Genomic DNA, 72,089 nt, shown 5'->3' with positions numbered 1-72,089 from the left:
GGAGTTGTTCGTATTTTCGTCTTTCAACTTTAACCCTTTCACGGTGTATTTTCACATCACAAAAGTTAATCGTAACATTTTGGCTGTCGAAAAATCGACCCTCCACCCTCTCGTGTCACTTCTGGTTTCGAAAAAAACAAGATGCCGACAGCCAAAATGTCGAACTCGAGGCTTCAAAGTCGTAGTCCACAAACCAATGGGGGACATCGCGGTGACTACATTCAATTTCTAGATACAGTCTATGAATTGGACCCATTACTCGTCGAGCCATTGGTAGAAGTGTTTGAGCAAAACCTCTTCCCGTCTTTGCTGCTCTGTTTTGCTGAATGTCTCTGGTGGGAGTAGATCTTTGAGCATTAATTCATAGTACACCACCGAGCACACTCTGGTCGACAAACACAATATTATGCTTGGGCCGCCTCTCTCGCGTGGAAGCTACAAGGCGCCTCTTTGTAGCACAGCTTCCCCGGAAAGGCCGAGTGAATGCCGGTCTGTGATCTTTTTGGGGATGTTTGGAGTGAAAACATGGCCGCCCCTGTGAGGGGCTAATCGTCCGTGAGGCTCTGCAGAGCTTTGTCGTGACGTCAACATATCAAACACTTTTAGCATTGGGTGGAAATTTACTTTTCATCAAAGCCAAAAAATGAAACAGAAGAAAAACATTGTAAAGGTCATGACTGCATTTTTGTTGTTGTTGTCGTTTCTCCAGGAGAGCCTGAACCTCTGGACCAACAGAAACAGCAGGTGACCGTGGACGAGGGGACGGAGCTCTTCACCTACAAGGGGAACGACGTGGAGGCATACGTGGCCACCAGCACGCCCTCTGGCCTCTACCAGCTGGAGATGCTGTCCACAGAGAAAGACAGCAACTTCAAGGTGTACGCCACCACGACTCCAGAGTCGGACCAGCCCTACCCGGAGCTGCCCTACGACCCCCGAGTGGATGTGACGGCACTGGGCCGGACCACGGTCACCCTGGTCTGGAAGCCGACGCCAACGGGCTTTCTGATGGGCCAGCCCGTCCAGTATTGTGTGGTGATCAACAAGGAGCACAACTTCAAGAGCATGTGTGCTGCCGAGGCTAAGATGAGCGTGGACGACGCCTTCATGTTGGCTCCAAAGCCCGGCAGAGACTTCAGCCCGTTTGACTTTGCCCACTTTGGCTTTGTGCCCTCTGACAACGGTTTCGGCAAAGACCGCGGCCTCATGAGTAACAAGATCTCCCGGGCGTACACAGCCAAGCCCAGAGCATTGGACATTCAGAAGGTGTGTATCGGCAATAAAAACATCTTCACCGTGTCAGACCTGAAACCGGACACGCAGTACTACTTTGACGTGTTTGCCGTGAATTCTGCGACCAACACCAGCACGGCGTACGTGGGAACCTTCGCCCGCACTAAAGAGGAAGCCCGTCAGAAGACGGTGGAGCTGAAGGACGGCAAAGTGTCGGACGTCTTCATCAAGAGGAAGGGCAGCAAGTTCCTGCGCTTCGCTCCGGTGTCCTCCCACCAGAGGGTCACCCTGTTCGTCCACACGTGTCTTGACGCCGTGCAGGTGCAGGTGCGGCGCGACGGCAAGTTGCTGCTCTCCCAGAACGTGGAGGGGGTTCGGCAGTTCCAGCTGCGGGGGAAGCCTAAAGCCAAGTACCTGATCCGTCTGCGAGGAAGCAGGAAAGGGGCCTCCACTCTGAAGGTGCTCGCCACCACACGACCCAGCAGCAAGCAGCCCTTCCCGTCGCTCCCGGAGGATACACGCATCAAGGCCTTCGACAAGCTGCGCACCTGCTCCTCCTCCACTGTGGCCTGGCTGGGCACGCAGGACCGCAACAAATACTGCATCTACCGCAAGGAGGTGGCCGAGAATTACGGCGAGGAGCAGCGACGCCGGGAGCAGAACCAGTGCGCCGGGCCGGAGACCCGCAGGAAGTCGGAGAAGGTCCTGTGCAAGTACTTCCACAGCCCGAACCTGCAGAAAGCGGTGACCACGGAGACCATCACGGGTCTGGAGGCGGGGAAGACCTACCTGCTGGACGTTTACGTGGTGGGACACAGTGGACACTCGGTGAAATACCAGAGCAAACTGGTGAAAACAAGGAAATACTGCTAAATGACTCTGCAAAGAATAAATCTATTATAAATATATATATTAAATAAGTTTATTTAACTCTAAGTGATATTCTACTAAGGAGTGTATACAGACTGACTACTCACACAAGCGCACGGGGCCTGTGGCAGTGACTGAACTGTTTGTAGAGAGAGATATCAACCTGTATATTTATGTTTACATTTCATGCCGGTGGCCCGTTGGCGGGAGCTGCTTCGTCACCGGGCCGGTCGTCTCTGGGGAGGCAGAACTTAAAGAGAAGATCATCACTCTTTGCCCGCTGCATGACGTTTGCTCTCGACTGTCATATTTGTGCGTTTTCAAATCACGACGAGGCGGAGGAGATGCAGCAGCCGCCCGCATTGTATAGATCTCTCACTGCATTATTCACTACATGTTTTAGGAGGAATTTAAATTATTTTATACTTTTCGTCTCTCTCTTTTTGTTTTGTTTTTATCGATGACAATAATAACTTACCAGGAAATTCCAGTTTTACGAGGAAGTTGTCGTAGTTTGGACATTCCCTTCTGTATCTCAGCCAGTGTTTGCTCTAGAGCTCATCTTGTAAAACGTGTTCTGTGCTGGAGATCTGTTATTATCACTGTATCGCTGTGCGTGTGTGTGTGCGTGCGTACGTGTATGTGTGTGTGTGTGTCACATGTACAGAGTTGTCCTGCCAATATCCATGTACATAAACACTAAATATAGAACCAGTAATCCCTCTGTCACCCTGGGTGTCATGTTCTTTTGCCAAGCAGTTAACATCACAGCTCCGACATGAAGGAGCGCGCTGCGTATTGTGTTATAGACGCAGACGTCTGAATTACGGGGGGTTGCGTGAGCACAACTTGAGACTTTGAAAATGAGAACTTGATCCCCCCCCCCAAAAAAATGATTTGTCACGAGAAAGGACAGACGGGATGAATTATTAAGCTTTGAGGACACTCGTGGTGGCCGAGCTCCGCTAACGCAGAATCAGTGTCCCGGTGACGTTCATGCTCCTAGATGTGCGATAATAAATCAGTGCGTCTGCTCATGAGTGAGTTTCTTTGTTGCTGGAGAACTATTCATGCTTTATGTTGAGGAATTTAAAAAAAAAAAAAGAAGAGAAGTAGAACTGCTCTCGCTAAAGAGAGTGAGAGCAGAGATGTTGAAAGTTGGTTTAAGTCCAGACAGAACGGAACATCTGTTTCACATGTAGTCGATATATTAGATTTGAATTCCATGTATTTCAAACATGGAATTTTGCATCAAATATAACAAACCGATCTGTTGTGTTTATCTTCGTTTCTATGTTAATTAAAGTGACACTTTGTAACTTTCGAGGTAATAAATATAATTCTACGGATTCAAAGTTGAGCAATAAAACGCACCATTGTTCAGTTTAATACACATTACATCACGAGATATGTCCAGCAGCTAATGTTAGCAAGCTTTGTGTTAGCAAACCTTTAACAGGTATTAAAAAGCCTTTATTAAGAAGCTAAAGCCATTAAAAGAGCCAACATGTTTCTAACGCTGCAGGTCTTTGTCGGGGCTTTTAACAAACAAAAACAAAAAGACGGGTGTGGCCCCACACGACCTATGGGAGGCCATCACATGACCCAGACAATGACATGACAGCTGAAACAAATACAAAATAATGAAAACACTAAATAACAAGAGATGAAATAGCATAAAACAGAAGTTAGGTAGCCGTAGGTTTTTAACAAAGACTGTAAGAAAAACAGAAGTCTGTTCAAAGAAAAGAAACAATTATCACAGAAAACGTGACGTCTAAATCCTCATTAACACTTAAATCCACCCAGAAGTATTAAATTCACTTTGTTTATAAGATCTGTGTTTTATTCATTATTGTATGTAAGTTACCATTACTGAGTCAGTTGTTGCTGACTTTGTAATATTTCTTTACTTATGCTATGCTAGCATTCATAGCGATTCAACTTTTTATTTGTAAGAGGATGAATAAATTATAATTATTTCCAAGCAAAAGGATTTATACATTAATCAAAATAGAACATTTTTGCACTTGGTCTTTGGATGACTTTTTAAAAATGACACCATTCCACCAGCGATACTAAACAGGCCTCCACATATACAGCAACCTTTCTCTTCACCTGCCCTTGTTTAAGTGCTGCACTTAAATAAGAACACACAACATCTGGGAGCATCGGGTGACTTGCGATACTATTTACCCATTAGATAGAGTTAACCACAAACAAGCAGAGAGAAAAGCCAGACACACACCAGTGCACATACATCCACACGTTCCAATCAAAGAGCAGTCTCAGGTGAGTGGAAATGCTCTCTCTCTGTTGTGGGCCAAGAAAAAGCAGCTGTTGCTCTGGAATCGTCGTGTTTTCCGTCCCGCCCCTTGATTCTGGGTAGTGATTCACTCACGATTCACTGTCAATCACGCGCCGCTGGATCGGAGGAAACGCAGGGAGGCTCCACCTGGCTTCCATTAACCTGCCGCTGCCCTGGAATACTGTGGAGGAGCTTCCAGAGCGCCGTGGGAGTGTCATGGATACCACCCCCCCCCCCCCCCCGCAAACCGCCACTAATAAAGCTGCCTCTGCTCGAATGTTCTCCCTGCATGTGTGAATAAGATCTGCTGTGTGAAGTTTTGTTGACGTCTTTAGAATCTCCTCCTCTCTGGTCAATTCAAGAGGTCTAGGGTGGAAAACAAATAATAATAATTCTATTTTGCGTCATGCAAACATACACATACAGAGAAGCCTCTATCCCAGAGCGAAGCATCTGCAGGGCCGTCCGCGTGCTAATGAGCGCCGGGCTTTGATGCATGGGTTTTGTATATTTGTGTGTACATGAAGCAGAGTAAAGAGTGGAGACAGACATGTTAGTCAGCGGTGGAGTAATCACAGCGGCGCACGGAAGACGCCGCTCTGATTACTGACGTGAGCCGCCAAGCTATCGAAACAACTCCAAACAATCTCCATTAAACTGAGGTTGTAAATGATGTGGTTGACTAACTTATAGTGTCAGAAAAAACTTAAGTTTTATCCATTTTTCATAAATATCTGTGCGTTGAAAAGGCAGACTTTCCTAGTCTCAGAGAGTCAGAGTTTAAAGTAACGGTTTGCTACCGTTCTCATAGCAGTACAGTAAATACCTGATAAACCACATGTTAGGACATCGACCCATCAAACACTTCAGAGACCTGCGCAGATTCACTGGTGATGAGGATGCTGCATGGGGTCGTTTTACGTTAATGTTGACATTTTGTCACATCATTACAAGAGTTGTGAGTCATGAGACTCGCGTGAGTCATTTGTTATGTTGTTAAGTGTCAACCAACCACCTCTCTCCCTGAACCTAACTAAGAGGGTTCTGTTGCCTAAGCCTCGCTTCCTGTGAATTTTATTTTGAAAAGACACTCGTAGCCATAGGTATAAACAACCAATGGGAGCCAATCATATGATATGAGTCGTCCCTGACATGACCAAAACTGATCATAGAGGGGAACGAAGTTTGAAGTGTTGTGTCGGTATTTGACTAGTTGGGAGTAGGGTTGGGTACCGAAAACCGGTGCCGGTATGGTACCGGTTCCTATACGACCGGTATCTACCGGACCGAAACGCAACGCAGATTTCGGTGCTTCCTTTCGGTGCCTGAGCCGATTGAAATACTTTTTTTACACTACTCTGATGACTCCGTCCTAGGTTAGCTCGTCCTAGGACCGATGCTAACGATACCATCGGTCCTCCGCTCCTCACTCATAGTATTATTGCAACCGGACGAGCCATGCGCGCTTAGAAACAAACCCCTCCATCATTCTGACGAAGCTTCGGCCATGATTTATTAAAAAAAAATAAAAACGAGAACGAGATCTGTCATACGGCTGGCAGGCTACTGACTTCCTCCATCGACGACATCCGGGTACTTAGCGCTAACATCCACAGGCACGCGAAACCTTCTTCTTCTTCTTTGAGGTGTAGTGGCGGTTGGCAAACGAAGAATTGGCGCATTAGCGCCACCAACTGGTTAAATAAAATAAAATAAGTCAGGAGAGGTATTTTGCAAGAGAAGGCAAATATGCTCATATTTCTGCAAAATAATTGCTGAAGTTTGAAGCTGTAGTGTGTGTACAGAGTGTGTGTGAGTTTTGTATTTATTTAAGTATACTGTAAACTGTTAACAGTTAATATATTGTTCATAGTTTGAAGTTAAAAAGTTTGAAGCTGTAGTTTGAAGCCAAGTGTTTTGTATTTATTTATATTTATAGTATACTTTAAACAGTTAATATATTGTTCAATTTGAAGAAGAAAGTATCGGTTCAGGCACCGTTTAGGCACCGGTATCGTTTTAAAAGTATCGTTTTAGCACCGGTATCGGGAAAAACCCAAACGATACCCAACCCTAGTTGGGAGTGAGAATGTGTCGGGGTGACAGCTAGCCTGTCTCTGTCCAAAGGTAACCAAGACTGGAACATCATATGAGATATAATGTTAGAATTAGTGAGCTTTTCTTTCAACCTTTGGACAGGACCAGGGCAAGTTGTTTCCCTTTGTGATAAGCTAAGCTAACCGGCTGCTAGCGGTAGCATATTTATCGCTCAGACAATGTGGAGAGTCGTATCAATCTTCTCAGTTACTTTGCAGGAAAGAAAATTAGGGTGTTTCACAAAATGACAAAGTGAGAGTTAATACCCATCACACCGCCAGTTTCACTGAAGTAGTTTCTCCGAGGCGCAGATGCTTTATAGACTTGCAACAGTTGGCATTTTTGTGCGTGTTTCGTGTATTACGTGAATGCACTTGCTGCTCAACTTCGAGCTGAGTGACACTTTTGGACAGAGATCGTGGGAAGGGAGGAGCAGAATCCAAACAGACGGACGCGCTGGGAGGGCTGTGAGTGTATAACAGAGAAGGGCTCCCTGCCATCCACGGGGTCGGCGCTATGCTGGAGAGTTCAATTCAATGATTTCTGACTCACACTGGTGCCTCTGTCTTAGAAATCTCCAAAGTAAACTGTGTGTAATAAAATTATGACGCTTAGAAATCTCACGCAGAGATGGAGCCCCGTAGAGAGGACGAGGCCGTGATGAAAATGATTCCACTTCAGCGGCTCCGGGGATAGATCACTGTCGAGGCTCCGGTCCAAAGCAGCCCGACATAGCTCCGAGTTAGTAGAGAAAGGCTTTCCTTCCAAACTCATCCAGACCACGAGCCCATTCCCAGAAAGGGTGGAGAGGGACCAGTGGCCCTCGGGCATTACCCGTCCCAGCCCAACTCCATGAGGATAATTCAAGACGTGAAAGAAATAACGACATGATTTACATTCAATCCTGCTGCATATTCAACTCCTGTTATCATACGCACACATGAACTCCTTGAATCCCTGGATGATGGTGTAGTTATGGTGCACTTGAATGTGATTCTGTGTTTGTGGTTGTCTATGTGTGTGTCCAGCCCAGTATCGTGGCAGTTTGTGAAATAGTCATGAAACGCAATCGACTGGTTTGGTGTCGCTCAGCACGAAAATAATGCCAATAAGTCAATGAGGATTCTTATTAAATGCTTCCACGTGACTAAGCAACAGTCAGAGCAAGCGACGTACTTTTTGCTGACCAGACCTAACTGTTCAGGGTTTTGTTGTCTAAACCTAACTGTTGGTTTTGTCTAAACCTGACTGTTGGGTTTGTCTAAACCTAACTGTTGGTTTTGTCTAAACCTAACTGTTGGTTTTGTCTAAACCTGACTGTTGGTGTTGTTGTCTAAACCTAACTGTTGGTTTTGTTGTCTAAACCTAACTGTTGGTTTTGTCTAAACCTAACTGTTGGTTTTGTTGTCTAAACCTAACTGTTGGTTTTGTTGTCTAAACCTAACTGTTGGTTTTGTCTAAACCTAACTGTTGGGTTTGTCTAAACCTAACAGTTGGGTTTGTCTAAACCTAACTGTTGGGTTTGTCTAAACCTAACTGTTGGGTTTGTCTAAACCTAACTGTTGGTTTTGTCTAAACCTAACTGTTGGGTTTGTCTAAACCTAACAGTTGGGTTTGTCTAAACCTAACTGTTGGGTTTGTCTAAACCTAACTGTTGGGTTTGTCTAAACCTAACAGTTGGGTTTGTCTAAACCTAACTGTTGGTTTTGTCTAAACCTAACTGTTGGGTTTGTCTAAACCTAACTGTTGGGTTTGTCTAAACCTAACAGTTGGGTTTGTCTAAACCTAACTGTTGGGTTTGTCTAAACCTAACTGTTGGTTTTGTCTAAACCTAACTGTTGGTTTTGTCTAAACCTAACTGTTGGGTTTGTCTAAACCTAACAGTTGGGTTTGTCAAAACCTAATTGTTGGGTTTGTCTAAACCTAACTGTTGGGTTTGTCTAAACCTAATTGTTGGGTTTGTCTAAACCTAATTGTTGGGTTTGTCTAAACCTAACTGTTGGTTTTGTCTAAACCTAACTGTTGGTTTTGTCTAAACCTAACTGTTGGGTTTGTCTAAACCTAACAGTTGGGTTTGTCTAAACCTAACAGTTGGGTTTGTCAAAACCTAATTGTTGGGTTTGTCTAAACCTAACTGTTGGGTTTGTCTAAACCTAATTGTTGGGTTTGTCTAAACCTAATTGTTGGGTTTGTCTAAACCTAACTGTTGGTTTTGTTGCCTAAACCTAACTTAATAGTTATTTTGAGCCCATCCTAGATATTTTTTACCAACCTAACTAAGTAGTTTCGTTGCCTACATTTTCTTTTTTAACGTATTTTCGTCTCGAAAAAAAAGTTGTGCCGAGGGACACGTAGAAAACGGACAATTCATGTCCCTGTGCAGGAAACTAATAGATTGCATTTGGTGACTGTTTCACAAACTACCATGAGACCGTGTTGGTGTGTATTTGTGTATTTACTGCCGTCGCTCCCTCTGAATAGAGCTGCATAGGGGTGGTCCGGTCCCACTGCTCCCTTGCGCTCGTGAAATCACTTCAAAGTGCCTGTAATTTCTCACGCTTCATCTCAACTGTAATTTCAAAAAAGGCTTCCTCTGAAGACCCTCCTTCAGTGGCGACCTGGGGTTGTCAAATGAAAACATCATTTATCCAGTGACCTCGGAGCTTCAGGAAATGGTTTGCTGGCTGTTCAGCGATCAGCCTTGAAACAGGGAGCTGTGGTGAGAGACTGCGGGGGTTTGTGAAACATGAAACAAAAGGTGGTCTGGCCCCTCAATCTACAGTATCAGGTTTGAGAGATTTCAGAAAAATGCACACATCCATTTGGAAAAATCTTGTATGGAACCATTTGTATGTTTGCCAAACTGAGGTTTTCCTCCAGTGAAAATATTTACTTAAAAAAAAATGAAAAAGACTGAAAGTATTTATTTCAAGGCAATCCTTTCCTGCACCATGTCCTCAATGTGGTTTCTGTAGTTTCTGGCCCTCGGAGACTCAACTGGCAGTCCGAGGCTGGGTACTTTCACGTTCAACGTCTCCGTCCTGCAGGATTTATGATCCAAATTTCTTTGTTTAGTTAAAAGAGAGATTTTAAGTCCTCAATGCATCATTGTCTCCCAGTGCTGTTGTGTCCTTGAGTAGTCTTTGTCATCACTTTACAGGGCCGTTCATGGAAAGCTTCTTTCACTCCTACATGCCGGCGTTAGTCAGACATGGTGACAGACGTTTGGGAACAAAGCCCTCATGATATGTGCTCCCAATGCATTCAATAGCCATTACAAATAAAAGAGCTGGTGATGATTTTGGTGATTTTAAGACCTTTTCTTTTAAATGTGCTCGGATTCCAAAGGAGATTCTGTCCATATGTGTTTGACGTAGGGAACAGACCATAAATTAGCTTGTGGTGTGTCTTTGTGAATGGCAATGTGAGTCTGTCGGCCTTTAGTCCAGACTGAAACATCTCAACAACTGTTGGATGGATTGCCATGACATTTTGTACAGACGTTCATGTCACAGAGGATTAAATCCATGTGACTTTGGTGATCCCCGACTTTCCATCTAGCGATATTTTTTACTGAACTATCTAGACAACTATTTGATGGATTGCCATGGAATTCGGTGCAGACATGCATGTTCCCCAGAGGATGAATTGTAATAACTTTGATATTTTAACTTTTCATCTAGCGCCATCATCAGATCAAAATTTCAATTTGGTTTTCAGACCAAATACCATAAACTGAATATAAGAAGTGGATGTAGTCGCCGTGACGTCAGCCATTGATATTTTAAAGCATTGAGTTTGGCCATCGCCATCTCGGGTTGTTGCAACCAGAAGTGACACAAGAGGGTGGCGCTAAGTACAACCCAATGCTGGATAAGACCTTTTTTAGTTATGTTACAATTAACTTGTGACACTGTGAAAGGGTTAAAGTTGTAAGATTAAAACACAGACGTGCCGTGGAAGCGACCTGTCAATCACTGTGTAGCCCCGCCCTAAAGCATCCCCGCCTACCATATTCCTCAGCTGGACTTTGTGTTTAGAGCTAATTAGAAATAATTAGAACTCTATCACCCAAAACTAATAAGGTAAATACTTTCAACATTGTATCAGCATTGTTAGTTTAAATGCTGATGTTAGCATTTAGCTCAAAGCACCACGTGGTTAAGTACAACGTCAAAGACAGAGCTCAATGTGTCACAATGTGAAAACCACGCACACCTGAGGGGAAGACAATCTGCGCCACAATATGCAAGCAATGACTGGAAACGCTGAGCAAGCTAAAAATGATTTCAGCATGCCAAAGTATCATTGTAGCACCCCGATGATGGGATAAGTTAGTTAGCTGTTAGCAAGCTAATGTTAGCTAACAGCTAAGGTTATTGCAGTGGTGTATAAAGTACCCAAAAGCCATACTTGAGTAAAAGTAAAGATACCTTACTGGAAAACTACTCCAGTAAAAGTAAAAGTCACCTATTAGAATACTACTTGAGTAAAAGTCTTAAAGTATCTGATATTTATTGTACTTAAGTATCAAAAGTAATTTTCTGATATGAAATGTACTTAAGTATTGAAAGTAAAAGTACAAGTAAATGCTGTTAATAAAAAAGCAAAGGGTCAGAATTTTGAGAATTATGAAGTTTATTCTTTTAAGTGCTGTGGCACCATGACCAAGGACATGGAGCTGTGTTGACAATAATTGGGTTGGCTGTGATCCATCCAGGAGCAACAATGTTCAACATAATATATTGTACATAATTATACTTTTGCATCTACTATGAACTTATCATAATTCTCCTAAAAGCAATATGACACTATGAAGGAGTTGTAACAGTGCGTTTATAAGTATGCTCATTCCGACTAGAGGATGTAGAGGGCAAATGCATAATGTTGTGTTCAGCAGAAAATATCCACTTGATGCATCAGGTCAGTGTTGTGAGAAAGGACACCTGCCTTGTGAACTCCTATGGGCCTGATTTGAACACAATAGACAAAGGTTTTGCTCAAGCTGAATCTGCAATTGGGCGACTGCTACCATCATAACTCCATCTGATCATCCACAACATGACTCAAATATCAAAACATGATCAATACTAAAGCAGCACCGAAAGTAACAACCCAGTCATTACTTGAAACTGAAAAATGTCCTGTTCATCTTCTAAAGAAGTTGGTTTTCATAATTGCGAGAATTCAGCCTCGCTCTTCTTGGGCTGAAGACTAGTCCTGCGATGCTAAATAGCCTTTCACAGGCCGCTGAGGCAGGTAGAGGTGTGTTCAGCTTCACACACAGCTTGCGCTCAGCTAGGAAGGATTTCCCTGATGCTAACACTAATGCTAACACTAATGCTAACCCTAATGCTAACACTAATGCTAACCCTAATGCTAACACTAATGCTAACCCTAATGCTAACACTAATGCTAACACTAATGCTGCGCTCTCGCAGCTCCTGTCAATCCTATGGTGTGGTGGCTAGCTAACGTTAAGTTAGCTAACGTTAGCCAACTAGTGCTGCAATGATTATAGCTAAGATGACTCAAATCAACACAATCTCACGACTGTCAACACTTCCTCAGCTCACTAACTCGCTAGCGATCCTCGGGTGTTGGTCTTCGTCACCACCGTAGATTGTTGCGGGAGTAGCAGGTGCTTCCATTTCTGCTTCCGTCATGAAATCAGTCATCGCAGAGTGGAATTCTGCTCATGTAGGATCGCTAGCTATAGCATATAGCATCCTGGGCATCACTGGGAATCTAAACACCGCGGCTTTGAGAGCACTTGTTTGCAATTGCGCATTAACGTGATTAACCAATGATTTAACTTGTAAGCTAGGACCACTGATTCACCAAACCTGCTTGCTTGCAGTCTGTGTTCCACCACAGTCCCCGACGCCGGTCTCATGATTCATTTTTTTTCTAAAGATAGATTTGATTTTGTAGCGAGTAACGAAGGTTTCAGGGCAAATGTATCGGAGTAAAAGTAAAAGTCAACAGAAATATAAATAGTAAAGTAAAGTACAGATATCCAAAAAAACGACTTAAGTACAGTGACGAAGTATTTCTACTTCGTTACTATACACCACTGGTTATTGCAAACATGCATAACTTTCTGATTTATCCACATTTCACGATAACACAAGTGTCATCCTGTCAAAATGCGTCAGTTTAACTCACAGAAATGTAATTAGCCTTAAACTATTTGGACAAAACACGTAACGTTGGACATACTGAGTGTCAGGATCCATTGTTTTCCCATTCTTCCTGCCGATGCCTCACGTCTTACTGAGGGTATCCTCAGTTTTCTTTGGTTCTGCAGGGTTCTCAGCCTGTGTTTGCGTCCCACCACACAGTCAATGCAGAGCGATGAATTCTCTTCCCCTCAACGACGTGACTTACAGTAAGTGCGCTCTGTCTCTATGGCTGCATGGCTGTCTTGTTTGAATCCTATCGGACTACAAAATACTTTGTATCACACGGTTAACAACGGACTTTCTCAGCTGACAGTCACAGTAAAGAGTTCACAGCTCAAACTACAGGTTTTTGTTCAGATTGTCTTACGATTTAAAATGTGGGGCCTCAATCCAAATGATCTGTGCAGACCAGCACAGATTTCAAAATGTTAGGATTGTCATCTTATAAGGGCCTCGCTGCATTAGTTCACAGTGTGTCTGTGTGTCTTGTTGTGCAGGTGTTGGGGATCAGAGCTGGTGGGGATAACCCTGGGATCTGAGTGAAAGCTGAGTGAAAGTTAATGGGATGGAGGGTCCTCAGAGGGCACGGAGGGAGAAAGGGGTCGTGACATTTAATCGTCCTGCCCCGACAGGCCAAGGCACTGACAGCGAGGTCGGGGGGGGGGGGGGGGGGGGGGGGGGGTTAGAAATGGACCAAGGAGGACATGGGTGGGGCCGACGCACACAAAGAGCCTCTCAGTGCAGTGATCAGACTTGTCACCCAATAAGTCTCCCTGTAGCTCTCTCTCCTACGGCTTAACTCTCTGAAATACACCTGGAACATGACCCCGGGGCCACTGATGACACCAGCTCACATACAATAGAGATCTAGGGGGGAAAATCCCTCTTGAAGGACACGTTTACCCCAATTTTTGAAGCTTAGACCCTTTAAAAAACAGTGAAGTCTGACAGAGACACTCGAACGCAGCAGCTCATTGACTCTGAAGTAAACATGTACATCATGATTCAGTCTAACCAACGCCGGTCGCCCGGACCAATCATGAAGCAGTTTGGCGTGGAGCCGCGGCACAACAGGAAGCCATCGCCATAAACACGAGCTATAAACACAGTAAACAAACAAGGAAAAAAACGAATGACAACGCTGCCACGCTGCTGATTAAAGGGCGAAGACGTTCGCCGAAGAGGTGTTCAGAAACACAACGTACACAAACAGTCAGTGATGCTAATCTCTGTGCGCAGGGAGAAAGGCAACAAATCAGGCTGAGCAGAGATGCTTTTAAAAGAACGTAATGTAGATAATGTGAGGTCTGCATGATAGTTTCATTTTGACACAAGCATTCATCCATAAGTTGTGTGTTTTTCAGCAAACCACATCCACTGCTGAGCATTTAGAGTAAGTGGTTTGTTGGCGAAGAAAACAAAAAAAAACTCATCTGGCTTTACTTTGTGAACTTTTATTGTGAAATCTCCAGTTTTCCCTCTTAAGGGGAGACACTACAGGAAGAGGTTTCATGGTGATATCTATGAGTTCATGTGTTCACCTGTAGAGTCTCTAAATGTCTGTAATGTAACTAAACGTCTCTTTAAAGGACGTTTCCTCTAAATGAGTTTGTTCTCATGCCCTGTCCACACTACTCCGTTTCTCCTTGGATGCAGATTTGTCAAATAGAAACGATCTCCGTCCACACGGGAGTTTCAGCATCATTCTCGAGTTGATCTGCGTCCACACGGCAGCCGTCGAAGGCCGACAGCACGTGACCATTAACTACACTGGGCATGCGCGTGACGGTGTAAACAGGAAGTGAATTGCTTGCTTAGTTAAAAAAAAAAAAAAATACTCGCTCTGTCTCTCTCTCTCCAAATTTACTTTAACATCAACACTTACACATAAACGTTTACTAGATTATGGGTCCATCAATGTGGTCTCTCACTCGTTTCCTCCGTGTTGTTGATGTCTGTTCTCACTAGTAGCTCTGAACGTCATGTCCGCCTAGCTAGCTTCTAAGCTAATTTTAACATTACCGCCAATGGAGAAATGCTAACCGCGATTAGCATTACAGCGGTGCGGGTCTATCTCTCTCTCTCACATCAAATTTACTTTAAAATCAACACTTACACGTAAACGTTTACTAGAATATGGGTCCATACATGTGGTCAACACACGTCTCTCACTCTATTCTGCTCTTCCTTCGTGCAGGAAAGCTTAGCAGATCGCTAACAGTAGATCCGTGAAATAAAGACCATGGAATCCATAGAAGAGTTTCAAGACTTCAGTGTGAATCTTTATTTGTAAAACTGTGGAAGCACAATATGAAATATGGCTTTACGAACTGTCCCTATACACATTACACGAATACAAAACAACAATCCATGATATAGCCAGCATGTAACATGTCCGCCTAGCTAGCTTCTAAGCTAATTTTAACATTACCGCCAATGGAGAAATGCTAACCGCGATTAGCATTTAATACAACACAAATGTTATACTAAACACGCGAATAGAATATATCTACGTACATATTTTCATGCTCCATAAATACATACTTACAGACTAAGGTCTCTCAAGGCTACCAAACGGAAGAAGTAAAACGTTAGAGCAGCATGTCTTCTCATTAGAATCTAAAAACAACCAGCTGCTCCATAGGGCTGATGCCGGTCACGCCGCTCGCTAATCACTCCAATAACAGCTGCTTCCTCCACAGAAATGCAGACTTTTACTGCATAGCTGCTGCTAGCTGTTGTGCTAGCAGCAACATCATGTAGCTGTTGTGCTAGCAGCAACGCTTGCAATTAGTTATCCATGTTGAAATGAATCGCTGGTAGCCCAGTTTGTTTTCTTCCGGGTACGGGTCATGTGATAGTGAGTGTGACGAATCAGGGACGGAGACGTCATGGTTGCCAAGAACCAATCCAGTAGCGAACACGGGTGTGGGCGTAATTTTTTCTAAGCACATCCGTATCCGACCGTCCACACGCAAACGCAACCCCGGAGTTCTCAAACACCTCCAACCTCGCCGGAGTTTTCAGATCCCTCCGTTTAGGGTGCTCCAAAACTCCGGCGTAGTGTGGCCGCTCAGTGTAAACGTAGCAAATACGGAGTAAAAACGGAGTAGTGTGGACATGGCCTCAGACTCTGATGATAAATATCCACTTCAGCAGCTCTTACATTCACCAAACTTCACTCGTTCATTCCTCTCTGTGTGCTGAAGGTTCACACAGAGGGGTTTGTTCACACATCACTCACACACTCAGTTATACATTTAATAATAAAACATGGAGGAAATGGATGTTTTTTAAATGTCTGTTGACAGTATTTTCTGGTTTATGGAGTGATATAAAGAGATATCATTAATGTAAAAACCTTTGACTCTAATATGTCAACAACATGAAACAAGAATTATGAACCTGCTTTATCCAATTTTTCAAATATATGTTCTGGAAATGTATGAAAATGTGCACATATTTGATAGGAAAATCTCTTATTTGCATATTTAGACATAACGTTTCAGGAAACTTGTAATACAAAAAGTGATAGTCTTAAAGTAAGTAATCAACTGGTGAAGTTTCATATTGATATCTATGAGTTAAATGTTTCTACTCTATTCACATAGAGTCTCCATCTTCTCAGCCTTAAACACTGAACAGTGAAAGCTTAAACAAATAAACAAACCTCAGTACAAATCTAAACTGGCGCTACATTAGACAGTAGTCCGCGTACTTCTACTTCTTGAGACTAGTCTAATGTGTTGCCTAGAGTGGAAGTAACCGCTTTTGTTTAATGTGTAACTGACCCATGCATTGTGTACATCGTCGTACTTACATGACTCTACAGTTACTTAACTCACCAGATGGACTTCTGACCGTTAATTCATTCATAACCAGCATTATGAAAGTAGTGATTATTATACATTAACCAAAACCAGCCACCACTGCCCCATCTGTGTGGAATCATTCACAGAGCAGAGAGGAACAGGACACACTGGGACCAACAGCGCAATTCACAAACATCTCTTCAGGTTTTATTGATTTGAGGTGTTTTTTTATTTGATCCCCTTTTTAAACCTCTGCCAGGATATTTCAGAAAGCATTTATTAACAGCTTGTAATGCCATTACCCTTATGTATACATTTGCTATTTTACTATATTTCGCATTATTAATATTATTTTTAGTTATTTCCTGTCCTCACTTGTAAATGAGAGCTCAATCTCAATGTGACTTCCTGACTAAATAAAGTATAAATCCCTGGGGCAGGTATTTATGATCATAAGGACGGTTTGGTTCACATGGATTCAGAAGAACAACAGCAGCCTTTGATTGTTGGTTCATTGTGGTTTCTGCTGAGCGGACGGTTTTAAGCTGAAAGGGTCAGTGGGACCTCCTCCTCTCTGCTGCTTGTTGGCACATTGAGGTTTCTGAATCGTAGAACAGATCCATTCAAGCCAGAACACACAGCATCGAGATACTCTGAGGGGTCAGAGGTTAATGCCGAGTAAGGGAAATGATGAAGTGCATCAGAGCTGCTGCATTGGACATTTTACAGCAAGTATTTATCTCATATGATGTATGATGACAATGGAAATAACTTTCTAATATATTCAGATTATTAATCTACTGTGATTTTGCTCTTAAAGTCTTTAAGTAGTAAAACAATGTTTAGTTCACATAAACTGTTTTTTTGCAAAACAAAACTTGGCCAGTTCTCCTCAGATATGTGTGTAAAGATAAATATATAATATTAGGGGTGTCGTGATATTGATAACCATGATACTTAAAAATGAAATATTGATATTGTGGTATTAAAACACACATGCTAATATTGTGAAATGTACATATACAGTTATGGTTACAGACTCTCTCTCCACCTCCCTACACTCATATTTTCAGTGTAAATAAATGGGCAAAAAAGAGACAAAACACACAATAAAGTAAAAAAAAGAATTTGATTGCATTATTGTCTTTTTATTGTCTTGGTAATTGATGCATGACAATAAACACAGTATAATAGTATAATACATAACTCAAATTCATTACAAAGCATTTACTAAAGGATCTATTTTCACCCCCCCCCCCCCCAAATAAATCATATCCAATAACTCATGAAACTAACCTGAGACTGCTATCATTTATAATACTCCAAAGTAACTAGTATGCATGGTTTGTGGTACTACTCCAGCACTACTACAGTACTATGTGTGTACTATGAGAGTGAAGCAGACCGGATGAACCGACAGTAAAGGTAGCTTCTGGTTACAAACTTTGGACCAATCAGAGCGCCGCGTTGCTGTCCTGCAGCAGGAGCAGCAGAAGTTCAACCTGGAGCCGCTTCACGAGGACAAACAGACACTTTGATCTGCTCCTAAATCCAAACCGTCCAATGCTCACTATCTCGCGCTGACACACCCGATAGCCAACAACTGTTGTCACTGCAGGGAACGCGCGTTTGGTTCCGAGTGATGACAATGTTGGGTATGTACGTGCCAGACAGATTTTCTCTGAAAGCGTCAAAGGTCCAGGATGGAATCGGTCTTTACACGGCGAGGCGAGTGAAAAAGGTTTGTTGTTTCTGACTCGGCGACTTTGTAGCCGAGTTCTGTTACTTTGTAGAAAGTGTTCTCAGCGTTCTAGATAGTTTTTCTGCTCGTCTTGTTCCTCTGAAGTCTCTCAGTGAGGCTCGAACCCCGGGGCAGCTCTGACGTGATGTGCCACGTAGCTGCAGAGACTCCAGTCGCTCCCCTCGCTTCTCTACGTAACAATGTATTCATGTCGGCAACAGAGAGAAAGGGTCGCGAGGCTGCCTCGTGAAGCAACAAAGTAGCCCACAAACTGTACACGACCGCTACATGTGAGCTTATTTGAAGCGTTTTGTGACTTCTTTGATGAAGTTGCAGCGGTTTCCCTCTCAGCTGCTGTCAGACATGAGGAGGAGGCGCGTGAACGTGTCAGCAGGATGAGCAGGCATGTGTGCACAGTTGTTCTCTTCATGTGAGCTGCTCTGCTGCTAGAAGACAGAAGGTTGAGGATGAACATGAATGCAACATGAATGCAACATGAAGTATACATTTTGACCACGCCCCCCCCCCCCCCTCCTGGTTGTATGAGTGTACAGTAGTGAAGGATGTACTCACATGGCTCCTTCAGTGGGGGGAGAGGGGGTCAGGTCTGGTTGTAAAAGTACACTGTAAAGATATTTGACTGTATGTTTACTGTGAATTACTGCTACAGCAAGTTACTTTAATGCTTTTACAGTCAATGTACTGTAAAAATGACAGCTGTGACTTCACAGCCAGTTATGTGATGTAGCAGTATTTTGCTGTCGTAATACTGCATCGAACTGTGCTTTTACAGTAAAGAATGATATAATTACAGTAGAGTAATCCCCCTACATTGATTTCACAAAACAGTAAATGCCTGTAAAGTGATAATAGTGTAATAATAGTGTAGTAATACCACAGTTTAGAAATACTCTTGTTACAAGTAAAAGTCCTGCATTCAAAACTTAACTCAAGTAAAAGTACTAAAGTATTCGCATCAAAATATACTTAAAGTAAAAGTAGTAATATTATTGGATTGTAATTATTGATGCATTTATGTTGCAGCTGCTGAAGCGCACAGTCTTCTCTTCATCCATAATCATACGTCATTATGTGTTTGTTAATTATATTTTGTATTAATATTCTGAAAGTAAGCGATGTCAAATATATGAATGTAGTGGAGTAGAAGTAGAAAGTAGCAGAAAATGGAAATACTCAAGTATAGAACAAGTACCTCAAATGTGTACTGAAGTACAAACCGTGATTGCGTATTTAAACGTGATTAAAGCGCCGTACATGTACCCACAGTTAATGACAGTCCACTGGAGTGAAAGATGTTTTCATACGATTCATCCTGGATGAGTGCTTATGTTTACATCGTTTGTTCTAAAGGGAGAAAAGTTCGGCCCGTTCGCCGGAGAGAAGAAGCTTCCCGTTGAGCTGGAGGAAAGCTCCGACACCCGGCTCATGTGGGAGGTGAATAAACACATCTTTGCACAAAACACACAGTACATTCATCACATGACAGCAACATTTAATTAAGCTGCAGATCAATTAACCACACGGCTGACTTAAAGGGACTCTCGTCTCATGTTGATGGGAGCCGGTGAAATAAAAGGCTGTGATGTAGTTATCTGTGGAGGCCACATTCGGAGGTAACCGGCCTGTGTTCAGATGTGAGACCCAAACCCACGAGAGAAGAAGAAGACTTGTTATTGTTTCTTTCTTCCAGGTCCGCGGCAGTAAAGGAGATGTGCTGTATATTCTGGATGCTAGTAACCCACGACACGCCAACTGGCTGCGGTTTGTCCACCAGGCGCCTTCACAGGAGCAGAAGAACCTGGCGGCCATACAGGTAGATTTCCTCCCAGAGGACCATGAATCATAAAAATAACTTAAACTTAGACTTAAAAAGACAGACTAGAAAGACAAAGATATGATATACATCTGTCAGGACGAGCTTCTTTTATATGCGGCTGTAAAGAGACCCCTAAGACACATATTCTTCTACTTATACAGGCAGAAAATGTTGAATTTAGTTACATTTTCTTCATATTTAAGGGAAGACACTTCAGGTGAATAGGGTCAAAAAATTCACTAATAGATATTAGATATATATTAGATATACCAGGAAACTTCACCAGTTGATTACCGACATTAAGACAGTTGTTTTTTGTGTTGCAAGTTTTCTGAAATGTTATGTTTAAATATGCAAATGAGGCATTATCTAATGGTAACTTTTCCTGAATTCAGGAGAAATCTACAGACGTAAACAGACAAAGTATAAAATAAATGTTTTATTAGTAGTAAAATAAACCCCTGAATGTGAATTTTAAACCAGGAAAACCTTCATAGCGAGAGAAAAATGTAACTTTTGTTGTGTTTTCATTGTGTAAGACATCCCAGTTTAGTTTAACACACGACATAAAAACTGAATAAGTTACAGTACGATGATCAGCGGTGAGGGACTGAACATTAAGATCCTACTAGATCTGGGAAAGTTCACCTCCTGCACTCTTGTGCAAAAGATAAAACAGATTGTGATTGAAAAAAACCTAGGAGGAGGGGGTGAAGACGAGATGAAGATGTCAGGTCTAAGGTCCAAGTTCCTGCCATTAATACCCCAATGCCTGAAGTGATTGGTCGTTTAAAGGTCATCATGTGTGTTAAAGCTCTGTGTTCCATCAACAGTGACATTTATTGTGCAGCTTTCCTCTTCTTAATCATTATTTATGTATATTTAGAATCCCACAGTTAAAACAAAATGATTTTATTAGCGTGACCTTTAAGGACGGGGAAGTTAATGGCAACATTTTTAAGGGTTTGAGCTTTTGACCTGCGGCCTCGATCAGGCTGAGCAGACTGGGTGGAATGAGTTCAACCTCCTCAGCTGCATCATGAACATCACAGCTGATTCTTCCAGTCAGCTGCGTTCTTCTCACATTGGTCATGTTTCTAGTCTCTGACCTCTGATAATGTTTCATTGTAAACAACCAATCAGTGTTTAAAGCAACAGGAGGAGAGCTAGTAACGTTAGCAGCACCGCTAACGGCTAATCAACAGGAGGAGAGCTAGTAACGTTAGCAGCACCGCTAACGGCTAACCAACAGGAGGAGAGCTAGTAACGTTAGCAGCACCGCTAACGGCTAACCAACAGGAGGAGAGCTAGTAACGTTAGCAGCACCGCTAACGGCTAACCAACAGGAAGAGAGCTAGTAACGTTAGCAGCACCGCTAACGGCTAACCAACGGAGGTTCACTTCAGTTACACTATGTTGCGTTCAGGCTCTGCTATAAAATAGATATTAGAGATGAATTATGAGCTGTTTAACTTCCTAACACGAGCTCTAAGCTCATTATTATTCATCATCGTACCACTACTAATGACAAGTTTTGTTTTAATTATTAAAAATACAATCTTTTATTTCCTTTTCATTTTAATTGTGTGTTTTTATGAAGAAACAAAATCTACAAATGACGATAACAAAGTAAAGGATAGAATGCTGTAATCAAACATCAAAGGGATCTGTGTCTGTTAATATGGATCATCAATGATCAATCATTGATATCGGCGGCAAAAAATGTTGATCATGGACATTAAGTTGTTTCTTTTGTGCTGATCCGATCTGTGACTCTGATCCGTGAGTGTTATGATCCGTTGCAACACTAATGGTTAATAACAATACCATTAATACTAATGGTATTGCTATTGTTTTGTGATTAATAGATTATAACCATTTTATTTTTCAGTACTTATCAGCAGTTATACTTTGGCTCGATAATCAAAATGGTGTGAATGGCGGAGTTACTTATTGAGATGTCGTACATGTTTTGCAGTACCACTGGTTCCTTCGCCTCCCAACACTTCACAAATCAGTTTGTCGATCACATTCATTCGTTCTTTGTCAGTTTTTAAAGTTGACGGGTTAGTTAGAACTTTTCACCCCAGACGCTTGTGAGTGAATGCATCAACGCACTCGGGATGGGAACTGATACGGTATTTTGATACCAAAGCCATTATTGATTCTGCTTATTGGTCTTATTCTTTATTAATTCCTTCATAATAACTGTGTCCAACTATATGGAACCGGTTCTCCACTGGAAGTGGTTCTTGATTCCCGTCCCTACTCGAGGTCCAGCGTGTTCTGGTTCCAGTTCTGACTCTAACAGAAATATTTTAACATCACAAATGCAAAAAAATTTGAAAAGAATATTTATTTAGTTTTTCATGTTTTCCTTTTTTTTCTTTTGATACTTTGAAAAGTTGTTGCCAATGAAAAAGCCGGAATGCCAAGAATAGGTTGCCGATGTCTCAGAATGGTTGCCGACCACGTTGTTTATCTCTCAGGATGGAGAGAACATCTTTTACCTGGCCGTGGACGACATCGAGACGGACACAGAGCTCCTGATAGGGTACCTTGACAGTGATATGGAGGAAGAGGAGGAGGAGGAAGAGGAGGAGGTCATCAGAGATGACGACGAAAACAGTAAAGAAGCTAAGCATCTTGTTGAAATGGGTACAGCGGAATTATTTAACGTAGAAAATGAATTCATCAGCTCCATTTCAAACAACAACAGACGCGTCTGCCTCTCTGCTCATTGTGTGTGTGTGTGTGTGTGTGTGTGTGCCACATCTCTACAGAACTGGTAATAAAGAAGGAGGACCACCCCTGCTTGCTGTGCGAGAGCAGCTTCCCCAGTGAGGAGATCCTGGCCGCCCACCTCCAGAGTCTGCACCAGAGGCCCAGCACAGAGGAGAAGGAGTTCAAATGCAAGAGCTGTGGCAAGAAGTTCCCCGTCAGACAGGCTCTGCAGCGCCAGTGGGTTCTCCGTTCCATCACTGAACTCGTTGTAATAATGTCGTTTTACTTAACGGGGAAATGTGTCAACAGCGAATTTGGCATAGATTTAGGTTTTAGATTATATGTGAAGGTGAAGAAATTCAGTCTTCAAGGGTTTTCACTTCTTTGCTTCTGGAACCAGCAGCCAGTTAGCTTAGCTTAGCACAAAGACTTGGAAACAGATGGAAACCGCTAGCCTGGCTCTGTCCGATGGTGACATAATCCACCTACCAGCACCTCAAAGCTCACTAATTAAAGCAAGGGTTGGTCGTCTTGAGAAAGAGAAAATGAAACATTTTAAGAAATATAACAAACGTGTTTTTGAAGATTATCAACCTTCGCTTTAAAATGTTATATATTGTGTGTTTGATTCTCCCTGAACTCTTGTGGTCGCCATGATACCATATAATACAAAACCTCCATAAAAAAACACAAATCCACAATTTTCCAATCTTCATGCTAAGCTAAGATAACCGTTTTTTCTTTACAGATTAAAGCCAGCTGTTTACATACCAAATGCTAAATTAAACTAGCCTTTGTACAGATTAGATATAGCTATTTCCCCCTGTTTCTAGTCATTATGCTAAGCTAAACTAACCTTTAGCACAGAATACAGCTAGCTCTTCCCCTCTGTTTCCAGTCGTTATGCTAAAATAACCGTAACCATAGATTAGATATAGCTATTTCCCCCTGTTTTTAGTCACTGTGCTAAGCTAAACTAACCTTTTGTATGGATTAAAGATAGCTTTTCCCTTCTGTTAACGTTTGTTATGCTAAGCTAGGCTAACCGTCTCCTGGCTGCAGCTTTATATTTAACCCTCCGCAAGAAATCAAACACATTTATCTTTTCAAATCTCGAACTGTTACTTTAATTCGATGTAATTAGTAAATTTAATTAAAAATGAATGAAGATTAATGTATTTTTCCTCGACAAACCTGATAATTATTTAAATTAATTAATCAATTTAATTTACTGTTCTTTCGCCGTCGGCCTTGATGTTGTTTCATTTCCTATCTGACGCCTCATCTGTTGTTCTTTTGAATCCCCCCCCAGTGTTCTGCATTGTTCCGAGGCACTGGACCCATCTGGCGACTCCAAAGCGCACCAGTGCTCCCTCTGCCACAACACCTTCGGCTCAATATCCAGGTAACACAGGGAGTTCATTACCTGCAAACAAAAACAAAGCACACATGCCATTTGATTTGCTAAGCCAGATAACGCTCTCTCCTCTTCCTCTGGTGTCCTGTGTGTGTGTGCAGCTTTGAGCAGCATAAGGAAGCCTGTAGAGGAGACGCCCGGTTCATCTGTAAAGCAGAGAGCTGTGGCAAAAGATTCAAGAGCAAGGACGCTCTGAAGAAGCACAAAGGAAACGTTCACACGGGTTCGTCTCCTCTTCTGTCTCGCACACATTTCTATTCCTTCTCTGTTTTTTCCTCCATCCAAACGTCTCGTAATGAAGTTAATCGTCCGTTAGCAGCCTCAGCACTCGAGGAACTTGCAGTCACAGTACTTGACCTCGATCGGTTAAAATCTCCGCGATGTTGAGACGCATCTCTAATTACTTGCGCTACATAATTGCTGACCTGTGTGTTCTGGGGTGGCTCGCTCCTTTACATAATTGGACTTCCATAGCTATTTATGATGGGATGTAGGGCAGCCGGGGATCTGAGCCGCCTCACACCAGAATCAAGTATCAACCCGAGAGTAAGACGTTCATCTCAGAGGCTGATGATCTGGCTCTTTATGTTCCACCGATGTGGTCGGGACGAGAGCTGTGTGTGTGTGTGTGTGCGTGTGTGTGTGTGTGTGCGTCTGTGTGTGTGTGTGTGTGTGTGGGTGAGGGAGGAAGTGGATCAGACTCGTCAGATGTGGGTCATGCGATTCAGTTCCAGATAAGTGGACCAAAATGGTGGGAAGATGAAAAGAGTCGAGTGTCCAGTAAAACACTTTTGGTAACTCTTTAATGCATAATATTGTTTTATAATCCGCTTCAGCACTTTATAATTATAGTTATAAGCTATCATAAATATTCATAGTAATGCTTCTTTATAAAAAACGTTATAAGGTCAAGTATAGTACCTCATCATTTCTTTATTACAATGATCATAGTGTATTATTCCCACAGTTTAATACATTATGATCTGTTTTAATATTGTAATTTAGTCTGAGGGGTCATGTTTGCTCTAAAGTGAAATCTATGCGAGAACAAAATGTTGTAAGATGTATTTTTACTTTCCTTATAATGCATTATATGAATATTATAATGTATTACAACCATGGGAATCATAATACACTATGATCGTTGCAACAATAACATTCGAGTGACCAGAAGTGATGAAGTATTACGATAATAGATCTTTATATAAGTCTTTAGAAAATGCTTTAAATTCGTTTTTATTACTGTTATATTGCATTATGAATATTCATGAGTGGTTATTGATATAATTATTCCAACCTGATCTCATTGGAGGGTATTTAAACAGCGTCGTTAGCAGGAAGCATCACGCTCGGGCTTAAAATACGTTCAGAAACAACGTAACAGGAAGTCATTAGTTTAAACTGCAGTCAGTCGGACTAAACTGTGTTTACATGACACGCAAAGAGCAAGAAGGTCGATCTCACTGGACGCTAAATGATTGTCGTGTCATTCATATGCTTATTGGAGCTATAAGCAGATTATAAGACATGATAGGTGTGTATCTGATGCAGTAGAGACATGATGTTACGCTCTCTTTCTCCTGTGGCTGTGTGATGATTGTGTTGGAATCGTTGTCACGATTGCCCACTTTATCAGTCCAGGTTTGGTCATTCTTCACATGTTTTCTTTCTTTTCTTCCCTTTCCAGGGAGCGCACGTCGGAAGCTCACGTGCACCATATGCAACAGAAAGTGCTCGTCCTCTCTGACTCTACAGGAACACAGAAAGGTGAGGCGCTGCTTTAAATCCCGTTCAGCAGCAACCAGATACTGTGCATCGGATCTCGGAGGATCCGCTCCGCTTTCAGGCCGTCTTTATGACCGAGTGGTTGCTAATGCATTCTGGGTGACAAAGAGCAGAGCGGAGGTTTGGTTTCCTCTCGCTCACCCCCACAGAAGAGGCAGACAATAAGGTCTGAACCTTGGCGTCAGGATTCTCCCCGTTATTGATGGATCACAGATATGTTTACATATGTTTTCATACAAATAGATGTTTGAAGTTGGTGCTGCGTGTCGTCAGTATCATTGTACATGTGCATGGAGCTTCCAGGTTACACTCGTTTGTGCACAAACTAGGCTAACACATGAAGTTCTGTTACATGGAGTGATGCAGGTTAAAGATGCACCGATACGGATACGGACCCACATAGATGGACCAGGGAGCGCTGAGAACGGTGCCGATCCATTTCATTAGATTCTATGTTTATATACGATAAACATTATGTACTGGGATAGTCCAACAGGAAGTTAGCGTTATCCGTTGTATTCTGGATTATTGTAGAAGATAATCTGAACGTTTATGATACATCATCAAGATAATCTTCTCAAAACCAGAAACACATAAAAAGAATCCTGCTCTCGAGACGAGGGAACAGGCCGGTGTGTGAGGTGTGGGAACCCTGAAAGTACTTTCAATAAACGTACGTGCAATTAATATATTTGTATCAGATATTTAGCCAGAATACATTCAATCTAGTCCAAGATGTGCTGGTTTAATTCAGAAGAACAGGAACATCTATAGAGAACTGTGCTTTTCTTCTTCATGGATTAATTGTTGTAAATGATCCCTGCTGGTGATTGTGAACCCTTCATGTTCTTTTGTCATCATCTATCATCCAGATGAATCAACCCGCCGTTATTCATCACAAAGTCACCTGGAGGTTGTGACATAGTTGTGCAGCGCGTCGTTTAACCCTTCACCTGCCTCTGAGTCAGTGTCCTCCACTTCCACACCTTTCTCAATGGGCGGATGTAATACTCCTGTGGGGCCTCTTCACTATGTCGCTCATAACGGCAGAAATGATTTGCACTTTTTTATCTGTTATTTATCCCAGTAACACATTTAATAAAGCTGCTCATAATAACTGAGTGTCATAATAAATATGCCACATATTGTGTTCCTTCGCTTCCATCGCAGACGTTCTCACAGAGGAGCAATCAAGAGTTGCCGTAATGACTCGTTTGGCTCCGAAGCAGCTTAAATGTGCCATTATCACCATTTAGCTGAACAAGCGTTTTGCAGCGGCGGCCGTGACGAGAGGAGCTGCTCGGCATTAGCGTTGGCTCTTGTAGCCGTACGGAGGGGGAGCTGCTGAATGAGCAATCATCGGAGCCTTGCTCTGAAGCAGAGAGGATTGAACTTTTCATCACTTTAATTGCTTTTCTGTCAGAAGACATCATTCTAATGGAAACGGACAAGATTTAGTTTCTGTTGACCGTCGACTTTTACGTGATCTTTGCCCGAAGTTAAAAAAAAAAGATTAGCAAGTAGAGACTTTAACGCTCCCTCTTTACTTCTTTTGTTGTAGGTTCATGAAGTACTCGACTGCCACGCATGTGACAAGAAGTTCATCTCCACGAACCAGCTGAAACGTCACATGATCACACACTCGGGTAAGCAGACGGGTCATTGAAGGCATCGCCTCTGAACCGCCCTCTCGGCTCACCGCCATGCGTCTGTTTCTTAATGCAGAGAAGCGACCGTACACCTGCGAGATCTGCAGCCGCTCCTTCAAGCGCCTGGACCAGGTGACGGCTCACAAGATCATCCACAGCGAGGACAAACCCTACAAATGCAAGCTGTGCGGGAAAGAGTTCGCCCACCGCAACGTCTACAAGAACCACAAGAAGGTGAGCAGACGTCACACGTTGACCCTCCGAACCCGAAATCCCTACAGCGGGATTGAAAAGCGTGTTTTCTTTAAAAGGGCACCAAAACTACACCGTTTATCACGGCCAGAAGCCGGTAAATATGTCACGATAGGAAAGGTTTTCATCTTTCAGACGGTCCTTGAACACATCATGTGAGACAAACGCTTCTGTCAGAAAAAGCAAACGAAACAAAGCTTAAAATTATGATATTTCATCTAAAACATTTTATTCTTCATGTTGTCATTATAAATGTCTCCTCTAAAGAGTTCACTTTAACCAGATTGTGTAAAAACATTAAAGTGTGAAACTATGACGTCATGATTGATTCATCTGAGACCAACAGTCATGTGACTACAAGGAGGAGACACTCTGACTGAACTACAGGAAGTGAACACAGAGAGGAGAGGAGAGAGGAGGGGAGGGGAGAGGAGAGAGGAGAGAGAGGAGAGAGGAGAGGAGAGAGGAGAGAGGAGAGGAGAGAGGAGGGGAGAGGAGAGAGGAGAGAGAGGAGAGAGGAGAGGAGAGAGGAGGGGAGAGGAGAGAGAGGAGACAGAGGAGAGGGGAGAGGAGAGGGGAGAGGAGAGAGAGGAGAGGAGAGAGGAGAGGAGAGAGAGGAGAGGAGAGGAGAGAGGGGAGAGGAGAGAAGAGAAGAGGAGAGAGGAGAGGAGAGAGAGGAGAGGAGAGGAGAGAGGGGAGAGGAGAGGATGAGAGAGGAGAGGAGGGAGAGGAGAGGATGTAGAAATGTCTATAGATCGATATTTATAACATGTCGAGCCTCCATTTCCGTTGCCAACACAGTAACACGTGTCACACAAGAAATGTTGGATCTATAGATTCCATTGTTTTCATTGTCTTGCATTTAAAAAACATTTTTATGATTGATGTCATTCTAACTGTGTTATAATGCGGAACATACATGTTGTAGTTCTCTCTACTTCTAGGTGCAGGACTTTATATTACAGTGAAATCCAGAACACAGAGAGAACTGAGGGTCAGAGGGTCAGAGGGTCATTGACCTGCTGACATTTAGTCTTCATACCATTCTATGTGGCTGGTTTCTGAGAGGAGATATTGAATGAAAGGCTGTAATCAATCAGGGTCTCGTTGGTGGCTGGTTTCTGTGGGGTCTCTGGCCTTGCCCCCCCCGAGGTCCCCCATGTTTACTTTTGGGATTGAGGTGTCACTCAGACAGATAGTTCGTTCACGGAGGAGGAGGAGGGGAGGGGGGGGGGGAAACAAAACAGAAGCACTTTGAACCTAAAGCTGGTGAAGCTGCTCGTGCTGCCTTCACATCATTACAGGAGCTTGATCCACGCTCTCTCTCTGCAGACCCACTCTGAGGAGAGACCCTTCCAGTGTGAGGAGTGCAAAGCTCTGTTCCGCACGCCCTTCTCTCTGCAGCGCCACCTCCTCATCCACAACAGTGAGTATCCTCAGCTGCTGCACTACAAACATGTTTAATAGGGAGTGTTCAAATGTCAAGAAGGTTATTATTATTAAGTTAAAAATGCAAAATCACATCACATTATTATGGTGTTGTATGCATAAAGTGCAATAACTAAACAAGATGACTTCATCCCTCCTGTAGTTTGATCAAACCTTCTACAATTACATCGCTCCTCATATCTCACAGGAGAAGAAATGTTCAAAAGCTAAAGCCAGCCAACTCATCCGTACCCCTGTGGATATCTCCATTCATATTATTATGACACCATAACTCTACACCGGGGAGCGTTCAGGGTCCAGATCAGGAAACGTCTCTCCCCTCGACCTGAGCCAGATAACAAAGAGATTGTAGAAGCTGGAGGCGTTTCCTGCTGCGTCTCTCAGGAGGCCGGCCGTTTAACACCGGGACCGTATCAGGTTCTAGACGGGGTCCAGTGTGTCTTCATTTCACTGCAGGTGAGAGAACAGACGCTGAATGAACGCGTCCGTCTTTGTGAGTCGCTGTTGGAGCGATCGTCTCTCAGTGAGAGAAAGATGTCGCAGCGTTTTCAGGTCAAATCACGATGTTTCTCCTTTTTTCTGAACTCAGTTTTATATTTTCTTCCTGAATGTCTCCCACTTTTTTCTGTGAGGTTTGTTTGTTCGAGTGTTCAACAAACACAAAAATCAACTGGACAAACTTTCCGTAAATCGCTTGTTTCGTATTGATGAGCGGCGCCTGTTCATGAGGTTTGATGATCGGTATAATCCAAACCTACAGAAGTCTCCCTCAGGCACCTGTCAGTGGGGGAAGCCATGAGACTGATTCGCTTTAGACGGCTAAAATACCTTGTTATGAATACAGAACTTTCTGACGGGGAACTGAAGCTGTTGTTCCGCTCAGAACACACACACACACACACACACACACACACACACACACACACACAATCCCACTGCAAAGACAACCCTAACCTACCGATTCAGTTATCTCCAAACCGAGCACAGCTAGCGCTGACTCAGCTCGTGCTCGCCTCCACATGATTCATAACCCTATCGATGAGCTTTGGTCAGAATGCAGTCGACCTTTAAGACAAACAATATTCATTTCGTTGCCTTCACGTGACTCGTGAGTTTTGGTTGATGAATTCTAAACACAAGATGTCAGTTTTTTGTTTTAAGTCAATTTTTATTTCTTAGTGTTTAGAAGTTTAGTGTCTCGTTTAATCTGGAGTTTCACGAACACATCGTCACCACAACATGTAGTAACTCACTTTTGTCAGAAAATCAGACTTGAATTCTGGGAAAGTATATTTAAACTCTATTCGTGTGAACGCGTGTAAACATAGTCAGCAGGACATGATATCACTTCCCTTGTCTGTTGGTTTGTCAGGTATTTGAATCACACAGGAGTAAAATCAAACGCAGGCTTCATCATGTGCTTTCTTCATCTTGACTTTTTATTTGTTAAATGAGCAGAAAACATCCTTTATCGTCATATATATTGTTATCGAGGTATGAAATTGGACCAACGTGGTGTTTTACTTGCCCCTCGGCATGCTGGGAATTCTTATTTGTTGAGCCCTGCAAGAAAACAAGTCCTGTTAGGTGATTGGTACGTGCGACTGAAGAACAGATCTGTTTGTACGTGCGGTTCTTTCCCAAATGAAACCTGCTCGGCTCATCTATGTGGGCTGTTCTCTGCGTTCTGGGACCTTGAGAACAATCCTGAGTGTATAAATTAATCAGCGCTCACGCACGGCTGGAACCCGGCTGCAAGTATTAATGAACTCTGTGAGCGAGGGCGTCGTTGACATTAATTATCATCAAGTGAATGTTTGGATTTGATTAAAAAAAATAAAACATGATGGACCTCGGCTTTCGACGGTGTTCCAGTTTATTGAGCTGACCGTCATCAGGCCTCTGTAACAGCACACACACACACACACACACACACACACACACACACACACACACACACACACACACACACACACACACACACACAGCAAACTGTGGAAATTGAATGATCTCCATATAATGGAAACAACTACTTTCCAACAATGGAGGCCGTTGTGTGGAGACAGAGGGCGGCGGAGGCGTGAAGGGAAACATCAGGCAGCGCTCTGTGAACAGCTGAGATTGTGTCTGTGCTGGTTTTACTGCTTGTCAGTGGAATGATTAATACAATATGCCGTTTTTTGTTTTTTTTGCACTGTAAAGAAAAAGAAAAGAAGCATTTTGACGTTCCGATGAAACATGTGGCAGAGCGGTTAGTTTCTCTGTTTCCCCCGGGATGTGTTCAGCTACAGATGCACAATACAGGACCACTTCTGTTGGACAAAACCCAGAACCAGACCTTTCTAAAGACCATTGTTCGGGCTTGTCTGGCCCAGTGAAACAGCCCTCTTTGTGCTTTTTCTCGCCTCACAATCGCCCCGGTGAAATTGGGTCTCCTCTTGCTGTGCGTGATGACTGTGTGTTCAGAGGCGCAACAATAGGTGGAGAAAAAGGCTCTTCCTAATGTCCCTCTGTCCTTGTTGCCACAGGTGAGAGGACATTCAAGTGCGACCAGTGCGACGCCACCTTCAAGAGGAAGGACACGCTCAACGTCCACATCCAGGTGGTGCACGACGGCCACAAGAAGTACAAGTGCGACCTGTGTGAGAAGGCCTTCGTCACTCCGTCCGTCCTCAAGAGCCACAAGAAGGTGAATGAAACAAAGAGCCAGACGACCTCGATCTCAGACGGTGATTGTATGCCTGCTGCTTTGTCCCCAGAATCCAGTTCAAGCTGCACTTTACTTTTCTATTTGAAACGCAGACAGTTCAGAGCCAAGAGTTAGAAAACAGCTTATGAAACCTTTCAGAACGAGGTCGACTGAAACACTTATCTTGCACGTAACTACAGAAAGTTGTAAGAATATACTTGTCATCATCTTTCTGGTATCTGGTCTGTATAAATGACAGACTAACTATTTCAGCAAAATGCTTCCATTGTCTCCCGTCTAGTGTGAAGCTTAGTTTATGCTCACTGTAGTGCAGCCGGAGCACGCAAGTGGCTTTGCACGCGCGATCACGTGACTGACACACTAAAACACTAGTTACCCGTCTGAGGATTATACAAAGTAGAACAATCAGTTCTTAGAAGTCTGACAAATCTACATGCGAGTAAATATTTATCAGTCAAATCAAATAGTTTATATTCAACCTTAGTTTCTTTAGAACACATTTAATACTTGACTTGTTTCTCTACAGGGTTTCTATGAAGGTGATAACGTAGTTTATGAATATGAGATATGAGTTTATAGATGATTACAATCCCTCCTCTCTAGTGGAGGTTGGTGTATATTTGTTCCACCTCCAGTCTGTGTTCATATCTCTGAGTTACACTCGTTGTCTTCTGGAGTCTTTGTTTGTTCAGCCTCTGGAGTGTCAGAATAAAGCAGCTCATAGAGCACAAACGCCTCCGTTCATACTAGAAGAGTCGCACTACGGAGCCAAGCGCGAGTACAAACAAAGATTTACACACCGGGGGCGTGACCAATAAAAGACACGAATATTTCACATTAATACTATTCATACTGGCAGAGATGCAGATTTGCGACAGCTGCAACACTTCTTCAATAAACACTTTGAATAGATTCCTGCAGGCAGACGATGAACTACCAGAGTCCTGTTGAGGTTCCTTTTAGTGAAATGAGTGAATTTGAGTTCCCTCTGGCAAACAGTGATATGTCCAGGGCTTTTATTGTGAAAGGTAAGAACTGAAGGTTAGCCTCAGTGTTGTTGCCCAATGTAGATAACATTTTGAATATGTCAGTTCAGCACAACGTGATTGGTTGATGCCTTTATTCACGCTGCGAACGCTCAGAAAAACCAAGTTGTTCTGGAAAAGAGCTCTCTTTTGTTTGCCGCCTCATGTTCAGGTTCTCTTTGAAAGAACAGATTGACATGTGGGTTAATGGCAGAACAAAGCGCCCCCGGTGAGTCTGTTGTAACATCTTGGACCGTAGAACCTGGCGGGGACGTCCGTCCCGACCGCTGCTGCCCATGAAGGCTTAGAAATCAATTCTCCGTTGATTAGAAATGGCAGTTAGTCCATTAGCTCCGCAGGGTTTCAAAGCCCACGAACAGATCTCGCCGAAGATTATGAGCCCCGAATCTGACAACGTCCGGTGTGGTTCTGGATCCAGATTGAAGCCAAACAGCTTCTTGGCACAGGGCAAAAAGAAAAATGTCCTGGGAGGGTTTGTCTCCGAACAGTAGGGCTGAAGACAGGCGTGCTGAACCGTCTCGCTGCTCACGGGGTCCGGAGGGCCGCTGAGAGATCTGGCCCTGATCAAAGCCAGGCTGCCGAGGAGACGACAGCTCGCTGGCCGTGTTTACACGTTGAGGTCTTACTCGCTGCACACCTCGATACTCCGCCACGGTTCCGTAGTTCTCACAGCCGTCAAACCTAACGTAGCTCGCTGATCCGATAGAAAGGTAAAGGTTCATGGAGGCAGATACGGAACTGCTTTAACTTGAACATCTGAGTTTACTGACGTTATTCTGAGTCGGGCTGCAGTTAACAATTATATTTCTTTGTAGATAAATCTGACATTTATTTATTTAATTAATCAATTCAATCATACGACAGGTTACTGTAGGTAAATAAAGAACCATTGGAGGAAGAAATAAGAGAAAGAAGAACATATGAATCACACAAAGACGCCAGATGTGCAAATCATATCAATATTATAAGTATTTATTTATGCTCATTAGGAGCAAATTTAGCTTTTTTCTCGTTAATGTACGAATTTTATTTCAGAAATTATTTTTTCTTCTCTGAATATTACCCCCTTCACCCCCGACTCAGACTTTTTATTTTAAATTAATTTTAAAATCGTTTGCTTAACCCGACCAAAAACAAGAGTATCTAAAATGTTCAATGATAAATGACAGAGTGAAGCAGCAAACTGTCACATTGGAGAATCTGTGACCAGCAATTAAGAAAAATCGATTATTAGAATAGTTTCCTGCTGAAGTCGGACCGAACGGAGTCAGCAGCTGCTGGTGAGAATGAACAGTAGTGCTGTCTGTCCAGACCTGAGCTATTCATGCAGCGCTCTTGTGTTACCGCCAATGCTTTCTCCTCACTGTTATATGAGAGGGTGTGTGTGTGTGTGTGTGTGTGTGTGCGTGTGTGTGCACATGTATTGTACCAGATAAATCTCACCTCAGTCAGCGTGCTGCTCTAGAAGAAATTCACCCATGAGTGAAATTACAGCACTTTTTGAGTAGTTACAGGCACACAGATACATGTTATATATATACTGTATATATTTAAAAAAACGTATAATAACTCCCAATAAATGAGGTTCCCGTGTGACGCTGCTGGCTGTCAGCGTGTGAAGCGCTGATGTTTCCTCTGTTGCACAAACAGCTAAATAAATAACGCTGCTCCATCTGGGACACACGTGCTCCTATGCATGTGGACTAGTTTGTGTGTGTGTGTGTGTGTGTGTGTTAATGTGCATGTGTGTGTCGAGCCTTTGTAAGGAAACACCCGAGGTGTCAGAGGGACACAGTGGGGGGGTGGGGTCCTGTATTGTTGTCCTGCTGTTGAAACTGTCGCTCCGAGTTTGAGCCTCTCATTCTTTGACGATTATTTTGTGGGAATCTATAACAGGCCAGGAGGAGGAATTCAGAGCGAGGAGGGAGTGAAGGAGAGGAGGGAAGGAGGGAGGAAGAGCCCACATGTTTCTTCCTCCCTGTCTGCATGTGCGGCCCGTGAGCCCACAGAGCTCAACACTGTGGAGGGTGAGGCAGAGGAAGAGGAGGAGGAGGAGGAGGAGGAGGGGGATGCATACGTGCACCCTGGCCTTTACTCCCCCGGGCTTTGGACCCGGCACGGTCTGCGTGCTTTGATCCCGGCTTCAGTGGATCCGCCGTCACGTGAACACGTGAATCTCCGTCCTCTGAGGGTTATCGGAGGAAACGGCCGTTAGTTTATTCTTCACATCAGTCAGACGGCGCAGATTGAATTAAAGCGGCCAGAGACAGCGTTTAACGGGTTCATCTAGATTCTGGAGACGCTTTTAACCAGGAAACTAAATACCAAAATCAGATCATGCTTTTATGAATGGTTCAAAGAGGTTGTAAGGCTGCACAATATATAGCATATTTTCACAATAAAAGCATCGTGAAAGACTGCGATGGTGCACTCGGGGATTGTTTGAGTCGGTTGCAAGAGAGCATTATAAATAAAAAATACACTTTATTAAAAAATCTACGTTCAATCTGTTAGTAAAAGAATGTTGAGAATAATTTCCTTTCACTTTTTGTATTTAATAGAACAAGTAATGTGTTGTATTTTAGCAGCAGAAAGGAAGAACAGAGAACACTTTGATTTGACTTTGTGTATCGTAAGTGATATCGTTATCGCAGATCTCATATTATCCTCATCAGGCTGCACGATGAGGCCAAATATCACATGTGTTCTGCTCATTCAATAAATAGATTTGTTTACCATGGTGTGATTAAATACTTGACTTTAGTGCAAAGAAATCTGATTTTCTGAGACATGAGTTAGTATGTGCCCGTTATTATCAATTGAGACGACATCATTGTGTATCACGATTTCTATATGATTCCGACGATAAATGATCTTCCAGCCGGACCTTAGTCCACAGTTTAGAGTTTCTACTCTCAGGATGCTTTCACAGTCGATCACATTTGACTTTTCCATGTAGGAAGGACGTGAGGATGGATGTTACAAATGTTTTTCTTATTCCTTGCTTATCTTTTTCTGTTGTTTATTTCCTCTGATAGACACACACGGGGGAAAAGGAGAAGATCTGCCCGTACTGCGGACAGAAGTTTGCCAGCAACGGCACGCTGAGGGTCCACATCCGCAGCCACACAGGTCAGTGGTCCTCCAGAGGCCAACGCTTTGTTACATCCACCGTCCTCCAGACAGATGTTGAGTAACATCTCCATACAGCTGTTAGAGACGCTGAATGCTGTTCACACCAAACGTGAAGCCAATTTTGACAGGTCGCTGCCGCTACCAGAGACGTAGAGTTCGTCTCTACGTCAGCATCAGGGTCACACTGCATATTGAAGATGAGGGTGGAGATTAGACACCTCACCTCGTCTTGTATGTTTTTGAGCATTTTGCAATGACGCTCAGCTGTGAACCACCTTCACACCTGCTCACTGCCAACAGACGCAGGAGTCAAACACACTGAGAGGTAGTGAACAAAAAGACTTTACAAACAAAGGAAGACAAACAACACCAGGCAAGGCCTGAGTGAAGGGAGCTGACGCTCACTGAGACTAACTGGCTCAGACTCACACTGGGACTAAATACAACGATGGACAGGTGCAACCAATCAGGGCGGGGCAGACAATCAAAAAGGCGGGAAAATGCACAAAGACAGGAAGTAAAACCAAACATGACACACTTACAAAATGAAACAGGAAAGAAGCTACAAACAAACCCTCGAGGAAAATATCCTCACTTTCTTTCATAAAAATGAATTCAAGTTGTGAATATTGTCACGTGAGGACCTCACTGCTCTCTTCTATGTGCACCGTGTTGTTGGGTACGCTTGTTTTCGTTACCTTGCTGGCTACAAAATAAAAGCGTCCCTACCTTTCTCTGTTTAGTTGGAGATGCCAGATAGACTGCTCACAGTCTCTCGGAGCTCTGATCAAATGAATGTTTTATTCCACAAGCCTCATTTCTATTCACATAATATTCATACTGGTGAAAGGATAAAAATATCACAGACGCCGGCTGATTTCAGTGACTGGAGCAAATAAAAGTGGACTATTTATTGCAGTTTTTGTGGTATTAAGAAGTTCCACGGTGCTGCAGCGCCGCTCGCTCCGGTCTTTGCTCTGCCACAGAAAATAGAGCCCTGGATGTTCATTAAACTGCCTTAAACTGGAACGCTACACATTCCTGTGTGTTTCCTTACCAACAGACTGGTGCAGAGACCTGGCACGGCCACACACACACACACACACGCACACACTTCTTGGACTCTAAGCTCATTCACTCTCCCTCGATCCCTCTCTCCTACTGAACTTCATTCTCTCTCTCGTGTTCTCTCCTCATCGTCCTGTTTTTGTTTTTATGATTGAATATCATATCTCATATCATTTCACGGAGCTCTTAAGCTCAGACCTTTTATGCAGAAATAAAACATACTAAATGTCGTGGAGAGTCACGTCATCGTTTTCAGGCCACATAGACGTCCTAATTAGTAACTCAGTTACCTCAAATAGTCAGTCGGTAAACATTGAGATTCTTATCTTCTAAGATTCTGAATCGATTGACGGACGTCGTGCTGCGTAATGTTCTCGTTCTGTGTGAAAGTACTCGTGACAAAAACAACAGTTCACTGAATATATTGACATGGAATTAATCGCACACAAACAAACTTCTGTTTCAGACCAAGTGTGTCGAACATCATTGTGTGTTTTGTTGAAAATGATTTTGTGTGCAATACATTTTCTTAATTGTAAAGTTTCTAATGAATAGAAAACAATTTCATTCATGTAACAGGTAGCGTTTACATTTTATTTATAACTTGAACTTTTATAACAAGACACTGAGAATTGAGAAAAACAAAAAAACCTTTGAGTGTTTATCTGTTGAGCATGAATACATGTTACCTTTTGCCTTCGTGAGTTCACATTATCATCACTTTGATTTGGAATTTAAAACCCCGACAACTCAGAAGAAGAGTATCATGACATAAACTAAATCCCAGAGGATGAAAGCATTTCCAAAATAATATATATTTCCAAAGCGGTCCTGTGTGAGTTGTATCTTTTTCAAATCGTCCACACGTTTCACTCTGCTTCATGCCGTAGTTTGCCTCTGTTAGAGCTCAGCAGACTGGATGAGAGCCACCATGTACTGAGGCAGGAGTCGATGGTGAGATCTGGAAAGATCCATAGCTCTAATATTCTGTGTTTAAGTCGGGCTTCAGTCATGCTTCTTGATCTGATTCCATGAGACACTTAAATCATTCGTGTTTCCTGTCAGGTGTCGACAAGATTAGTGTGTCAAAATGTGAGTGTGTGTGTGTGTGTGTTTGAGTGGCGGCAGGACGGTGGTCCTACCACACTCTGTCAACAGCCTCCTTTGTATGCGTGTGTGTTTTCGTACATGTGTATGTGTGAAGGACAAACCAGCAGAGACAGAGAATGTCTTCCAGTGTGGGCCAGTTAGCCCGGTCTGATTGTATTTATATAGAATAAACAAAAGGGAGGAATGCTGGGGGAGGGGTGGGAGCCGAGGGGACACCTCAAAGAAAGAAAGGAGTAAAGAGAGAAAAGACCACTCCAAGAAAGCATCCAGCCGGACGACCCCTGACCCCGACTGGCTGTAAATCTGTCCCCTCCTTCTATAGACGGGGAGGTGCTTTTTGTTTGTTGCAGGTTTTTCTTTTTGTGTGTGAGAGGAAAAAATAAGGTTTGGTGAGTCGTTTCCTGAGCGACGATCCCGACTCACACAGCGGAGAGTAATTTGGTGTGATGAATGTACAACGTGTAAATCATAAAACAACCCCGTTAATGTAAGTACAACTCTAAAGACGGCCAGTGTTCTCTGTCAGTAATCTCTTAAAGATGGCCACCAGTCGAGGTAGACACCTTTAAATGTGGACGCAGACAGGAAAGCTTGATCCTGTTTGTCTTCCTGCTTCACAGGAACAAGTCAGCATTGATTATTTACCTGCTAAACACAGAGGACTTTGTACCGATTCCTTGGAGATTTCCTTCCCCGATCATTTTACCACCAAATACGGCTGCAACTTCCCCTGCTGTGACACATGATTCATTGATTTTTTTAATGCGAATTACTTAAGTCATCCTGATTTTAGCTCAATATAAATACGCTTTATTGTTAAGCTAATACTTGAATACTAGTTTTACGCTTTGGTTGCAACGTCGGCACAAGGTAGAGTACCGCAGCATGAAGGGACAGAAGACAAACCCGTTGGTTTGTATGTATTCATTTCTCCATTTTTGTTGTCTTCAGCACTTGTCGCCGACATATAGGACGTGACGGTTGGTTCTTAGTTATATTTGTTCTTGGCGACCAGAAAACAACAGTGGACTGCTTGCTTGAGGGCTTGAAATTAGCCTTTTATCCGTCACAATCTCGGTTTTTGACCGTCGGCATTCAGGTTTTTAACCTTCCTCATCTTGGTTTTTGGTTTTTGACTGCCCTCAGCTTGGTTTCTCCGTCACTGTTTTGTTTTTTTGCAACCAGAAGTGACACAAGAGGGCGGAGCTAAGTGCAATGCTGAGTAAGAAATTGTTAGTTGACCAAAAAGGTTACAATTACAAAACTCTGAAAGGGTGAAAGTTGTAAGATGAAAACATGGACAACTCTCAAACCAGACAACACCGTGGTAGCCACCTGTCAATCACTGTGTAGCCCCGCCCCTAAAGCATCCCCTGCTTTATGGTCTGTTTGACTCTAAATGGACCATAATGTACTAAATGAACATCATGCTGTATTGAAGAAGACTTGAAACTAGAGATTGAGACCATAAACTCATGTTTACAATGTTTACTGAGGTAATAAATCAAGAGAGAAGTAGAGTCATTTTCTCATAGACTTCTATACAACCAGAGGAGTCGCCCCCTGGTGGACACTAGAGAGAATGCAGCTTTAACACACTTCAGCGTTGGCTTCACTTTTCAGACCGGAGGTTGCCGCCTGGTAAATATAATGCGATCCTTTGGAAAGAATTGACCATAGCTCTGTTTTGCAAAGCTGTGGTAATTGCAACCGCCCTACCATCAAACATTACGGGAGAATTGGGTAAATTGACACTTTCAAAACATCAACTTGAGAGTGTTAAGTAGCTGGTAATACATGGTCTGTATATTTGGCTTGGCTCTGGTTTCAGTGTAATTTGTTCAGAATATCTTGTTGAGCTCAAACTAATGAGTTGTAGTGCCACAGAGGCAGGCGTCTCCTCAGAGAGCAGCCGTCATGAGATCACAGACAAGCCATAAAATGCGATCCGTCAAAAACTTGGACCAGGATGTCGAGGACGTCGTGGAACTCCGTCGTCACGATGGATTGTTTCTTCTTTTTGGCCCACGTTGTGTGTCCACAACACGGCTCAGTTAGAGTAGATTTTCCCACCATGTGTGCCATGATGTGGTAAATAACCATAGTGGGGTCATGAAAATGATTTGTGCCAAGGGAAACGTTGACAGAACCCAGAGCCTCGCTGTCATACTTGACATCATTGGACATGTCATGTGTGGGCACGGTGTAAACCCATGAGCTGTGGTACAAACACTTTGGTGTGTTGCTGTTTAAGCCCTTAGAAATGCTGGTTTAGTGTTTATGTTGTATTATGATTCAAGCTTCAGTGTTTAGACTTTTCCCACATGCTCGGGCAGACCAAGGTCTCCAGTGTGTTCGCACATGTTCAGGAGTCAAAAAGAGAACACGTCGTCCTCATCGTAACCAATAATTAAAATATGTGTAGATTTAACAAGCTAAAACAAAAGAACAACCAGTGGGTCATCTCTACACAGCTGTGTGTGACGGGTCTGTTAAAGCCACCATTCATGTGAAAACACACAAAGACAGCACCAGTGAAACAGCTCATAGTTCATCTCTAATATCTGTTCCATATTCATGTGAACACATCATGATAAGGTTATAATGTACCTTCATAATGTAACTGAAGGGAACCTCCGTTGGTTAGCCGTTAGTGGTGCTGCTAACGTTACTAGCTCTCCTCCTGTTGGTTAGCCGTTAGCGGTGCTGCTAACGTTACTAGCTCTCCTCCTGTTGGTTAGCCGTTAGCGGTGCTGCTAACGTCACTAGCTCTCCTCCAGTTGGTTAGCCGTTAGCAGTGCTGCTAACGTTACTAGCTCTCCTCCTGTTGGTTTAAACACTGATTGGTTGTTTACAATGAAACATTATCAGAGATCACATGCGTGTTGAGATGCGAAGGGGATCCGTACGGATCATGGAGCCACAACGGTCCGTTACGCCACAGTTGTCACATTGTGTATCTACAAAAAATAAAAACATATTCCATCAGAATAATTTGAAAATGCTATAATCATGAAAATTGTATGGGTGCTGTGCAGTGTGGCGGCGTTTAGCTCGCCAACGGGAGACACACACAGCTTCCATTCACATGGTGGGTATCAAATGAAGTACTCCGTTGGTATCGGTATCACTTTAAGGGTACTCGTATTACTACTGGCGTCATCATTTTTACAATACAATCAAACAATTTAGTTTTGCACTTCCTGACATCCTGAGTTATTTTAAACAGCAGAAATGATACAAGTTGTAAAATAACAATATTTGGCTCTTAAACGCTCTGGTCAGAGAAAAGTTCTCAATAGTCCAGACCACTTATTGTCAAACCCTCTCTTGTGTTATTATCCGGTATATATATATAATACACATAATGTCTGGGTTTCCTCACAGACAGTGAGGAGTGGTCGGTTTATATTCTGGACTACAGATGACAAGTAAAGTAGATCTGACTCACTGAAATGAAAGCTTGTGAACAACCTGAAGCATTTTAACATCAGTAAATCATTGCCATCTACATTTTGAAACATTTGGACGTGCCAACAATGTTATTATTTTTATTTATTTATTTGCTTTAAAAGGCACCGTGTACGGTTCAAACACATAAATGTCACTATTCGATGCACCGTACCAGATCATAGCTTCAAGCTCAATTAACATCTGTAGCCCCTTATCAGGTCAAAACAAAGAGAACGAAGAACAAACAGTGCAGAGTAAAAACATGACAAACAGTTACACATGAAAGAACACGCAATACAAAGCTACACACAGTAACGCATCACAAATGTGTGCATGGCAGATAAAAGCACGGCAAGATGGCCGTGAGGTAGAACTGAAGGTCGGTGAGAACAGAGCGGAGCAGCAAAGTTAAACAAACTTTTTAAGTTGGATTAGAAAATGTCAGCAAAAGAGTTTTCCAAAAAAAGCTGATTGCCCAAATGCACAGCGGCGAAATGGTATGAGACATAATATAGAAGATACGCTTGAGGATCATAGTCGTGAACTAATCTGAATTAAGAGAGAACACAGCTCCTATATGACATTTTACAGGGCTTTCATTTTGAAATTCCACATCAGGATATCCTGGTGTTTTCTGAGTGACACCCCGAGGTGGTCAGCTTTTATTTTGAAGTTTGATTGGCCTTTGGAAACGTATTCTTTATTATTGAGTTTCACCGGAAGTCAGTTCTTGGTCACTTTTATTTTGAAGTCAGCTGTTACGCGCTCTTACCGTAATACTTACGTATTACACACGTATTTTTTTAAAAGTAGGGGCTATTAATTGGTCGGTGTTTTGTCGGAGACCCAATGAAGTGCTTTGCCGATATTTGGTGCAATTTGAACACGTGATATTCAATATTAATTAACTTTGAATAAATTAGCGAACAGCGCTCTGTGCCCCCCCAACAATGCTGTAAGCAGCAATTCCCAGGAGCCAAACAATAGGGCCGTTCCCAAACGGGCATGGCGCTAACTGGCGCTATGCTAGTAATCTAAAATTCTCAAAACCAGTTAATTGTATATTTCTTTCTGTTAGAAAAACCCACTGAAAACATGTACGTGTTTTACAGTGAATTACCGTAATACAGATTGCTCTGAGGCCACTGTTCTTCATGTGATGATGAGTTTCTCAGTGAGACCAGACTTTATATTAAACAACATTAATATTAATTTTCCTGTCATGGAATAGAGAACATTTTATATTTCATAAACACTAAGGACACTAATTGTCTCAATCATGGTGTCTTGTTTTGGTAACAGTCGTATTGGGATGTTTTTAAAAACAAAGCAGCACATTGCAGCTTTACATGCTCAGAACATGTCCCTCAGATGGACATCTGGTCGGACTCTGGAATCACTGAACTTGTTTACACTCTGAGGATTTTGTTTGTCCCGACCGTGGTCATGGTTACAAGCATTACCGTAATCATTATTATAAATTACTGTCCGTCCCTGCAATGAAAAGCGCCTCTCTATCGCAGCTTGAGCTCGTTTCATTTGGATTGAGATGCGTGTCGGGAGTTCGGATCCGCTTCATGTGCGGTGAGTCGAGTCCGTCTGATGCCTTTCTCGCGGACGACTGTTTGAGGAAGTGGAGAACTCTGCCGAGTCCCCGGCGGTAATGGAAAAGGTCAAGTGTAAAAGTTGTTGGGGCGTTCCTGCGGCTCATCAAAGGCGAACTCTTATCATCTCCAACACGCCGATATCGCGTTACCTCGGGGCCGGCCCCACGTCGGCATGTGACAGTGCAGGACGGTTTTAGGGCCACTGTCTGGCTGAACCTGGAGGAAGCCGGGAATTAATTTCTGACGGACAGCGCTAATGTCTTTCAGACCGGAGCCCCGAAGCTACAAAGCGCTCTCCATAACACCAACGACCGCGCGGAGCGGCGAAAAACGACAAAAGGCCCCGACCATCTGCTAACCAGACGCACACGCACACACATATACGACACACGAGGGGTGCCAAACGGATCGATTAGCAGACGAGGAGTGTGAGGGCCACAGCGGGGGGCCGTAGGGGGGTCGGGGTGGGGTGGTGGTGTGGGGGGGTGGACACCCAGGGTCAAAGAGACGGTGTCCCGTTTCGACACATGCTAAATCAGTTACCATAAAGCCCCGGCTCTGTGCCGCAGCCACCCCTCATAATCCCCAAACAATCTGGCTCAATCTGGAGAATAAGTGGAGGGTTTCCAGTTACAGTATCACTCACACACCAATAACAGAGCCACGGTTGAAAGAATGTTACTACTTAAGTTTCCACTGGCGTTTGTTTATTTCCTGTTACGCTAAAGGATGGAGTTGCTCTTGTTTCATTCAGAGCAGGTTGAACCAGGAAAGCTGCTGGACGAAAGTAGGGCTGCAACTAACGATTCATTATGGAATATTAATCTAGATTAATACATCGTTTGGCCTCTAAAATGAAAGAAAATAGTGAAAACTGTCCAAAGTGATGTCTTGAATTATCCGAAGCAGAAAGATATTCAGTTTAATGTGATATAAATGAGAGAAACGCAGGACATCTCCATATCTGAGAGGCTGGAAGCATTTTTCTGTCGGTTGACTAATTGTTGCCGCTTTAGCCAAAAAGTAGTTTTAGAATAGCTTATCTTATTTTTCTTTATTTAACTTTAGATTTGTAATCTCTTTTAAAAGGAGATCTTGGCCACGTAAACGTTTCACACCAGCTCCACATAAAAACACAAATAGAATAAAGATACTTCCTAATTCTATTGTGCAATAATGTGATTACACAACGAGTGAAGACAACAACATGGACGCATGAACAGCAGAAAGAGGTGATACAACTAAAGACAAGAAGAGATGACAGACTTAAAACATCTTGTCTGTACGTCCTCTGGAGTTCAGCAGAATAATGCAGCGAACGGAGCGTTGAGTAGAAACGCCTCCGTTCATGCTCGGAGCTCAGGCGCCGTGTGCGGAGGCTACACTCTGAATCTTACCTTCTCAAAGAGGATGAACATTCATGCGTTAATAAAACATCACCATAATGAACTACAGAGAGGATGAATCTTCCCCAGATGAGGAGCACATGTGTGTTGAGTAGGTGAGTAGGTGCGATCCTCCGTCGGGCGTGGTTCTCTCCGCTGAGTATTAACTGACACTAGCCGGCTCCTGGGAGCGATGAGGTCCACAGAGGTACACTACCGGCACGCGGTGCTCCGGTGCAATTAGCACACTAATGCCTTCCCCAGGACTCCCCGAGGCCAACGCTGGGCCTCAACCCGACACCGCACATGCTACACAGACCCAGGACTCGCTCTCCTCTTCCTCAAAACACATCTGGGATTCAGAGTCTTCCTGTTTGTCAACAAACGGCCTCCTGGAGGCCAGAGCGGCTCAGAAAGGATTTCTTTCTTTAGGAGAGAATCTCGAGCACACGTCTCAGTGTGTGTAATCACCAGTCAACATATGTCAGAGTTAAACCTTTCCACGCCGACGGGGACTCCTCCAGAGCCCTCTTGTGGGGGGGTTCTGGTGGGTTCACAACCCGGCTTGTGTGTCTGCTACGGGACAGCTTCTGTTTCCGTTGTGGGATATGATTTCAATACAGCATGATGTTCATTTAGTACATTATGGTCCATTTAGAGTCAAACAGACCATAAAGCAGGGGATGCTTTAGGGCGGGGCTACACAGTGATTGACAGGTCTCTACCAGAGACGTATACGGCGTCTCTACCTCACTCCTCCTCAGTCCTTATATGGTCACTACAGTTTATCGGCTGCAAAAAACTAACATGGCGACGGCCGTAATCCAAGATGTCGAAATTGACAAACTTGAGGCTTCAAAACATCCACAGACGTCAGAGTGACGTCACGACGACTACGTCCACTTCTTATACACAGTCTGTGGACAGAACTAAACCCTCATGGCCTCAAAGTCTATCAGTGTGTCAATCAGGATTAGGACAAAATCAGATCCACAAACTAATCAGGACATGATATAAAACTGTGTTCCTCCTTCACTGTGTGAAGAGAACATTTCCTTCAGCACAGTTGTGTGTTTGCAGCAGTGGGAGACGATATTACTCTTCTCATAAACTCCCTCGACAGATTCTCTGATTTAATGAGCATCTTTGCACATTGAATCCCAAGGAAACACAGCTAATTAACCTTATTATTTAAAGGGCCAGAGCATCTCCCCCATCAATACAACCACTTGCTTGCCTGTTCAGCACTTAGTCATTAAAAGAGAGATGAAGCAGATTAGAGATGAAGGAATGTGTCTGTAGGTATCTATTTTCATGAGATTGGACCGTGTGCACTTGCAGGCATATTTATAAATCCAGAGAAGAGTCCTTCCTTACATCATGAGGAAGGAGGCTTAAGGACATACAGAGGTTTGTTTAGTTTGCTGCAGCTTCCTGATTAACGCTGCGTCTATGAAATATATGAAGCAATTATTGAAGCCAGAGTTCTGACTGTACTTTAATTCCAGTGCGGTTCCACATGTTACCTCACATCCCTTCTATAGATCAGTAATCAGCTCCGGCGCTGCTATCGGGCCGGTGGATCGGAACACGGTAAACAGGTCCATGTGTCAGCGGCCCCCGTTTGACTGACAGCCTGTCACTTCCTCTTCGTCGTCATCGCCGCAGCGCTCAGATAGGATCTGGAGGAGTTTTGGCCCCCCGACTGCTTTTGATCCGACCCGGGGTACGCCACATATCCTCTGATGTGCTGCCTTAAAAACTGTTGGCCGGTCGAAGCTCCGATAGCGAGACGTGAAGCGGAGCCGATGTCAGCTTTTTATTTTTTGCTCTGCGGTGGAAAGTCAGTGTGCATCAGGACCGAGCGGCTCTGAGTGAAAGATATCTGATGGAGCAGTGGTTAGAGGCAGATGTGTGTTCAGGAAGGGACAGTAACACGCACACACGCACACACACACACACACACACACACACACACCTGCAGCATCACCTTTCAGCACGGACACATAGATACATGAACGTCTCACCCACAAAATGACCGTCTGTGTACAATTGAAAGAAATGGAGGCCATGTTTAACAACAGCAAAACTATATGAAAACATATGTTTTGACTCTATTTGACCATATGCTTTCATTCTGTATCGAGTAGGATGGAGTGATATGTATGCAGAGATAAACACTCTATTGCAGTAGTTGTTACTTTGGCTGTGGGGAGAAGGACTTGTCCTCCAGTCGGCTTGTGTCTCGCTCCGCTAATCGACACGTTCACTACTACCACTGGTGCAACCTCTTTTTCAGCCAAAGCTTCATGCGTTAAAGCTGCATTCTCTCTAGTGTCCACCAGGGGGCGACTCCTCTGGTTGTATAGAAGTCTATGAGAAAATGACTCTACTTCTCTCTTGATTTATTACCTCAGTAAACATTGTAAACATGAGTTTATGGTCTCAATCTCTAGTTTCAAGTCTTCTTCAATACAGCATGATGTTCATTTAGTACATTATGGTCCATTTAGAGTCAAACAGACCATAAAGCAGGGGATGCTTTAGGGCGGGGCTACACGGTGATTGACAGGTCTCTACCAGAGACGTATACGCCGTCTCTACGTCACTCCTCCTCAGTCCAGATATGGTCACTTCCTGTTCACTGGTTTTGAAAAACAACAAGATGGCGACGGACGTAATCCAAGATGGTGAACTCGAGGCTTCAGAACATCCACAAACCAATGGGTGACGTCACGATGTCTACGTAACTTCTTATAAACAGTCTGTGGTCAGTTCCATTACATGTGCAGAAAAGAAAGCACAGGTGCATGTGTTGGGGAATAAGTCAGTTCATAACTGGATCAATGACTCTTAGATTATCCTGCAAAGAGTTGTGGGAGAGTTTGTAAATGGATGTTTTGATATTTGACATTTGCTGTCGTTAAACGTGGGCTCTGTTGGCTTTAATTTATCAAGACGTTTTCTCAGTTTTTACATTTTTTTGTTCATAATAACGGCATGAGATAAAAACAAGATATCAAGGTAATACGTTGTGAGTAACTGACACACAGACGGTCCCTGTAAACGGTCTCGTGCTCACTAACGGTTATTCTTCCCCAGGTGAGCGTCCCTACCAGTGTCCCTACTGTGACAAAGCCTTCAGCAAGAACGACGGCCTGAAGATGCACATCCGCACACACACTCGAGTAAGTTTACAACTTTACTCACTTGACAGCATATTGAAGCACAAGTACAATCAGAATTGTATTAGTTCATCTTAATGGAATGCATATTTACGGTTTGGATATGTTTGCTTTTTACATTGTTTTGTTACGGTCCCTTGAAAGTGCTTGAGTTCATCCTCTCAAAGATCCCTGCAGGCGGCTGCAGACGTAGGAAACATCTTCTCGATGTCCTGACCATGTGGATGTGGAGTGAGTCAGGGCTCCGGGTGGAGAAAAGGAAAACCGTGAGGTCATTTCCTGGGTCGGGTCGGGACGGCGCTCATTTCCCAGCGTCACTCCTCGACCCGTTCTCCACCAAAGCGACACTTTCCACTTGCTCTCCGCTACATGAGACTTGTTTCGTCGTAGATTTCCATCATCCGTCCCGTCGACTCTGTCGGTCTCAAAGACGTCGTCCTGCGTTAACGCTGTCCAGAGCAGCGAGCCGATAATGGACGTATCCTGCTCAGGTCCACGTCCCCTCAGTACAAACAGGCAGGTATAATTGTGTAGTGAGCCGCTGATTAAACTGACTGATGTTTTTGTTCCTAATGTTTCCCCCCGGATCTGCCTTTGCTCACGGCGCTCTGAAATATGGGCTGAACAGTTACAAACAGCAGAGCCAGATGAAGTCACTGTCGAGCAAAACCAACGTCGTTTGGCTGCAAAGAGCCGCAGCTCAGCGCTAACGTACGCACGACTTGTTTTTACCACAAAACCGCAGCGTCGGCGGACTTGAATGGGACACATTTAATGGCGACAGGAAGCGCTGACATGTTGGACATTGAGAGTTTTCTTATGATATTGTTTTGTTCTCTGGTGGTGGGTGCATGTTGTATGTCTACAAACGCACATTTGTTCTTGCACATGAAGGCTCTTTATTTATTGTTTTGACTAGGAGGCTTTACAATTGTCCTTAAATTGATTAGATTATTTACTAAATATCTTGGTTGAAGAGATAGATCTCGCTCCTTCCTTACGGGCAACAATGGATTTTGGGGCGTGTGAACATGTCCTATGTGCAGCACAGACACCCGTCAGTCGTACTGCAAATATATAGACATTGGAATCTTGTATCTAGAGGGCGACAGGCTCAGTCTCCATTGTGACTCCTCACTCTGAACCTTTGTTAGTCGATGCTGAGTTTCAAAATGATTCGTTCACAAAGAATCTGAAAACAAAACGGCGTAAACTTTAGCTAATGTGAGCTAACCGCCAACGTGCCACCGCCTTCACAATAAAACGCTCCTTTTATTTGATCTGTTTACTGTATTTAATGAGGATCGGTGTTCTTTGTTGATTTCTAACTGCTCCCTGAAGCCGACATGACGCACGAGACGCAAACAAACAAAACTCGCATCTTTGCGTTTTCTTTGTCACACAAGAACCGCTGGAAAAAGAGTCCTTAAAGACTTAAGTGGAAATTTGCATCAGATCACAGTCTGTTTCCTCACACACACACATACACACACACACACACACAGTTGCATCCTTAAAGCCCCGCACGCAGTGAACCTGATCTTTACCTCCTTTTGTGTCCCGTGTCACTGGGCGCTCCTTGCCCCGCCCACACGATAGCGCCTTTTCCCAGGACCCTCACTTCCTGCATTCACCCCGTTCCCATGACAACTAAGCTTTCGAATTGGGTCGAGCCTCCTTCCTGCTATCGGCGGGCCTCCCAAAGAGTGACAGTGGGAACCGGCTCCCGCTATCTCTCCACGCTTTCTCCTCAAGTCTTCTAGGTGTCACCTCCTCCTCAAGGCCGTCCACCCTGGTGAACACACACACACACACACACACACTTGTTTTCTTGTGTGGAAACACACCCACGGGGAGATAGCCGCTTTGACTGACGCTGAGACGGGCCGGCGAGAGGCGCAGAGGAAATGTTCTTTGGTAAACTGATGAGGAGTGGTATTCTACAGCCCCAGAGTGCCGGCGCTCTCGTACACGTTCAAAGGGAATCTTCCTGTGCCGTGTTTTCTTACTCTTTTGAGGAATCCGTGTGTTTTCGATGGCCCTGCGCCGGTCATTTCCTCCCTACTGCAGGGGCATTTCATATCTTCATAAACTCACAGGGGGTGTGAAAGTGAGAGGTGTGTGCGATATGTATTTCCACATCTTCCTCCTGTGTGCTGTGCGTGTTTTCTTTTCGCTCGCACACGTGTGTGTCATTAACCCGTCGTACACCGTAATGGACACAGATCCTCCTGCAGGGTTCGGTCCATATGTGAAGTATTGTTTTTATACGTATTGTCCCGCTGCATCTTTCAAACGTAGGTGTGTTTGTGTGCGTCACTGCAGGAGAAGCCGTATAAATGCAGCGAGTGCAACAAAGCCTTCAGCCAGAAGAGAGGACTGGACGAGCACATGAGGACCCACACGGGAGAGAAACCTTTCCAATGTGACGTGAGTATCCAACCAGCTCCCACGTGTTCGCCTGTGTGTGTGTGTGTGTGTGTGTGTGTGTGTGTGTGTGTGTGTGTGTGTGTGTGTGTGTGTGTGTAAGTGATAGCACAAGGCCAGATGTGTGGGGGGGGGCTCAGTAAGAGGCAGATAGTGATCTTGCTCCTCTGGGGGGGGGGGGCCGAGTGGGCTGATCTCACGTAAACACATTGAGAGGATCAGAGGGAGAAATTACCCTCTGCTTATAATACTGCAGCAGTAATAATTACTCTCAGAGACCAGGCGGAGGGAACAGAGGATGTTGGAGAGATGCTTTGTTTTATCGCCATTTTCTGAAAGTGATGGATGAACAGACGGACACAAACTGAATGAAGATGATTATTGTTAGACCAGAGGTTTTCAAATTGATGCTGCGAGACTTAAAAGGGACAGGTGTTCTAAAGACAACAGGAATGTCAATGGAGTCTGGTTCGCTCACCAACACGGTCGATTTAAGTACTTAAGATGCTTCTTCTTGGAGTCATAACTCAGTCAGCCCTGATTACACAGACGTGGTAAACGTGTGTGTTCGATATCATTATGTCTGTTGCAACTCAGCGTCCATAAAACCACTGAGAAACCATAGAAAGAAGGACGAACCGTGTCTCTGCAGAACTAGCCTGAGAATCCTCATGTTTTTAAGTTTTCCACTGATAGTTGTCTGAACATTCATGGAAACACTGTGAGCACGAGCTGCAAACCTTCAACAAACCTTTAATGATGCCACAAACAAGTACAGGCTTAAAACTGACCAGGTGTGTCTGACACGACCACTGCTGCAATGTTTGATTGGAGGAACACAACCCACGATTGGATAACCGCCAATCTAGACCGCAAGTATATCAGCCGTGTTTATCACTCACGTTTTTCACCGTATGCGTGTAAACGTGAGGTTGATTCTCAATACAAAGCCACGGAATAACTGTGTGTGTACTGGGAGTTCCGTTAGCTGTTAGCTGTTAGCCAAACACATCGTCCAAAACATTATAACTGTGTTTCCACTCCCACAGTGTCTCACCAGCCGCCCTCTACCAGCTGGAGGTCGGTTAAGAGTAGTGAAAGAGGAGTTGCCGATTAATCAATGGCAGTATATAAGAGGCAATAAAAAGTGTTTTATAGAAAGTTCGAGTGACTGCAGCCACGAGAGCTCCTTCAGCATGCAGCACCTACAGTACGAATGCAGTTTGCTGCAGCAGCATGCAAGATCAGCCGCGGACAGACACAGAGATGCACACTCACTCTACCAATCTCATTATCTCCTTGTGGGGATAAAAAAACGTGTTGCCCACATTGGAAACTAAATCCAGAAGCATGTCCAAAGCATTATGGGAACTGTAGTTCCAAAACTCCAAAATATAAGAAAGGCAAAGAATAATAGTACGAGTAAAACTTTATCATATTGACTTTACTTAAACTCAGATCATTTGCTTTGTTGAGAACCTGATGACATTCTGAGGAGCAGGTTTTAGTCTGAAGAGGGTCCACAGCATCGGACTCTGAAAGCTCAGTCATGCACAAAACTTTCAGATCGTAACTCTGGCATCCAAATATCTCTCAATTCTTTGAAGAACATATCAAAAAAAAGAAACAATCGCATCTAATCCATCTCCCATCTCTGGATCCTCAGATTCCCGTTTGAGCTTTAACACCCCGATAAGCCTTTAATCCGTGGCATCGCCTCAAGTTCCAAAGCAGAAAATGGGCATAGCGTTGTTGTCTCAGACCACAGACTCAGTGTCCCATTCATCGTCAGTGAAGCATCAGCAGAAAGCGTCTCCCAACATTCATCTGGATTCTTTTTTTTTTCCTCGGCCGTGGAAGAGACATTCTCATGTTAATAATTCTGAAGATAATAGAAATAACATGTGCGTTTGATTTTGAGTGAGACAAAAAAGGGGGTCGCACGGTTCCAGGAACAATTCCCAGAACAAAGCTAGAGGGGCTGTATGAGCAGTTTCTGTCATAACAGCATTAAACATGTTGTAGAAGCGTCCGGTAACATCTGGGAGACGAGGAGGCCTCTCCCTCATCAGCTCCCGTCGCTGCTTCACTTTGTAAAAAAGATCTAATGTTTTACTGACACCGGAGCAGATTTGTTGACTGTTTGAAAGATATTTGGATAACAAAGCTAGAACATGATAGCACATCAATACGAGGATCTAAAACAGCTGAAGAACTAATGATAAACTGTACAGTTGTTCACATAGAACTAGTGATGTAACGGACCTGTTGGTCAACGATCCGTACTCATCCCCCCACAGATTGATCAGGTTAACCTTCACAGTGTAACGTTAACCATCAGAGTGTAAATAAAGTTTTAACATTAACCATCACAGTGTCAATAAAGTTTTAACGTTAACCATCAGAGTGTAAATAAAGTTTAAACGTTAACCATCAGTGTAAATAAAGTTTAAACGTTAACCATCAGTGTCAATAAAGTTTTAACGTTAACATTACAGTGTCAATAAAGTTTTAACGTTAACATCACAGTGTCAATAAAGTTTTAATGTTAACCATCACAGTGTGAATAAAGTTTTAACGTTAACCATCACAGTGTCAATAAAGTTTAAACGTTAAACATCACAGTGTAAATAAAGTTTTAACGTTAACCATCACAGTGTAAATAAAGTTTAAACGTTAACCATCACAGTGTCAATAAAGTTTTAACGTTAACCATCACAGTGTCGATAAAGTTTTAACGTTAACCATCAGAGTGTAAATAAAGTTTTAACGTTAACCATCACACTGTCAATAAAGTTTAAACGTTAACCATCACAGTGTGAATAAAGTTTAAACGTTAAACATCACAGTGTCAATAAAGTTTAAACGTTAAACATCACAGTGTAAATAAAGTTTAATCGTTAACCATCACAGTGTAAATAAAGTTGTACTGACTCAGTAGAACATGTGTTTCTAGTCTCTGATCATGTTTCATTGTAAACAACCAATCAGTGTTTAGACCAACAGGAGGAGAGCTAGTAACGTTAGCAGCACCGCTAACGGCTAACCAACAGGAGGAGAGCTCGTAACGTTAGCAGCACCGCTAACGGCTAACCAACAGGAGGAGAGCCGTAACGTTAGCAGCACCGCTAACGGCTAACCAACAGGAGGAGAGCTAGTAACGTTAGCAGCACCGCTAACGGCTAACCAAAGGAGGTTCACTTCAGTTACACTATGATGCCTTCAGGCTCTGCTCAGTGAACATGAGTACTCGCTGAAGGTACATTATAACGTTATCATGATGTGTTCACATGTCATCTGTAAAATGTAGTTTTGGTGATGAACTAGAATAAATCCAGTAGTTTGAAGGAGATGTTTTCACGTTAATATAAAACTTCAGAGCGTTGAAATAAAGGATTTTGGGGACGGTGGAGTCTTGTAGACCAGATCGTTGTTGTAACAACGATCCATATCGGCCAATAGGATCATCACTAATCGTCTGTTGCGATCGGCGATCATTGAAAGTTATATTTCCATCCGATACTATACAACCCGAACCCTGTGTTTATCCCGACATTGAACCACTCAAGAGTTAGAAACAGATTGTTTTATTTCTGGACCAACCACATAATAATAAAACAGGAATTTTCTGAAGTCTGTCTTCAAACTAAAGACGATGTCATTGACATCTATTTTTTTTGGCCACAGATGTAAAGCGTGTGTGAGACTTAGTCAGAGTGTAATTCATTGCTGTGAAGCTCTTCACAGATGGAGAGAGGACTCACGCTGTGACTCTTGCAGCAGTGAGTTAAACTGCAGCTGAACAGCAGCCAGCAGGCGGATTATGGTGATTGATGGAGGATGATGGAGTCATTTGTTCAGTGTGAAATGGCTCATTTATGATGGATGTTAAGTTGCATGCATTCCCTCTCGCTGCTGGTGGGGGAAAATAAAAAAAATTAAAAAAAACGATATCTGTCGCCACGGTCCACCGTGTATGATTTTCAAAATCATTCTCTGTGTCTCCGGCTGTTCCTGTGACGAGCTCTACAGAGAGAGTCTGGTAAACGAGATCCGACGCTACATTTAGGTTTATTAGCTTAAAGAGGAGACGCTACAGGTGAATAGGGTCAAACAAAGGTAACTAATAGATACAGTGAAACGTCCCCCAGCTGATCCCCTCTGTGTGAACCTTCAGCACACAGAGAGGAATGAACGAGTGAAGTTTGGTGAATGTAAGAGCTGCTGAAGTGGAGATTTATCATCAGAGTCTGAGAACAAACTCATTGAGAGGAAACGTCCTTTAAAGAGACGTTTAGTTACATTACAGACATTTAGAGACTCTACAGGTGAACACATGAACTCACAGATATCACCATGAAACTTCACCACTTCATCACTCACATTAAGAGGAGAATTTATTGTATTACAAGTTTGCTGAAATGTTATGTTTAAATATGCAAATTTGTCATTATCGAATGGAAACCTTTGGTGAATTTAGTAGAAATCTACAGACACAAACAGACAAAGTAGTAAAATAAATGTTTTATTTCCTCGAGTCTGAAAGAAGACGAGTTATGGAGGAAAAATAGACCAAAATCTCAAAGTTTTTTCCTGGAGTTTCTCTCCTTGATTGCTACTTCTAACGTCCTGTGTGTTTGTGTGGTTTCCAGGTGTGTGACCTGTCGTTCAGCTTGAAGAAGATGCTCAGCAGGCACAAGCTCACACACAACCCCAACCGGCCCATGGCAGAGTGCCAGCTGTGCCACAAGAAGTTCACCAGGAACGACTACCTCAAAGTACACATGGAGAACGTCCACGGGGAGACGGAGTAGCTCGAGCCAATTATGGAACCGCTGGCTGGGAACGATATCTGACTCCTCAGATAAAGTCCAGCCTCATGCCTCCTGCAGCCAGAGTGGTCCATACGTACTGTATACACAGATGGATAGATAGCAGCAGTGTTGTTATTAAAGATACACACATGTAGAATATGGGAAACATTTGGGCGAGTATTTAATAGTAGAAACACAGGCTGTACTTTTGTAAATCTTTTTGTCATATTGTTATTGTCTGCTCAGAACCAGTGTTACTGTTCATACGGTTACAGCCTGACCTCCACTGTAGCATCAACTGCTTGAACACGGTACTGTGCATCTGTGTCGAAGAACACCGACTAACCAAAGACCTTAAAGCTCACTCTTCTTCTGTGTTACCTACCTGGTGCCCAAACATGTTTAATATTTAGACTCTGTTAAGCCCTAAGAGCAAACTTCTAATCCATGCTGCTCCGTTTCAAAATGAAAGTATTAAAACAGGATGGTCGAGCAGGAGACAGAGAGCCGGTAAGAAAACGGTAATCCTAACCACGTCGCGGCGTCACGTCGCGGCATCACCTTGTAGCGTCACATTGTTGCGTTACATTGTTACATTACGTTATTATTTTAACATAAACCATGATCTCTTTTCTAACCTCAACCAATCGTGTCACAACGTTAACCTCGTGGCCTTGTACGTTTCTGCAAGCGTGATGCGAGACTGATATCAAAGGTTTTCATGAAACTTATTTTTGGTTTGGAAACGTCAACATTCAACGTCTCCTGTGGTTTGCAGAAACATTTTCTTCTCTACTTAAAAAAAAAAAGATGGTTTATGAATGGCCCCAAGAAGACGTGCAGAGAAGAAGTTGCACGGCTTTAGTCGTGCTGTGGGACGTCTGATTGGAAGTGGCTGTAAAACTAGACGTCTGTTTTTAGCAATAGTTTAGCAGACATCTCTACATTATTAATTGAAGATGAATGACATCCTTCCTTTCCATCAGACTTTTGGTGCTTAAAGTTACTGTTTCTGCGTCCCAAGTTGTGTTAGGGACACAAAGAAAATCCAAAGTACTGTTCGTTGACTTCTGTGATGTATTTGTTGATTCCGATGTGGTTGGATGCTGTGCCTTACAGTGTGTGTTGAAGTTGTTCTTTGTTGATCATTGTTCAATACAGCATCTCGTGTATTTGAGTAGAATTCTGTCCTGTTTTACGTCCACACCTTCATTCACTGCCACTGTGACTAATGTACCTTTTCCAGCTGTTTATTCAGCATCTGCAGACTGTGAATTGTCACTTCACACTTTTGCATTTTGAAATGTATAAAACCTCATCACCTACCAAACATCCACTTCCTCCGCCCGTTCTAATTATGTGTTTGTGAACTGTTGATGTAAGGGGGGGGGGTAATCTAAGCACTATTCTTGGGTCGGGCTAATTAAAGCTTCCACTGAGGCCACAGTCACCACTCGGCTGATCTGTAAAGCCACACTCTCTGATGGTTTCTCTCTGTGGACGCGGAGACGCTTTTCTCACGTCCGTCCCCCTTCAGGAGAGGATCCTGTGAGAGTCTGGATGGTGAGCGGTGGAGCGGAGCTGCCAGTTGTTCTGTGAAGGGTTCTGTGGTTGTGGCTTCTTAAGAAACACGTAACTCCGACAGTATGTCTGCTTCACTGTGCTGTTTGTTTAACCTTCAACTAATTACTGGAGCTCATGTTAGGTTACGTTTCAGCAACGATGTTCTCTCAGGTAGGGACGGTATCGTTTGGAGTTTAGTGATACTGTTATCGGTTCTTTTGGATTGTTTTGTGAGAAAAAAGACATTTAATGAAGAAAAGAATCCACATTTCTTTATTGTTCTTGTGTGTAAACAAAAAGTCTTTATTGAGCAGCAACACAAGAAGTTCAGAAATCTTTAAAACACATTCTCATCTAATCAATGATCTCAGTGATTATCTCTCATTGATGATCCTGTTCTTGTGATCAAACTCTGTATGACATCACTACCGTATGACTTCACTACCGTATGACGTCACTACTGTTACCTGACGGCTGCTCCGCTTGTTGGTCACATGTTGTGATGAACTTACTTGTGAGGGTTTTATTGTGTTTGAGACGACCAGAGTTCTACAATGTGTCCTTCTCTCTGATCATGATGAGAGTCTCACGCTGTGCTGAGAGGACACAGAGACAAAGAGAGACAGAGAGAGAGAGGACGTTTGAGACGAGGACGTCTCACTGCAGAACTAAGACAGTACCGATAGCAGAACCGGTAACTCAGGACCGCATCAATACTAACAAGTGTTTGCTCATTTAGAACCAGTTCCTGTTTAGAACCGGGTTTCAGGGGCATCCCTCGTTCTGGGCAGCGTGGTTAGCGGTGACTCTCGGATCCCACGTGACCGTCTTCGCTCTCTGGAGCTCGGTTCACCGCGTGGCCATGCAGGGCGTGGCCCCGAGTCGCCCCGGCCTCGCTGGGCTTGTGCCTGCCCGCCGACCTGCTTGTTAGTGGTGAGGCCTCCGGGCCGTACTGACGCACTCTCCCATACAGTAGCATTTATGCTGCATCTTGTAAACAGTAGTAGAAGTAGAAGCAGTGTTATTGTCTGCCTCGTGTCCTGAAGGGGCTGACGGGTCGGACCGGGTGTTGAGATATCTCTCTCTGTCTCTAACAATGTGTCCTGCCTGTCACCGTCCATGTCTTTTGATGTTCCTCCTGGGACTTTCCCAGTGACCCAGTGATCTTGTCCCCCACTTCAGTCGTCCCTGCCTGCATGTGTCTCCCTCCCTTCCTGCTGGGTGAATCATGCCAAAGCTCCCCAGTCAATGTGTTTCTAATTACATGTTTTTACTGGAAGCCTCCAGTTTCCTGTGTTGCCTCCCAGTTAGTGAGTGTGGCTCAGACCGGGCCCACGACCGGGCGTCGGCAGAGAGCCCCGCCCACCGCGCAGGGAAGTATCATTACCACGCCGGGCCGGGGTTTTTATGGCAAAACCGCTGTCACGTCGGGAACGACTCGGACACGCTTGTCTGACCTCCTGTGTGTTTGGGGCCGCCGTTGCTGTGGCAACGGGTAGCCTTTTCCATTCCCGTTCGCTTGACCGGAGTAATGTGGAATGTGCGTGCCCGGGCGAAGAATGCCATGCCGAAGGGTTTTAAAGCGAGCGGGCCGGGTGTGTTTGGGTATTCTGGGTCGGCCCTTCAGCGGTGATGGATGTTCCTTTAAAGCCACATTTCCATGGAAACACACTCTGGTGCCTAAAGAGCCTCGACACCGAAAACCAGCAACGGGTCAAATGCTTGACACAAGGCCATAGGGCTAGGCACACACACACACACACACACACACACACACACACACACACACACACACACACACACACTATCCTCACGATATTTCTGTCTCGCTTGCTGATTTACAAGATGGTTCTAACTTATTCTTCAGACTCCACTCCAGGCAAGTATCAGATCAGGTAGACGGGATTATTTCATGAGAAAGGAACTATCATGAAACTGTACACAGCTACTCCTAGCCCCTCCCCCCCAACCTACAAACAGCCCAAAACTTTATCGATACACGGAAACAAACAAACGCAAACTGTTTTCACAAACATTTGCTCATAAAAACTAGCCGTACGTTACCAAACAACAAACACAAACTGTGTTTGCATTAACTAAAAAACACATTTCCTGGAGTGAATAAACAGCTTAGTTTGGTCAGAAGTTGGCACTATAGGCTACTCGTGTCTGTAATCCGCTAGTTAACAGAGTAGAAGAAGAAGTAGAGGTTGAGAACAGGACACAAAACAAGTCGCCTTGACCATCCAACCATCTACGAGAGAAAAATGAAGAGAGAGGTCTTCAGGAATTTGTTTTAGTCTGAGAGTTTTAATAGTACTTTGTGTTGGTCCTCAGTCCACAAGCACCTGTTGTTGCTACTACCAGCAGCGTTTTCGCACATTATGGACATTTTTAGGAAGCATAAACAGTTCACAGTCATGTGAGTTAAAGCTTCGCTACTTCCACAGACTTTATATTAGCAGATGTCACCATGACGTCACCCATTGGTTTGTGGACTGCCATTTGGAAGCCATGAGTTTGCCCTTTTGGCCGTCGCCATCTTGGTTTTCTTTTGCAACCAGAAGTGACACGAGAGGGAGGAGCTAAGAACAACCGAACGCTGAATAAGAGATTTTTATGCTACCAAAATGTTACAATGAACTTTCATGAAGTGAAAACACACTGAAAGGGTTAAAGACTAAAACACGGACAACTCCAAGACCGAACAACAGAGACCTGTCAATCACCGTGTAGTCCCGCCCTAAAGCATCCCCTGCTTTATGGTCTGTGTGACTCTAAATGGACCATAATGTACTAAATGAACATCATGCTGTATTGAAGAAGACTTGAAACTAGAGATTGAGACCATAAACTCATGTTTACAATGTTTACTGAGGTAATAAATCAAGAGAGAAGTAGAGTCATTTTCTCATAGACTTCTATACAACCAGAGGAGTCGCCCCCTGGTGGACACTAGAGAGAATGCAGCTTTAACACATGAAGCTTTGACTTCACTTCTCAGAACTCAAGGTTGTTTTCGTTTGGCCATTTCAATACAACTTTTCTAATGTGATACTTCAAAATAAGCATAAAAATATGTGGATGGAAACAGTGACTTGCTGGTGAAAATAGTGGAGCAGTTAACAGCTACGGAGCCAGATGTTTCTCTCAGGAGTTGGTGGAGACCACACTTGACCTAGAAGGAGAGTCGATACTGGACTTACATTTAAAAGGTGGCCAGAAACGCGACTCCAAATAAATGCTAGATGTGTAAATAGCCACCTTTTTGCTAATGAATTTGCCAATTCGACGGTGTTAATATCAAAATCCAATGTTGTGTTCACCGCTGAAGTGGCTGGTTTGAGTAACGATATCATGCCTCAAACTAAAAGAAAGAATGGGAACATGTTACCCATGTGAAAAGACCCTGTAAAAACAAAATAGAGTATATTGAGGTGGAAACAGAGTTCCCCGATTGTTTGTGTTCAAAGTGCCAACAGGAAATGGAACCACATTTGAAGCGATGGAGCACAATGGTGCCTCGGACACAAAGACGAGAACTCGACAACATACAGGGGCTAAGAGCTGCCCAGGAAACGCTCCAGAAGAATGATGGAGGATTGTCTCCTTTTTCTCCTCTTTGGGATGTTAAACACTAAGAATGTGCCAAGTATAGCCGCTCATTCCAATAAACAAGAACCTTGACTTTTTCTAACTCTGGAGGAGTACGGAAGATGAAAGGCTGCGCGGTGAGTCTCGGGACATAGAGGCTCATTCTGAGAGTCTGAGGGTTAAAGACATCAGTCAGTGTCCCGGTCCACCTCTGGAGCTCTGGTGTTGGTCACTTCTGTCAGCACGTTGTTGCTGGGTGCCATCACTCCTCAGCCTCATTAGGAACTACAGGCCTGTCCTCACTTCATGTGCATGTGGCTGACGCACCGTGTCTCTCTTCGTGGCCGTGCATTGAAGCAATGGAACAGATACACGAGTCAGAAGTTGGTTATTTACAAAGTGTGCTCTTACACAAGAACAGCAGCAGCCTGCAGCTGTCAAAGACTTCAATGTGACCCACGAGGGGGAACATGTCTACGATGAGCTGTCAGAAACCCAATTCAACACATTCGTTTTGTCTACACGTGTACGGATAATTCTTTAAACGGATATTATCCTCCACGTTTTAACCTCTCGTCCACACGAGCTTTATGTCACCAAAACGGATATATTAAGATAAAATAAGATAATCCTTATTAGTCCCACAGCAGGGACATTTGCAGGATTACAGCAGCAAAGTGGACAAAAAGACACATCAGTCAAACCCTGTAGCCCTCTATAGGTGTAGATTAAACAAACACATCTGCTTACTTTGTATTTGTGTCGACGAGTAAAACGGATCGTTTGGGAAACGATGACGTCATCGACCCCAATTCACGCGTGCCCATCGTTGCTTTGTGTAACAACCATGCGCCAGAACCGGTAACAAAGATGGCGGACTCTCGGATCATTTAGGTTTTGGTGGCACTGATTCGGTCTAATGATCAATTTACATTTAAACTTAACGTTGCTCCACCACTTTACAGATGTACACTCAGCGAGTGCTTTACGATTGTTTACTATTTGTTAACACCGCCTCAGGAGACTCAGCGTGTTCTTCTCTGGTATTTGATGTATCGCTGACGTAGGTTTTCATTGCCACCTACTGGTCCGGTACATCTGTTTTAAAAATATGCGTATACGTGTAGACTGGAGCCTCTAAAACACGTCTCTGTGACTCTTCCCTCCCCACAGAGTGGTGCCCGGGGATTTATTGTTGGGTGATTAGTGATGACAGAGAAGACTCAACCGGTCTAGCCAAAACATTTGTGCACATGTGATGATAGATGGGCCATAATTCCTCTCTGTTCTCTTTGGTCACACTAACCCCCCCCCACCCCTCGCCGTGCTGTTATTGTGTCAGCCCCCATAATCTTGGCGCTTTGCGAGACCCATGTTAACACACGGCCCCAACACAAATAACACCAAACTCCTGCTGGGCTGGAGCAGCAGTGGTAATGACTGCATGTTTGACTGCGAGAACACACACAGAGAGAACACAGAGAGGAGGATTCACTCTAAATGAAATGATTAAACTCTGCTTCAAGGCTTTTCAAGTCAATTTGAAACATCAGTTAGTTGGACGACATTAAAAGCAATTTTCAATAGATGCAAAATATCTTTTTTCTTTTACGTTGATACATTTGAAACAGCAGTGAGCAATCTGTGGAGTCAAATTCAACCAGTGACATAACATTGGCCTTATTGTCCCCACTCATGCTGCATTTCTGTTTTGAATTTGGCACCAATGTTTGAAACAAGTTTGGAGAAACCAAACACCCCGGCGAGGGTCTGTTTCCTCTCAGAGATACACACCTTTCATGTGCGGATTTAGGTTTCGGTCCAGCGAACAGTGGAACACACACACACACACACACACACACACACACACACACAGTCGTGTTTTCATGCCTTTGGGGGCGTTACATTGACTTCCTGGAGACTAACCATAACCTAACCATCACCATAACCTGAAACCAAGTCTTCACCTTGAAATGTAATGATTTACATTATGAGGACGTGTAATTGCATTTTGTCCTCAAAAAAAAGGCGAGTCCCCATAATGTGTCAGATATGCGTCCCCACAAGATGGGTAAAGCATGCCCGTACACACACACACACACACACACACACAGATGCACACAGATGCATCGGGAGGCTTACTTCATGGAGAAAGGCCTCCAGTGTCTGTGGCCCTTCTGAAAAGTGTGATGTGGGGACCAGCGTTTCCGTCTGGGTCCTCTGAATTAGCCACGCTGAACCTTTTAACCCAGACCACACACACACACACACACACACACACACACACACACACACACACACACACACACACACACACGTGCACTGAATGATAATTCCCTGCCATACAGGGACATCATGCGAGGGGAGTGACTGTTGTCAGAGCGAACAGCTGCTGTGCCAAAACACATCTATCTTCCACAGGAAGTTATTGGTCAAACAAATGCAATGAATCTGTTGTTCTTGTCTTGTTGACCATGACAAGATCTGCCCCCCCCTCACACACACACACACACATACACACACACATGATATGCATACACTGAAAAGCGAGCGCTCGTGTTTGTGCGTTCCCTTTCTCTTCCTCTCTGCCGTCAACAGAAACAGCAGAGTGGAAAGAGAATCAAGGTCATGGACATAAAAGACAGCTGCTTCACTCCCACGCCCAGTGACAATAAAGAGCCCCGGTGTTAAAGTTAGTAGTAATGTTAGTCACAAAAAATGATTAAAACTCATTAAAAGCCACACTTCCTTGAGAACACAAAGAGTGAGGAGAACAGAGTGAACCAGTTTATAAGTGGTGACTTGCGGTATTACAACGGCGGCCCAGAAATCATTTTACCAGTTGTCCACCGTCTGTACCCAGTGGCAACCAGGGGACCCCCCTGGTTGCCACTGGGTATTTCATTCACTGCTGGAGACCCTTCTGTCTCTTCCCATTGGCTGGTAGACCAGGGGTCCCCAGGAGGGAGGCCCTTCTGCTGGTACAGTATAAACAAATGCTAAAGCTAAAATGGCCACTGATCGTGGCACAGCTACCATTCAGTCGTCACACGCTGCAGGTGTACTCCACCCACACAGATGCTGGAGGAGAGCTCAGTCTGTCATGCTACGTTTCTTCTAAGCAAAAAAAGAAAAGAAAAAGATGGCACATATGTAGGACACGAGACGACGTTCTGCCTCGCCGCCTCGGGGCTGTCGCCAGAAGCAAATGATTTATAGCGGCCCGTGTTCATGTTCAATTGTGGGAGAGCTGATAAAATAAGGAAGTGCAGATACCCGTCCTCCCGAGCCGTGCTCTGGTAGACATCAGCCTTGATCCCATAACTCCAGGAGCGCAGCCCTGTCATGCTGAAGAATGAGAGTCTGAGCTGGGTGATGGAATAGTCAGGGCCTTCAGATTCTCATAAATTACACGCTTGTTATAAATAAACTCCAGTGGTGGATTTCAAGGCAGAACATTCTTCAGAAAAAAAACGTCTTTTGTCTGCAGGAAAGGTGCAGTTGTACCGGCCTTCCAAGACCTGCACAACTAGAGAGAGGAGCATTTGAATGGGATTGGTGCAGGGATGTAGTGTACGGAGCGCCCGTTGCTAAAAAGCACGTGGTATACTGACGTATATTAAAGTATAAGAGCGAGAAAGGTGTGTGGGATGGATGACGGGTCAAACAAAGAGGACTTTCACCAGGAGACCCTCATCTGTGCCGCGTGTGACACCAACAGTAAACCAACACTCAACACTTGTCAGAAAGTGCCGTAAGCGCGGTTGTTCCGTTGCGTTGAGATGTTTTGTTGCGTTATTTTGTTAAGTTTTATGTAACATAATGTAAGAAAGTCTTCTAAGCGTGGTTATTTATTTCAGTAGTTTCGTTTAACATTATGTAAGAACGTCCGCACAAAAAACTCTTCTTGAATTCAATATTCCACACATTGTTCATTCTACACACACATGTAATATTGATTCAACATGAGGCTGTTTTTTGTTTAACCTGCTGAGTGGACATTTGTCCGTCAGTTCTTTCTTTCTTTGAAATGAAAATATCCAGATAGTGAACGCAGAAAGAGCTCATTTGCATCCTCAGGCTTCAGCTCGCGTTGGGTCTGAGACAGTTTACCTCCACGTCCTTGAATGAGTCTTTGATGCCCTCCGTCTCCGTCTTTGTGCCTCAGTAGCAGACAAAGATGTTTGTGTTGGACTTTACGCTTGTTTCTCCTGGCAAATGTGGGCAACCCGTACATTTAACCTCTGCACCAAACCCTTTCAGTCGTTGCTCTCACATCTCCTTTTCATCCAGCACACAGTTTAAACTGATACGATCACAAGGCTACTCATGCACAGCAGAGCCAGAGAGCGCTCACACTCTGAGGCGCTATCTGAGAGCCGTGGTGCTGTAAGTCATTTCAAACCCTCTGTTCTTCACGGCAAGTGAGCAAGGCCACTCTTCAGCTCCATTAAACCGAGGGGCTGTTATTTACGGTATTTGTTTTTCTTTTCTCCGGCTCGGGACACGGCCGTCCACAGGTGCAGGCTGAGCTCAGAGACCACCGAACACAGCGGCCTCTGTGGGGGAGTAATGACCCTCCCTCCTGGGCTGACTTGCAGAATGTTCTTCACCTCTGGGACGTTGGTACGGACCATTTAAATGGGATTTGTGCTCATGTGGTCTTGTGTGTTGAGCTGAGGTTACACAGGATAGAGCAATCTTCAACATGGTTTTATTCCCATAGATAGCAGCACTAGACTGCTGGAAGGAGAGTTTTAGGTCTGGTTTTGTATCTCATATATTTGTCGTTTTAGAGCTGGAAATCGTCTTCTTTATGAGAGTTATATGATTCGATTGATTCTCATAACTGGTGGTTACAAATACAGCAGCCAGCTGAGCATGAAGACAACGATTGTGGAGAAAGCGCGCCGTCTCTTTCAAAGCAGCTCTCAGGTTTGCAGCGTAACACTCTTCATCTCATTTGTACAAAAACCAAAGAAAAAAACAAACATTTCTCCACACATTTAACGAATGAGAATATAATGTGTTATTTAGTACATTTTAGAGGTGCTGGTATGCAGATTTTGTTACCAGTCTTTATGCTAAGCTAAGCTAATTATGCTGACTGTACATGCCATGAGAGTGGTCTGACTTTTATCATCTAACGTTCTGCAACAAAACAAATGCAACATTTACAAAAACGTTGAACAATCGTAGACATTAGCTCAACTCACTCTGTAATACATCCATGCTGGAATGTTCCTGTTTGAACTATTTCTCATCTAACAAAGAACATTTTCTTTATTCACGATGTTTACGTTTCACCAGTGTGCAGCAGAAGACGACATATGTTTGAGATTGCCGTTCATTCTACTGATTTTTGAAATGTCTCTCGTCTTCAAAGCTCTCCGAGGTTTCAGTAGCCTCAGCTTTTGGTCCTTACATCTCTGGAAGTCATAAGCAACCTGCATCGTAGTTTATCCATGTGCCACAGAGTTTTCAAAACAACACGTAATCCTAGATATCAGAGGTATAAAGTCTGTCGGGCTGCTTGGGGAACAGGATGCTCTGGAGGGGCCTTGTTTGGAGTTGGCCCTTTGTGAAGAGCTGGTGTTTAGAGCTGTGAGCACGCTTTAGCCCGGGTCACCTCGCCAAACAGCTTTTGAGTCTCCGTCTTTCTTCTCCAATCAGAAACGTGTTTCAGTTTGAGTTTCATTAAAAGCATGTCCTGAAATTGGATCCTTCTCCAAGCGAGCCGAACAGGAACAGTGTGCAACCTTAACTGGAAGCAGATCGTCCTTCCCTTCATCAATGGGCTGAGCTACGTATGTGTGTGTGTGTGTGTGTGTGTGTGTGTGTGCACCTATGCTGTTATATGCAGTGTACCTTACAGTTCGGTGTGTAACATATCTGTGCTTGTGAAACATTATCGCCCAAAGTGTCACTCTCTCTGCGAACATCTCATCTGGCCTGACAGCTTCATTTATCCACCGTGCATGACATCACTTACCCTTCAGACGTATTAATGCTTATTTCATTCTCCCCTCCTGCCAAGGGAACACCCTCGCCTGTAACCCAGCTCAGTAGCACACTTAGCATATATTTTCCAAACGCGGTCGCCAGGAAAAAATGTTGCCATTGTACATCTCTGCAAACCTGATGACGTTGAATGTGTTATGTTTACTATAACAAGTATAAAGAGGAAGAAAGGCCGGTGGGAATCCCCGTGAATTGTTATGAAACATTGTTACACTTCTTACGTCAATTATTTATTTACACTAGCTAAGTTGCTTTGTTGTTTCTAAGCGTTACGCCGCGCCGTTACGCTGTATAGTGTTTTGCTGCGTTGTTACATTATGTTGTTACATTGCGTTGTTACATTGCGTTGTTACATTATGTTGTTACATTGCATTGTTACATTGCGTTGTTACATTGCATTGTTACATTATGTTGTTACATTGCGTTGTTACATTATGTTGTTACATTGCATTGTTACATTGCGTTGTTACATTGCATTGTTACATTATGTTGTTACATTGCGTTGTTACATTATGTTGTTACATTGCATTGTTACATTGCATTGTTACATTGCGTTGTTACATTGCGTTGTTACATTATGTTGTTACATTGCATTGTTACATTGCGTTGTTACATTGCGTTGTTACATTATGTTGTTACATTGCGTTGTTACATTATGTTGTTACATTGCGTTGTTACATTATGTTGTTACATTGCGTTGTTACATTGCGTTGTTACATTATGTTGTTACATTGCATTGTTACATTGCGTTGTTACATTGCATTGTTACATTATGTTGATGTGTTACGTTGTTTATTTCCACACAAACTCTGGTCTTTCTTTCACGTGAACCAAGAAGTTTTGTTTCCTAAACCTTTCCATCATTTCGTAATGTTAACCTCGTGGCGTTGTGCGTTTCTGCGAGTGTGATACGAGGCTGATAGGAAACGTATTTATTTTTCAGAAACGTCGACATTCATCTGTGCTTTGCAAGAATGTGTGCTGCCAAAATGTTCTTTAGCAACTGGGTTTTATTTTTTACAGAAAATACAGACTTGGAGTTGCTCCTTTGCCGCCTGCTAAGCCAACAAGTGTCATGTGTCATGAGATTTGGGATGCGATGCCATCACACATGCCACAAAGCATCTCATCCTTGCCATCTTAAAATAGGTTTCACTGTTCTGACCTTCCACAAAGAGCCCCTCGGAACAAACGAGGTGTTAAAGACTCCGGGACTCGCAGCAAATTGCTTCCATTTTGATCTCCCTTTATTCTCCCGTCTGTTGAGGAAACCGATCCCGTAACATCAGGGGGAGGAATGTGTGTCCAGAGGAGCCTTCGTTAGCCCAGAGCTGTAGTGTGGAGATCTCAGGCTCCTCTTTTCACATCATTACAGGAGCTTCACAATCAGGCCTCCTGGGAAAGGGAAAGTGAGCAGAGAAATGTCTATGAAGCACATGTAGGGAAGAGCTTCCAGATGTGACATGTCAGCATCAACGACACTCAGTGATGAGGTGGGGGGGGGGGGGGGGGGGGGCTGACTGACAGGCTCTCAGCATGAATGAGAATATCACTCAAGGAGAGAAAGAGAAAAATAATCATCTCTTCAATGGCGACCTGTGTTTGTATCTCCGGACACTTTTTGGGGGGGGAAGGTTGTGTTTACATGGGAATGACTGCTCACGGGTTTGTGTGCGCATGTTTCAGTGACAACGTGTGCCTTGTAGTCGACATGAGAGTGTATGAGCGAGGGAGAAACACACACACACATCCATCCTTTAATCACAGAAGAGCTGTGCATTTATGAGCCTGCCTGTACACGTTCAACGCAAAGGTTGGTCCTGCAAAACCCCAGATTGTGTTCAATGTTTTTTATGTCCATGTGTGTACAAAACTGTGATAAATGTGTATTACATGAACAAATGAAAACTAAGATTCACACAGCGATTTCTGCGTAATATTGGGTATTAAACGACTCCTCATACATGTTTAATATGATATCGCACAAAAGGGTTTTTGTGTATTTTCCTACGAAAGCTAACAACTCGTGTTCATTTCTGCCTGTTTTCAAACTAAATTCATGCCTTGACAGTTCTAGTTAGGTTTAGAGAACAAAACTACTTAGACAGAGGAAATGATTGCTGTTTGGGTTAAAATAACCACAGAAGTGCCGTTAGCGACGTACGCAATTACGATTAAATTAAAACAACGTAGACTTCTCGTGTCACGGGGAAAAGAGGGCGGTCTCCTGGGTGAAAGATCGGTTTTTGTTTGACCCATCCACCTCCACTGCCGGCCGCCGTTTGGGGCTTTGCGGTCTGGTTCACGATGACGTGGATTACGTACGATTTGATTTTGTGCGATATTTACGAATTACAGCGCATTCTTTTTTGTATAGCTATGAACGCTGCACACACACCACTTCCTGCTCTGGTGTAAAATGTTGGCAGTGGATGTAAATCCTCCATTATGGATATACGGGATTCTGGCCCGTGTGAGCGTATTTCGGGTGAACGCCATGCAGCGTTGTGTGTCCGTTACTGCGCGGGCACACCAGAGTGCTGCATGTGTGTTTGTGCATACCATCACGAGGTCTGTGGGCCATATGGAACGTACAGTACAACCAGAAATGGGCAGCCAGCTGCTGAATTCCTAAAGAGAAGAACATGTTCCAGCTAAGCCTGGCCGACAACACACCTTCAGTGGGGTTCACGCACATGTGGAGGAGAGCTGAGCGCTTTCAGGTACGCTCGTCCAACTCAGTCACCAGGTCGGCTTCATTAACCTCAGAGGCGTGGCTCGGATTCAGGCTCATTCGGTGCTAGATGGACGATAAGAGAGGCGATCGGGCCCACGCTTTCTTCCTGCTGGGGCACAAAGTCACTCTCACGAGCATCCAGCCACATGTCAGCCAGATGCTGCCGGCCTCAGTCCCCCTTCAAAGAAACAATTAGGCACAATTATCGCAACATATAAATGAATTTCATCCATGATTAAAATGTGCGGGCCGAGCGGGACGCAACGCCAGGTGGTTGTAATCTAGATGGCGGTCGCAGTGGGGCTTCGCCTCAAAGACCTGTTTGTTTAGGCACTTGTACGTCTGGTCAAGTGCCCCCCCCCCTCGCTGCATGTTCACCCCACCAGCAAAGGCATCTGTCCCTTAATACCGCTTTAATGAAGGTCATTCATTTTAATGGAGCCTCATTTCAGAATCCAGTAATTAAGGCTCGCGGTGCACTTGACTGGGAGCTTGTTGAGACAGTGTTGAGTGCCAGTTCTCCAAATAAACAGACGCCCCCCCCCCCCCCCCCCCCGCAGGCCAACGGGGCATCTGAACACAACACCATGCAGCTCACAGTGGAGCAGCTCAGAGGAGAAATATAAACCATGTACAAGACGATGAGAACCACATTTAGTTGAGTGGCGAGGAGGATGACAGGTGGCCAACAGAACAACATCTCATGTAAATGTGGTTTGAAAGGTTCAGAGCAGCGATCGAGGTTCTCGTGTCAAGTGTGTCCGACTGCAAACAGGAAACGGGAAAAGATCAGACTCAAAATCACCGTCACTGTCGGATCAATGCTCCCAAGATGCCTCGAATACTATTGTTACAGTCAACACGTAAACATGAGACGGTAGAAGAAGATCTAAAGCATGTTCTGATGTTTCATTTTTACCTCTTTACTTTGGATTTCATTAAACTTGTTTTCTTTTCTTTTTTACAAAATGAACCGAAACACTGACGATGATAATGAGAATAAATACGAAATACAATTTTTGATTTAAATAAAAATAAATCAGGTTTGAATTGAAATGAAACACTAATACTAACGATATATAGTCAATATATCTATAGTGGTTTTACTCAAAACTAAATGGTACTAATGACAATCTGTACATATTTTCTGAAACAAGGTCCAATGAGGGAGTCCAGGAGGGGAGGGGCTTCCCCTCTCTATTGAGTAAAGGTCAAAGGGCAAGACCTTTACAGCTCCTCTGTGTCTCCTCTGCTCCGTTCATCAAGCAGTCGCTCTTCAGGAGATGTTGCGTTGCAGCATTCAGACACGAGGACGATGTGTTTGGACTCAAGATGAAGTGCTGAGGTTAACTGTCCAGCAGGATGATGACATGTCACTATCACACACTAACAGATACTCTGACACATATATTGTTTAAATCTCGTTCTCCAAGCCGGTGAAATGAATTCTAAATAAACAGGAGCTGAACTGAAAGCAAACATGCTTAGCTATACCCGGGATAATTAATGTCTCTACTCCTCAAATTAGAGAGATCCATCTTCCTAGGTGTGTCATCTACCCAGCATGCTTTGCTGCTTCCTGGCGTCAGCTGGTATAATGTTGATGTACGACCTGTGAAGAGGAGCCTTGTTTTATCTTCCCCCCGCGTGGTGACATGGGACGGTTGTTTTTTTTATCTGCGGCGCCGAGGCCTCGGGATGCTCTCCCTTCGGCCTATCTGCCTGCCTGCTGAGGGCCTGATGAAAGCGCCGGGCCACCTCGTCCAGATGGCCGCCATCCATCAGAGGAGCAACATGTCAAACGGCGAGGGCAGAGGAGAGTGGAGGGTATCGGCCCCCCGGTCAAACAGGGTTTAAGCCTGACAAACACCTCCGACGTGGTGCTGTTGGTGCACACGGTTGGATGGCAGCAGTCACTTTTGTTACGTTATTAGCAGGAAGATGTACAACAGAGATTTCCATCTTGACAATATGACATGAAACATCCCATCATTACAAACTCCAAGCGCCCCGACGGCCAATGAAATCAAGGGCAGGATCATCGCTGTGAGCCTGCTTCTCATTTTAAAGTTACATAATCTGTATCAGCACTGATTTAGTGAGTTAGTTAAGAGTTACATGACACTAAATCCACTTTATTCACTGCATTACACCATCGATTCATCCTGGTTTTAATGCCACAGAAGTTATTTTTCTTTTTCCAGTAAAAACCCAGTAATTCTGTCCACGTGACCCCCAAAAAAGGCAAAATCACTTTAGAAGAAGAGATAGAAAAACAAATCTTTTTCACGCTCGCTTCAGGTTTTTGCTTTTGTCAAAAAAGATTCAAAGTGATAAATGGATTACGGAAACGCTGAACATTTACCTCCCATCTGATCAGCTGTTTCTGCAACAACACCAACACCGTGAATACACAACGCGTTGTTGACCACTGGTTGACCTTCCCTCTCAGCCACCAATACTCGTCTTTTTGGATAATATGAAGTACATCACTTGTTCTGACGGTTGTTCAGTAACACGGATGTATTTAATTCATGTGTCCACCTCAAATAAGGATCCTCGTTGACTTTCCATTGGCATTACCTTCATGCTGAGCGACACGGAACCAATAGATTGCATTTCGTTACTGTTTCATGATACTGGTCTGGCCCATTTGACTCGGTACCAGACAGTCCAGGTCAAACACTGGTGAATGTAACACAACACAGTCGACAGAGCATGGAGAGTTTGACAAAACCTCTCTTTCTGTCCCTTTAAATACAGCTACAGTTAGTGAGACAACTCTCAGAGGCCTGATAAACGAAAACAAACGCACCGACCCACAAACCAGCGCACTTTGAAGTGGCTAATGATCGGCAAGCTGCCCGGTCACAAA

The 72,089-nt window shown here is 43.7% G+C and overlaps 2 protein-coding genes across 3 annotated transcripts in view; both read left to right on the top strand.

Annotated features, from left to right (window-relative positions):
* Positions 1-2,106, top strand: part of ndnf (neuron-derived neurotrophic factor) — an 8,022-nt gene extending 5,916 nt beyond the window's left edge. For both annotated transcript variants that reach the window (XM_076087269.1, XM_076087267.1), the window contains one exon: positions 710-2,106. In XM_076087269.1, the coding sequence (XP_075943384.1) occupies positions 710-2,106 (1,397 nt within the window). The remainder of the gene's footprint in view (positions 1-709) is intronic.
* Positions 2,107-18,147: 16,041 nt separating this feature from the next.
* prdm5 (PR domain containing 5) lies at positions 18,148-55,299 on the top strand. The gene is made up of 16 exons (XM_076088518.1): positions 18,148-18,246; positions 19,618-19,701; positions 19,958-20,080; positions 22,573-22,741; positions 22,867-23,044; positions 24,120-24,212; positions 24,326-24,447; positions 25,912-25,991; positions 27,571-27,655; positions 27,735-27,892; positions 29,243-29,336; positions 31,888-32,048; positions 36,154-36,247; positions 47,976-48,061; positions 50,384-50,488; positions 55,138-55,299. Exons 1-16 carry the CDS (start codon positions 18,148-18,150, stop codon positions 55,297-55,299), a joined length of 1,893 nt encoding a protein of 630 aa, XP_075944633.1.
* Positions 55,300-72,089: the final 16,790 nt, after the last annotated feature.

The sequence above is a fragment of the Anarhichas minor genome, unplaced genomic scaffold (assembly GCF_050575085.1).
Source record: "Anarhichas minor isolate MPS153535 unplaced genomic scaffold, ASM5057508v1 ptg000010l, whole genome shotgun sequence".
In the NCBI taxonomy this organism is placed as follows: domain Eukaryota; kingdom Metazoa; phylum Chordata; class Actinopteri; order Perciformes; family Anarhichadidae; genus Anarhichas; species Anarhichas minor.
Note: the sequence above shows the minus strand (reverse complement) of the source record. Positions and strands in the feature narration are given on the sequence as shown.

Excerpts from the sequence above, each read along its gene's own strand:
- prdm5 (XM_076088518.1), top strand. The coding sequence starts at position 18,148 with ATGACAATGTTGGGTATGTACGTGCCAGACAGATTTTCTCTGAAAGCG. Across the intron at positions 27,893-29,242 it reads TCTACAAGAACCACAAGAAG|ACCCACTCTGAGGAGAGACC; the intron begins GTGAGCAGACGT and ends CTCTCTCTGCAG. Across the intron at positions 36,248-47,975 it reads CCACATCCGCAGCCACACAG|GTGAGCGTCCCTACCAGTGT; the intron begins GTCAGTGGTCCT and ends ATTCTTCCCCAG.